Source organism: Malania oleifera, chromosome 11 (assembly GCF_029873635.1).
Source record: "Malania oleifera isolate guangnan ecotype guangnan chromosome 11, ASM2987363v1, whole genome shotgun sequence".
In the NCBI taxonomy this organism is placed as follows: domain Eukaryota; kingdom Viridiplantae; phylum Streptophyta; class Magnoliopsida; order Santalales; family Ximeniaceae; genus Malania; species Malania oleifera.
The window spans coordinates 13,812,027-13,884,115 of record NC_080427.1 but is presented as its reverse complement, the minus strand read 5'-3'; the positions used below and the strand labels follow the sequence as shown (position 1 = coordinate 13,884,115).

General features: G+C 35.1%; 1 protein-coding gene across 1 annotated transcript; it reads left to right on the top strand.

Moving 5' to 3' along the window:
* The first annotated feature begins 43,757 nt into the window (after positions 1-43,757).
* On the top strand, positions 43,758-61,261 carry LOC131167277 (uncharacterized). Its single transcript, XM_058126017.1, has 6 exons — positions 43,758-44,105; positions 59,733-59,821; positions 59,960-60,038; positions 60,116-60,210; positions 60,767-60,862; positions 60,937-61,261. The coding sequence occupies exons 1-6, from the start codon at positions 43,931-43,933 to the stop codon at positions 61,015-61,017; spliced, it is 615 nt and encodes a 204-aa protein (XP_057982000.1). The 5' UTR covers positions 43,758-43,930; the 3' UTR covers positions 61,018-61,261.
* The last annotated feature ends 10,828 nt before the right edge of the window (positions 61,262-72,089 follow it).

The window sequence follows — 72,089 nt, the reverse complement described above, 5'->3', positions numbered from 1 at the left end:
AGATTCATCAAACATAGAACCTACACGAGGAGAAGAAGATGAAAGCTTTGATGTCACAAATGAAAGCATTTCAATTAATTCAAGGCATTCAAATGATTTTGAAGTTATTTGAAGGATGGATTGAGATTTTTTTTAGTTTGTTGATAGTTTTATTTTGAGAGATTCACACGATTTGAAAATAGTTGTATTTAAAGAAATTCACATGCTTTAAGAACAGTTATAATGTTTAGATTTTAGACTTACACGAGTCACTTGGTTTGAGTTTCTATTTTGAGTTGGATTGGGACTAATTTATTATGTTTTATTGTGTACAGTTTTACTTACATGAATCAGGAGTTGTTAATTAGTATAAATGATTGAATGATTGATATAGTTACTAAAAAAGCTTAATACACAAACTAATCGCAAGTTATCGTATATAACTTAAATTATTATGATAAAAAATAAATTATTAATAAAATTATATTTGAGAATGACGGATTATCTGCCCATCCATCATGGATTATCTGACCCAAAACCGCCTAATCCGCCACTTAAACGAGTTGAATATGGATTATGATTTTTTCACTCGATAATCTGCCTTATCCGCCATGGATAAACTGACTCGATCCACTTTTCCAAGTCTATATATATACAATACAATATAATATAATAAAGTTATTCTATATATATATATATATATATATATAAATATTCATACCAAATCTTCCTGAGGAAGATTTGCAGAGAACATCTCTCTCTCTCTCTCTCTGTACTCTCCTCATCTCGTCTCCCACTCTCCTCATTTTCTCGGCCAATATTCGGCCGATCAAAAAATTGAAGATACTGTTGGATTCCTAACTCCGCCACCGACATTTCTACCAAAGCGGATTTGTCGTGGGAGCGGCGTAGACACCACTCTTGGGGAAAGGTAAACTCTCACTTTTTACTCAATTTTCCCCTAGATCTTCAATTAAATCAACGATCGGACACCACCACGGGGTCCTAGTCTCGATCACCGTCGTTTTGATCGGAGTAAAATTTCAATTTGGGTATCCTACGTACCACTCCAAAGCGAGAGTGAGATTTGGGAAATTAAGTAAATTGGTTATATTTGAAAGTTTAAATGTTTATCAGGAATTTATGGACCTAGGAAATGTTACAATAGTATTTCATTTAGACTTGATTTGATTAAATTAATGTCATTGAATTCAGGGTTCGGGTGAGCGTCATAGGTATAATTTTGGGATCCCTGCAGGCGTAGTTTAGGAAACCAAGTAAGGGTGTTATTTGGGTATTTTGGATTGATTATTAATTTAATGAAGATATAAGCTTAGATATGAATGTATTTCTAAGGTTAAATTGAGAAATTGGAATTTTATACAATTCAGGGTTGGTATATACATGGCAGGCAGGATAGGTTATTAGTAGGTGTTCCCAAGAATCCCGATAAGAAAATGAATAGTTTATAATTCAGGAAATGTGAGTATGAGATTATTCCGAGAATTCAGTTATTTGACAGGCATATATATATATATATATATATATATATATATATATGAGATTTTTTCAGGGAAATGGAATTATGAACGCCGTGGGCATGAGTTGGAATCAATAGACGAGTTCAGTTAACCAAGGTAAGGGAAATATGCTATGCTAAGAATTTTAGAAATTTCATCAATAGTATATATGTGTTTCGAGGTGAATTCTATAGGGTATAAATTATTTTTATTATCAAAAAATACATATTTTATTACAGGGGTTTTTTTTTATTTAATTGTGTGGCATGAGTTAATATTAGATCAATTCAGGATTTATACAGTTTTTTAGAATATCATGATTTACAATGTTTTTGCATGGAAATATGTTTTACTAGATTTTACAGAATTATAAATAACAATGTATATATAGACGGATATGTTGACCTTATTGGTCACGCCTGGTTTTGGTTATGACAAATATTCATTGAATCTAATGAGCATTTGAGTTTTTGTGCAGGAATCAAGAATGATAAGATCAAGATGTGCACAAAAGCAAGAAAGGCTTGAAGACAATTTCATAACTCTTAATTGTAATAATGTTCAGTAAAATTGTCTGTAATAGTAATTAGGGTTCTTCGGTTTGTAATAAGCACACACATCACAAACATGATTTAATTTGCAAGCTCAAACTGAACCATAGAAAGACCTTAGGGTGAACCATCGGTCGACCGAAGGTTGACCGATACCGGAGTTTTCCGGTGTTTCCAAATTGGACCCAAGTGACCTTAGGACACTCACTTTTGCACTTGTATGTAATAGGCACTTGAATAGGGTTTAAATGTTGCAAGAAGGGACCGAAATGCACATTTGGTAAACTTTCGGTCGACCGGCCAACTCAGTTCAATTTGGCCCGGTCGACTGAGCCCTTATAGGTCATTTGACCTCGGTCGACCGAACCACCTGGGAGTCAACATTTTGACCTCCCGGTCGACCGACCATATTTGTACTCCAACTGCCTGGTCGACCGAGGGGTCTTGGGAGGATTCCCAACGGTCTGGTCGACCAAGCCATACAGTTCAAAAAGGCCTCGGTCGACCGAACCTCGGAGTTTTTGAAAATCGCCCTTGCCCGGTCGACCGACCACTCAGTTCAAAATTCCCCTAGTCGACCGAGCCACTTGAGTCCTGGTCGACCGAACCACTTTTGGTCGACCGGACCTCTCGCGTTGTTCCCATTTTTACCGTGGATAATATTTTTTTAAACAGGGTTAAAATGCCTTAAACGTCATTAAACTTTTCTAATAATACCCTATAGGTCCCCAACGGTCATATTTCCTTCCATCGCTATATATATGGGTACATTTGCAAAGATTAGAGAGGATTAGCCACTTTGATTAGGGAAAATTCTTTGAAAATCCAAAACCCTATAATACTCATTCTTAAGCCTCCTACACTCATACTTACCTTCTCATACAAATTGAACTCTTTGTAAGTTGATTGAGTGCTAGTCTAAGTAGGTTTGCTCTCCCATTCATATTCGATCGTTTTATTATCCTTAAGAGCTAAACCTTGAGTATTCTAAGGGGACTTTATTAATAAGTCTATCCTAAGAAAACTTTGATAGATCTTCTAAGATTTGCACCTCCATTGCAACATCTTAAGAAGATTGTAATTGTATTTTGGTTGCAAAACATTTTCAAATATCTACTGTGTTATTAATCTTGAAAATATTTGATGAGATATTTGCTAGTGTGATAAAATCTTTGTTGCAATACTCGTTAACTCATATATCTCTTGCTGAATACAAAGATTGAATATCCTTTTGCAAACCAAACTTATACGTTGCTAGAGCTTCATATACATATGTGTATTGAGAAAACTTGTTGATTGAAATATATGAAGTCTGGATGATATCTTTGTTTGAGCACTTAGATTGAATATCCTGTGATACAAAGATCATTTAGGTTTGCACTCTCACGTACGCATTACACTAATAGTAAATCTATTTGAGAGTTGACATCTTAGACCACACTGAGCTTACATATTATTTCATATTTGTGGTGTATATTATTGCGCGAATTTGGGTACATATCTGCTTTACTTGAAAGCATAATCACTGTACCATTTCAGTATAATACACATTGGTTGTATTTCCAGGCACGAGCCTGAAGAGGGAGACTAGCCCTAGAATAGTCCCGGATTGGCTTAGACCCGGTTAGGAAAGCTAGGTGCGTCGTCCTGTTAAGGCGTGTAGGTTGAGGTCAGCCCCGCTAATTGACCTGGTTAAGGTTGAGGTCAGCCCTGTGTTAATTTGACCTGGTTGTAAACGGTGACGCTCCACCCTTAAGTGAGCTCTTAGTGGAATCCTCTAGCTTGCGAGCTTGAGGCGGGGACGTAGGCATGGTTGGCCGAACCCCGATAACATATCGTGTGTTCATTTATATTTCCGCACTTTATATTTGTCGCACATGTATGTTATGGGTGAATGATGCGTATGACTTAAATTTCACATTATACTTATCTACGCATTTCGAAATTGAATAGGCAGACCCTAGGTTGTGTATATACTGCTGTTTATCCGGATTAACCTAGGTGATAAATTTTAAAATTCCAATTCACCCCCCCTCTTGGGAATACACCAATTCTAACAATTGGTATAAGAGCCTCGTTGCACTTGACTTAAACGTTTTTGTAAAAGATCGCAATGGCTCACATTGGTGTATCCCCATTCGTTGAGGGACAGTCACTTTCCAGCCCTCCAATATTTTGTGGTGTCAACTACACCATATGGAAAGTTAGAATGACCATATTTTTGAAATCCATGGATTGGAGGATGTGGCTTGTGACTGCCAAAGGAAGATGTGCACAAATAAATAAAAATGATTTTGACATGATTAATTTTGATGCCATGAACATGTTATATCTTGCGTTATATTCTGATATCTTTGTTGAGTTTGTGGCATATCAGAATGCACAGGAAATCTGGGATGAATTAGAAAAGCAATATGAAAAATCCCAGGAAACAGAGATGGTAACTCCTCCAGATGATCAAAAGGAGGTAATTCATGAGTTAGACATCAACAGCGAGGTATATGATTCTCACTCTAGCCCGTTTGATGGTCTCTGTGATAAATAATGTATTGGGTCATATACTGAATTATCTGCTGATAATGCTGCATATGGTTGATACGATGTTTACCATGAAAAATCTTGTGATGAATCATATGTTTGCTTGTGTAACATATCAAATGCTGGACCATCTGTTGAATATCATAATAATTTTGATAATGATGTTTGTGATGATTCATATATTGAATGTTGTAGTTTATTATGGGATGAATCATTCCTTGCGCTTCATGATAGCCTTATTGAGCATGCATGCAATGATTTGTATGAAAACTGTTGTGACAATTCTCTTGGTGGATCATGTGCTAAGCTGAATATTAAAAGCATGCTATCACATGAAGAACTAGAAAAGACTTTATTGAAAATGCACAAGCTTCTAGTTAGAATCTCTAAGCATGAAATACGCCTAAAGAATGAGAACAAAAGAATAGCAAAACAATTAAAGGGGCTGAAAAATCTTCATGCTATTCTTAAAAAGAAAAAGGTTGAGAAGATATTGAATATTGCATGCTTGGATGAAGAAACAGATGATTATTCGAAAATTGCTCTTGAGATTAAAAATGATATGAATGATCATAATAAACCCTTCGGATCTAAAAAGAAAACTCATTTCAAAAAGGGTTCAGGTTGCTTACATAGAACCGATAGTCTAGTCTCACTAAAGAAAAACGGAATAAATAAGCACAATCCTTCATGTATATTCTATACCTGCTTATTTTGCAAATCTGTGTGGCATACATGGTTTAATTGCTTACTAAGAAGTGTGAGAGGACTAGAAAAGGAAATGAGATGGATAATCAGCGAAGCAAACCTCGTAGGACTTAAGGAAAGAAAAATTCAAATCAAAATAATGCTTGATATATTTCCTTAGTTCCTAAGCTTAAATTTAAGAGGTTGTGAGGACTGTGGGTTTGGGAAATGGTGCTACTTAAAATGAAAATCTTAGTATACACACTATCTTGTTATACTAAGAACCTTTATCCACTTCCAAATGGACATGACATGTACGCTCGGTATTTAGGTCTAATTGCTTAACCCCTGCCATTATGAAAAACATAAAGTTAAGCATCAGTTGTCCATTGCACAAAGTTAAATTTTAAGGCTTCGTCTTATATCTCATCCATCGGGAAATATCAAACCACGATCATACTCGGTGTGTCCTCACTTGTTCATTGGTTCATATCCTTGCTCCTTTATGCCATCATCTCTGCAGGATACTCTATGATTACCATAGAGCACAAGTTAAGAAAAGCCGCATACTCCGTAGTGCCCGATACCTAAAATAGGTCGATAAGTCAATTTTCGGTACGCACCTCATTTGAGTGATATCTCTTCACCAAAAATCCCTAAGAATCATGGGAATACTGTTACACATCAAATATGGACCTTAGGGAGAACTCTGGATCAAAAATCAGGAAAAACTGGGAAAATTTACTATGCTCGGTCGACCGAGCACTGCAGTTATAAAATGCTCCGGTCGACCAGCCCATGTCGACTTTGACCCTTCACGGTCGACCAAACCCTCATGAACAAAATGTCTCGGTCGACCAGAAGTCTCGGTTTTCCCCTGGTCGACCGAAACATGGCACAATACACCCTTACGGTCGACCGGCCATCCCAGTTCATTTTTGCCTCGGTCGACCGAAAGGTGTCTGTACCTGGGGAACTTCAAGCGTCGGTCGACCGTATCTACTCCTGGTCGACCGAGCTGCGATATATTTGTTGGATCTCTTCATTTTCAGCTCATTTGCGCGTGATTCTTGAGAGACTTTCCATTCCCTTCTTGCATTTCCTAATATCCTAGCCTCACATCTTCATTCACATGGCTCACATTGAAGCCCATGATCTTGCACATGCCGAGGATGAGTACTTTCTCTCAGATAGATGCAAAATGCGGTACATACGGGAGTTCCATCCCAATGAGGTTATACTTGGTAAGATACTCGATTTAGTCTTTATGGGTCAATATTTTCAGAATATATTAGACATGTTCGAGTATCAGGGGTGGAGATCATTTATCTCCTACCAGCCCGGGGGACATTACCCGACATTCGTCAGGATGTTCTATGCCAACCTTGGCAATGACGAGAACGGGTATTTCTCTCGTGTCCTGAGGACAGATGTGCGTTTTGATGCACAATATATCTCTGAAGTCCTCGACATTGGCCGTGGTGATTTTCAGTGCCCCGAGGTGGGTAACACCTGGATCCTTGATCAGGGATTTACCGTAGCCACATTCGCTAATCTGACCATGTCTGACCCTGGCACTGCTAGCCAGATCCATCCTTCCCAGTACAGACAGTTTAGCCTAGAGGCTAAGATCGTGCACCATCTGATCACATATAATATCCTGCCCAAGGTGGGATCTAGAGTGCACGTCTCCTTTTTGGATTGCTTCGTCATGTGGTGCCTCTTTGCTCGGAAGAAATTGGACCTGCCAAGTTTGATTATCCGATGGATGATGGCCAAGACGATTGGCCACCGAGTGATCATGCCATATGGAGGTATCCTGAACAAATTGTTCAGAAGCATTGGAGTCACGAGGACGAATGTGGCTTCACTGAAGAGGAGACGACCGGCGGACACTTTCTCTGGAGTGACCCTTAGACTGATGGGGTATGAGCTCGTAGGGAATGTTTGGGCGTCCTCTAGAGTAACACATGTTGGGGCCCCACAGGAGCCACCACAGCCTCCACAACCATCGATGGCGGATCTCAGACTGCTATCTCTGGCTTGTCAGACATGTTTATGCAGTTTCGAGGATCAGTCCAGTCTGACTTACAGGATCTTGCATCGTCATCCACTACACTTCGGCAGGAGTTCCAGCAGCACTCCATCTCCACTGATAGCCGCCTTATAGACTTGGAGCGTACTATGACAACAGGCTTTAGTGAGCTGAGTGATCGCATTCAGGAGATGCAGGATGAGAGAGATCGGATGATGATGGATTTTGATTTTGATGCCGCCGATGGTGGTGATGGAGGAGAAGATGGAGAAGATGATGGAGGGGAGATCTAGACTCCAGAGTTGTCCACAGATCAAATAGTGTGGCCTTGATTCTTTTTGTTGTTATGTTATATCATCTGATCTGTATTAAATAAAACAGCTCTTTCGCTTTATCTTGTACTCTTATGATATTATTGACATACTACCTTTGTTATTTATGATATATATATATATATATGCGTCTGCAGTATCTTGACTTGCATGTTCTTGTGGTTAATTGTGTATGGTATTGAAATGCATGAGTAGTATAGAATGCCTACTGCATGGCGGATGCAGTTGTTGAGAATTGCCTGCTGGTAGATGATAGGTTCTCGTGTGCCTTACTTTTATAATACTGGTTGTTTGAGAACGTTTTTGTGCAGGTAAAATTTGGGAAATGTCTTGTTTACTGCCGGCATGCTATCGAATTTTCTGTAGATATTTGCCCAAATAATTGAAACAATTACTTGTGTGTGCCAAATGTATATATTCATGTGAAGTAATTGTTCCACAATTTGCATACATTTAGGGGGAGCATCTAAAAATAAATATCTATCTTGACATGCTCACAAAATATGTTTCGATTGGGTCTACTTTTAATCAAGTGTGGCTTGTGCTCAAATGGAATGCCTTCATCATAGAATTGAAACATGTTCTTGTTGCCACTGTTACTTGATTTGCCATATGATCATGCATGTGAATCTTACATTTCTGGATCATTATGGTTATGATTTTTCTGGTCATGATTTAGCATTGCATAATTGACAACCCAGAAAAATATTGCTTGATTACCTTGAAATAGAAGTTCTCTTTTTCATCAAGCAACGTCTCGGTACCTCTTGCACATACTAAAGGGAATATATATATACATCTATCTATGAAAGCAAGAATTGAACTCAATTTGGATATATTGTTTGTCTTGCTAATTTGCTTACATGCCTTCATGACTTGTGCCTTCTATGTATTGAAATCTTATGTCATGAAATATCTTAAGGGTGTTGCATTATATAACTGGTTCATTGATAATATGTGAAAATGCATGTGAACTAGTTAGACTCTATTTATGCTCAAACCCTCTTCTTGGTATCATATGTCGTGTGTCCTTAACTCAAATCTTCCACGGGTCTTATGATATGTTTTCATTGTTAAAAGGTTTGTGCATATTTCTGGTTTAATCAGGTTTGCTATGTCATTTGAACCTTGTTATCACCAGATATGTTGATTATGTACACACCTTATACCGTTATTGCACAACTTGTCCAATTCATGTTCATAATTAATATTTCACTTGCTGTAATTGGACCATACTGAACTGTTTGAGTAGTTGTGGATAAACTGTTAGAAAATTTAAACTCAAACAGATCATACTTATACAGGATATCTTTTGGAAAGTCCAAATTACAAACGGCACTCTGCCGAAATTTTTCCAAAACCTTTCCAAAATTCATCATGCATAAGTATACTGATCACCCATTGCCTAGGATATTAAATTCAAATGGCCCTTTTTGCTGTTGCCAAAAGGGGGAGATGAAAAAGGCAAAAATAATGGGTTAATGGTTTTATTTACAAACATTAGATGCATATTGTGAGGGGGAGCCTTCTTAGGCTTAACCCTATATTTTTATCTATCGTATTTGTCATCATCAAAAAGGGGGAGATTGTTGACCTTATTGGTCACGCCCGGTTTTGATTATGACAAATACTCATTGAATCTAATGAGCATTTGAGTTTTTGTGCAGGAATCAAGAATGATAAGATCAAGATGTGCACAAAAGCAAGAAAGGCTTGAAGACAATTTCATAACTCTTAATTGTAATAATGTTCAGTAAAATTGTCTGTAATAGTAATTAGGGTTCTTCGGTTTGTAATAAGCACACACATCACAAACATGATTTAATTTGCAAGCTCAAACTGAACCATAGAAAGACCTTAGGGTGAACCATCGGTCGACCGAAGGTTGACCGATACCGGAGTTTTTCGGTGTTTCCAAATTGGACCCAAGTGACCTTAGGACACTCACTTTTGCACTTGTATGTAATAGGCACTTGAATAGGGTTTAAATGTTGCAAGAAGGGACCGAAATGCACATTTGGTAAACTTTCGGTCGACCGGCCAACTCAGTTCAATTTGGCCCGGTCGACTGAGCCCTTATAGGTCATTTGACCTCGGTCGACCGAACCACCTGGGAGTCAACATTTTGACCTCCCGGTCGACCGACCATATTTGTACTCCAACTGCCTGGTCGACCGAGGGGTCTTGGGAGGATTCCCAACGGTCTGGTCGACCGAGCCATACAGTTCAAAAAGGCCCCGGTCGACCGAACCTCGGAGTTTTTGAAAATCGCCCTTGCCCGGTCGACCGACCACTCAGTTCAAAATTCCCCTAGTCGACCGAGCCACTTGAGTCCTGGTCGACCGAACCACTTTTGGTCGACCGGACCTCTCGCGTTGTTCCCATTTTTACCGTGGATAATATTTTTTTAAACAGGGTTAAAATGCCTTAAACGTCATTAAACTTTTCTAATAATACCCTATAGGTCCCCAACGGTCATATTTCCTTCCATCGCTATATATATGGGTACATTTGCAAAGATTAGAGAGGATTAGCCACTTTGATTAGGGAAAATTCTTTGAAAATCCAAAACCCTATAATACTCATTCTTAAGCCTCCTACACTCATACTTACCTTCTCATATAAATTGAACTCTTTGTAAGTTGATTGAGTGCTAGTCTAAGTAGGTTTGCTCTCCCATTCATATTCGATCGTTTTATTATCCTTAAGAGCTAAACCTTGAGTATTCTAAGGGGACTTTATTAATAAGTCTATCCTAAGAAAACTTTGATAGATCTTCTAAGATTTGCACCTCCATTGCAACATCTTAAGAAGATTGTAATTGTATTTTGGTTGCAAAACATTTTCAAATATCTACTGTGTTATTAATCTTGAAAATATTTGATGAGATATTTGCTAGTGTGATAAAATCTTTGTTGCAATACTCGTTAACTCATATATCTCTTGCTGAATACAAAGATTGAATATCCTTTTGCAAACCAAACTTATACGTTGCTAGAGCTTCATATACATATGTGTATTGAGAAAACTTGTTGATTGAAATATATGAAGTCTGGATGATATCTTTGTTTGAGCACTTAGATTGAATATCCTGTGATACAAAGATCATTTAGGTTTGCACTCTCACGTACGCATTACACTAATAGTAAATCTATTTGAGAGTTGACATCTTAGACCACACTGAGCTTACATATTATTTCATATTTGTGGTGTATATTATTGCGCAAATTTGGGTACATATCTGCTTTACTTGAAAGCATAATCACTGTATCATTTCAGTATAATACACATTGGTTGTATTTCCAGGCACGAGCCTGAAGAGGGAGACTAGCCCTAGAATAGTCCCGGATTGGCTTAGACCCGGTTAGGAAAGCTAGGTGCGTCGTCCTGTTAAGGCGTGTAGGTTGAGGTCAGCCCCGCTAATTGACCTGGTTAAGGTTGAGGTCAGCCCTGTGTTAATTTGACCTGGTTGTAAACGGTGACGCTCCACCCTTAAGTGAGCTCTTAGTGGAATCCTCTAGCTTGCGAGCTTGAGGCGGGGACGTAGGCATGGTTGGCCGAACCCCGATAACATATCGTGTGTTCATTTATATTTCCGCACTTTATATTTGCCGCACATGTATGTTATGGGTGAATGATGCGTATGACTTAAATTTCACATTATACTTATCTACGCATTTGGAAATTGAATAGGCAGACCCTAGGTTGTGTATATACTGCTGTTTATCCGAATTAACCTAGGTGATAAATTTTAAAATTCCAATTGACCCCCCCTCTTGGGAATACACCAATTCTAACAGGATATATTTTACAGACAGATATATTTTGTAGACAGATATTATACAAACAAATATTTATCAGATATATATTTTATAGATATTATACAAACAAATATTTTATAGTATTTACAGAATGTCATGATTTCCAAAACCATAACACTCAGACATTACAAATTATTCAGTCAGATATTACAGTTATTTCAATCAGATATTACAGTTATTTTAGTCAGATAATACAGTATTTCAAATCATATTTATAGAGTTATGGTTATTTTGAAATCATGATGAAACAGTAAGATAATTATATATACTAGTATTATTCAGTATCAAATCCCTGATGAATTATTTTAGACAGATTCAATCAGCAAAGCACGGTACCATTGCTATTTTCATATTAGAATGCAACCATATATCTCAGATAGTGTGTGGATTCCGTCAACCATGCCTATGGAGAGATTGCAGTCTCCCCAGTATTCTGGGTTGAGGAGGCCGGTTCGACGAGGTAGATATTGGTACCGTGCCTTTGGAGAGATTGCAGTAAAGGCTGGACTGAGGATTAGTAGAGTATTTAGGTGACTTATCCTAGTAGGCCAACCAGAGTTAAGTCCAGCCTACCGGCCCCACAACCCTATCATGAGGGGTTAAATTATGACATACATATTTGTAGAGATATTTCTTAGTCATTTATATATACACAAATTTAAATAAGAACATATGATATATTATATTCTTATCAGTATGGATAAATCGAAAACTCAGATAGTACAATTGTATATTAAGCCATGTAAGTGTGAGTTGCACAATATTTACATGATATTTCAATTTAGTTATTTATCAGTAAATTATTTATGCAGACTAAGTTGTCACACACTAGTAATAGCATATTTCTTCTTATTGAGCATTGTCTCATCCCAGAAAATTAACATTTTTTGAGTGATCTAGCCAGAAGAGCGGATTAGGCTCACAGGTAGAGAGGTCATCTACACTACCATGTTTGAAAGGTAAGTGTAATCAAGGGATTGTATTTTGAGTAGTATTTAGGAGTATTGGGTAGAAGGTACTAGGATGATGTGTAATTATGTATGTATGCTTTGGGTTAATACTAGATTCTAGTATTATAATTATGGATGTATGACTTTATGCTTTCCGCTGCATAGGTGATTTCAAGGGTATCAGAGTAAAATGATTATCAATATATTTTATATATTATTCTAAAAAAAATGGTATGAAATTTCAAGTCGTTACATTTTGGTATCAGAGCCTAAGTTTCTAGATTATGTAGACTTTAGAGTGCAGCGGAAAATAATAGCAAAATTTAAGAATGGAATATTGAGAAGGATATAATAGAATATCAGTGTGTTAATGTTAGGAAACTAGGGTTAGGATTTAGGGTTCTGTTCTGCAGTCTCGAAGTAGGAACTTCGAGGTGGTTTTTGTGTTTTCCCTAGGGTGACGATTTCAGGAAAATCATAGTAAACTATTGTCGGTTTCTTTTTCTATATGACAGGACTAAACCTTAAATTAGTGATAGGAAGTATGGGGGAATGTTTTAGTTAGAATAGTAATATGAGGTTGGATTTTCAGGATAATTTGGTGTTATTGCAAGATGGACCTAGGAGGTAGTAGTGTTCATGCTAGCGGCGATGATGGTGCAGGGCCCTCTAATATAGGTGGCGGAGATTTAGATGTTGTTTTAGGCAGCATAGCTCAGCAAGTTATGACTGAGATTGCACGGAGCTCTAGAGAGCAGGGAGGTCCATTTGCAGCGCAGGGGTGCACGATAGAGAAGTTTACTAAGATGAATCCTCTAGTGTTTTCATGAGCAGCTGATCCTGCAGTTGCTGAGAACTGGATGCAAGAGATAGAGAAAATACTGATGATGCTCCACTGCATTGATGAGCAAAGGGTTCTTTATGCGATGTATAAGTTGGCAGGGGAGGCCGAGAGATGGAGGATGACTATTAGACTACTGGAGGAGTAGAGAGCTATACCAGTGCATATAACTTGAAGCAGATTCAGAGAGATATTCTTTGATAGATATTTTCCTGCCAAAGTCAGAGGTGTTAAAGTATAGAAGTTTCTGAGTTTGACCCAGGGATCATTGATAGTTCAGCAGTATGCAGCAGAATTTATTGAGCTGTCACCATTTGCTCCATATATAGTGTCAGATGAAACTAAGAAGGTCAGGATGTTTAAAAGGGGCTTAAGACGAGATATGTATAAGCAGGTGGCGGTTTTAAAGATATAGGATTTTACTAAACTTGTTGACAGAGCCACAGTAGTAGAGGAGAGTGAGTAGACAAATATGGGAGTATCGAGCCAGAGGAAAAGGCCCACGCCTCTAGGTTTTCAGGCAGGTTCCAATCAGGGCCCATGGAGAGGAGATCGGTATAGAGGAGGCCAAAGACAGATGACAGGACACCAAGGGTTTCAAGGAGAACAGGTTTACCCTGTCTGTCCCAAATGTGGTTGGAGGCATTTAGGTGAGTGTAGGTTGGGAGAGAACGTCTGCTATCGTTGTGGGAGACCTGGACGATTGCCGGCCTAGGCACCAGTTCATAGACCATTCTGTGGTGGTTACTAGGCGCCTCGTGGAGGCCAACAGAGGAATACAGCACTGGCGAGAGTTTATACATTAATGATGGGAGATATTGAGGCTGCTAGAGACGTCGTGACAGGTATTATTACTACTTTACCATATAAATTTATTGTTTTGTTTGACACAGGTGCCACCCATTCTTTCATGTCGTAGGGACATGTTAAGACTACTAGAAATGAGACACAGTTGTTAGATACTAATTTTTTAGTAGCCACGCCAACCGGATGAGTAGTGAGATGTGGAAGGGTACTTAAAAGCTATCCATTGGACATTTAGAAAAGAATATTACTAGTTGATCTTGTAGTGTTAGACACGTAAGGATTTGATATAATATTAGGTATGGACTAGCTGACAGCTAACTATGCCAGTATAGACTGTTATCACAAATAGGTAGTGTTCGGACCTCCAAGAGGATAGGAGGATAGATTTATGGGGTCATGGGTGCGCACCCAACCACAGTTGTTATCCACCATTCAAGCGAGCAGGTTGTTGTTAGAGGGTTGCTAATGATATTTGGCTTGTGTAAAGGAAGTATCAGAAGGGATTTTCCTGGTGTATTCCCTAAGGATTTGTTAAGACTACCTCCTGATCATGAGATAGAATTTTTTATTGATTTAGTTTTGGGAACAATGTTGATTTTGAAGGCACCATACAAAATGGCACTGGCAAAGTTAAAAGAGTTAAAGGAACAATTGAAGGAAGTGTTAGATAAGGGGTTTATTCGGCCCAGCGTGTCGCCCTGGGGAGTGCCAGTATTGTTTGGGGAAAAAAAAGATGGGTTGATGAGGATGTGCATCGATTACATATTTTCATATTTCCATAAGTCAGCCAAAATAGTGGAGACAGTTTAATACTAAAATTAAGATGCCCATAAGAATGTAAGATACTAAGTGGGCAACAATTAGACTCCGATGTTTTGTGGAAATTCTTTATTCCCTAGAAAGTGATGTTATCACCGTAACTTGAAAATAAACATGAGAATAAGATGTCATGGGCATCACATTGCTAAGTAACCCGAAGGATCCTGTGAACCAAATACCACCTAACGGAATCATCTTTAGAAACTTACTTAGAAGAAAAAAAAGTCATAATGATACTCGGATCTTTAACAATCTGCTATCCAAAAGGAAAACCATGTATGCTAGGACCTGAAGTTTTATTTTTCGCTCTATCTGTGTGAATCCTACTTGGCAATGGGACACCAATTTAACCGCTTAGGCATCGACTCGGTTGGGATTTAATTTGTATACAGCTTCATGTGAAATTTTCTGTGGTTATTTGCAGTTGATTATGACTTTTGAAGCCATCTTTAGAATCTAATTCTTCTACCATTAGCCATTCTCTAGTACAAATAAATGACACCTTTTCTTTCCCAGTCTATTTTACACAAGATTTATGTTGCCAGACAATGTCCAATCACTGATCATAGCTGACTAAACAACTTCAGTAGTATTGTATTCCGTACCAAAAACCAAGACACGTGTGTATTGCATATTTGTCCAGCCACTAGAGCAAGATCAAGGTTGGCTTAAGTCAACATAGAAGGACTTAGACTTGCCATAATTGCAATCCTTGTTTTTCATTTAGGATATTTTCCAACTATATTTTGATATTCAATGTTTGGCCACATAGGCTAGAAGTGGAATCTTAAAACTGTTGGAATCAAGAAAAAAAAATCTAGGAACCAATTTGGTAAGAAAATGACACCTTAGCTTCATATAAAAGTGAAAGCCTGTGCAGTAGTTTGATATTGAAAAGAAATTAGGTGATTAGAATTCTAGGGAATGTTTGGAAGTTCATATAATTTTTACTCAAACAAATTACAAGTTATGATGAGAGTGTGAAGTGTCTTTTATACAATTGATCTAACGGGTAAATTATTACATATCCTGGTTTGAGATGTACTAGAAAGTGTGGTTCTTGATGAGTATGAGTTATTATTGCAAGTTCTCTGTTTAAAAATAAGGCTAACCATTGGTGGTTATCTATTGATCATTCACCTAATTGTTTGTTTTTAAAAGAAAATAGCATTCAGAAATCCAAATGGAGTGAGAGTTTACTTTCCAACTAACAAGCTCTCATATTTGACATCTTGAGTGCTTATGAAAGGACAGAATTTGAGCACATGTCTAGGGTTGTAACAACAATGAAAGAAATATGCGTATTAACGGATTCCAAACTTGTTTACCCAAATATTATGAATTATTAGATATTCTTCCCAGATGATATATTGAGGCTATTTCCAAGAGGAGATTGAATTTAATATTGAGTTGGTGTTGGGAACGGAGCTTATGTCAACTGCCTCATATAGAATGACATTAACTGAACTAAGGCAACCTAGGGTGCAACTTCGATCTAGTATATCATCATAGGTTGCACATGTGTTATTCACTAAGTGGGACCTTGAGGTTATGCATTAATCATTGGAAGTTGAATTACATTACATTAAGAATTGGTATTGACTTCCAGGGATTGGTGGATTATTAGATTAATTGATAAAATCCCATAAATTCTTGAAGGTCGATTTGTAAATAAATTACCACTAATTAAGACTTGGGAATTACACATCCTAAAGACAGAATTGAGTACACAGTAAGATCGTTATAAGTTTCAGGTGTTACCAATTGGGGTTACCAATGCACCTTATATTTTCATGGATAGAATGAATCAAGTCGTTCAACCATATTTGGATCAATTTATTATAATTTTTATGGATGATTTTTGAAGTATTCAAAGACTTAAGAAGAGTGTGAATAACATTTGTGAATAATTTTACGAACATTATGAGAGCATCAGTTATATGCTAAACAAAAAATGTGGGTTCTGGACAACTAATACGAAATTTTTGGGTCATGTCGTAATCTATCTATTGATTCTTCTAATGTTATGACAGGGTTAGATCTTTGGAAGACTGGAGATGAAAATTGAAGTTGTGGAGTGTTGGTGCTAAAGCAAGGTGTATTAGGATAGAATGTATAATCCATCGATTTATATTAGTTACCAATTTTAATAGAATTGTTTAAAGGATTAACTCAAAACTTGTTAGGTTAACGATAGATTTTACTTGGAGTTGTATTTAACAAATTTCGAGAACGAAATTTTTATAAGGAATGGAGAATATAATGCCCCAAAAATAATTATTATAGGAGGATGTAGTAATTTAAAATAATAATAATTATTATTATTATTATTATTATTATTATTAAAATAATTAATTAATTAATTAATTAAAAATAATAAATTAAATTAAATTAAATTAAATATTTTATTATTTAATTAAAGTAATTAAATAAATGATGTGGAAAAAAATTTGAATTAAGTGATGTGTGTGTGTGTGTGTGTGTGTGTGTGTGTGTGTATAATACAATATAATATAATAAAGTTATACTATGTATATATATATATTCATACCAAATCAACCTGAGGAAGATTTGTAGAGAATGTCACTCTCTCTCTCTCTCTCTCTCTGTATTCTCCTCGTCTCCTCTCTCACTCTCCTCATTTTCTCGGCCAATATTTGGTCGATTAGAAAACCAAAAATAGCGTTGGATTCCTAACTCTGCCATCAACATTTCTACCGGAGTGGATTTGTTGTAAGAGTGGCGTAGGCACCACTCCTGGGGAAAGGTAAACTCTCATTTTTTACTCAATTTCCCCTTAGATCTTTAGTTAAATCGACAATCGAGCACCACCACAAGATCCTAATCTCAATCGTCATCATTTTGGGCAGAGCAAAATTTTAATTTGGGTATCTTAGGCACCACTCCAAAGCAAGAGTAGGATTTTGAGAATTAAGTAAATTGGTTATATTTGAAAGTTTAAATGTTTATTGGGAATTTATGGACCTAGAAAATGTTAAAATAGTATTTTATTTATGGTTGATTTGATTAAATTATGGTCATTGAATTTAGGGTTTGGGTAAGCGTCGCAGGTATAATTTTGGGATCCCTGCAGTCGTAGTTCAGGAAACCAAGTAAAGGTGTTATTTGGGTATTTTGGATTGATTATTAATTTATTGAAGGTATAAGCTTAGATATGAATGTATTTCTAAGGTTAAATTGAGAAATTGGAATTTTATACAATTCAGGGTTGGTATATACACGGCAGGCAGGCTAGGTTTTTAGTGGGTGTTCCTAGGAATCCAAATAAGAAAATGAATAGTTTATAACTCGGGAAATATGAGTATAAGATTATTCTGGGAATTCAGTTATATGACAGGAATATATATATATATATATATATATATATATATATATGTATATGTATGTATGTGTGTGTGTGTGTGTGTATGATATTTTCAAAGAAATAGAATTATGAACGCCGTGGGCGTGAGTTAGAATCGGTAGACGAGTTCAGTTAGCCAAGGTAAGAGAAATATGCTATGTTAGGAATTTCAGAAATTTCATTAGTAGTATATATGTGTTTCGGGGTGAATTCTATAGGGTATAAATTATTTTTATTATCAGAAAATACATAGTTTATTACAGGGGTTTTTGTTTATTTAATTGTGGGGCATGAGTTAATATTAGATCAGTTCAAGATTTATACAGTTTTTCAGAATATCATGATTTACAGTATTTTTGCATAGAAACATGTTTTACTAAATTTTACAGAATTATGAATTACAGTGTATATATAGATAGATATATTTGGAAGACAGATATTATAAAAACAGATATTTATCATACAAATATTTTATACAGACAGATATTTTATAGTATTTATAGAAAACCATGATTTCCAAAATCATAACACAGACATTATAGATTATTTAGTTATATATTACAGTCAGATATTACAGTTATTTCAGTTAGATATTACAGTTATTTTATTCAGATAATATAGTATTTCAGATCAGATTTTTAGTGTTATTATTGGCCTTATGAGGCTTAACATCTTGTTTTGATGCTAACAAACAAGTAGAACTTAACATGCTTTGTTTAAGTGATGTATTTTCTGGACTCAATGATGAATGCAAGGTTAAAGAATTCATGAAAGCTTGTACTTCAAAGAAGGATGATTATATCAAGCTTGAGGCATGGATTAAAACTTGAAGATCATGAGAGCATTGATATTAAAGAAAAAGCTTCAAGAATGAAAGACCAAGTGATCAACATGAAAGCTCAAAGAAAGATGAAACAAGTATAAAGGCCTCAAGGAATTCAAGAATTGAAAGAGTCTAGGAAATTTCATGTAAGTACTTCGAAAGAATTTCAATATGGATACATTAAGCTCTTAAGTAAACTTATTGGACCTAGATACCTTTGAACATACTTGGAAAATATTTTTATAAGGTCAAAAATTGTATCAAAAAGGTTAGAATCATTTTTGGAATGAAAAGAACCAAAAAGAGGATTTCAATGTTGTCAATTTTTCTACATCTGCATTGATGTACATTTTCTCTGTCAAATAATATTTATTTTAAAATGTATTTAACATGAAAGTTTTAGGATTTGCTATTAGATTTCATTTTACACCAAGATAATCAAATTTGGAGTTATGCAGAAAAAGTTATGACCAAAAAACTGAAGGGTGCTTAGAGCTGACAGCATGACAGATGACTGTCAAGAACTTGATAAACGACTACCAGTACACTTTGAGGCATCAATGTGGGTTTGGACAGTCGACTGTCACCTTTCTGCCCCTTTAATTTAATTGGATAGATGACTACCGCAAATGGACAGTCTACTGCCACGCAACTATTTTGATTTTTTTTCATAACGGTCAAATTTTTAAAAGAGGTTGCTTAGGGCTTAAAATTTGTAAAAACTTAGGGAATATTCCAAGAAATTTGGGGATCAAGTTATACACTTTTTAAAGTCTATAAATAAGCCTCAAACATCATTGAATCAATGCACCAAGAATTCAAATTCTAAAAAAATTTAAAGTCTCTCTCAAATTGCTCTCAAATTCTCAAGGTTCTTTCTTACTCTCAAACTCACATATTGTGCACGAATTCAACTGAGTTTTAGCTGATCTTCTTCCACCGGAATTGTGCTATAAATTCTAAATCTTTCAATCATTGAAAGAATTAATCGGTGATATATTTTCTTGAGTTTCAAGTTATATTCCATATTGTGATTTACTTTGAAGTATATTAGTTGTGCTGTAATTGTTGTACTAACTAGCTCTTTAAGGAGCAAGTTCTTTGTACGCATCTATTTGATTTATTTCTTGTAGATTGATGATTCCAAGGATTGTTTGGATCGTTGGCGAAGTAAGGGGATATTGCTTAGAGAGGCGGCCTCTAGCCTAGTTAAGGAGTGATCGGACAAGGGGATATCGTTTGGAGAAGGTAGGCTCTAGTCTTACCCAAGGAGTGTTGTAAAGGTATTGTTCCACCCATCAAAGGAACAGGTTTAGTGAATCCTTTGGTGGTTTTCTAAAGGCGAGGACATAGGCTGGGTATAAGTTGAACCTCATAAAAATCTCTATCTCACTCTCTCTTTCCCTACTCTTTGTTTTCAGTACATATTTAAATTGCATGGATGGTTTAAATTGGAAATCATATATAATATGTATATTTGGAAATCAAGTAAACTTGAAGTCTAATTTTGATTTGGGTTGCAAAAACCAAAAGGGAGTATGTTGGTTAAACTATATTTTGCGAAAATCATATGAGAGTACGTTACTTGGTTAAACAACCCAAAGATTAATTAACTAAGAGTTTATTTGGATTTTGAATATTGGGAAAAGTGTTGGATTCTATATTACACATCATATTAAAGAGGCAAATCCATTCATACAGGGCATACAGGGCTTTATATCAGCAAGCATAACATTTCATATATGCAGGGCTTAATTCAATTTTATATCTTAGGCTGACAACATAAGCTATATTGTGATTGAATGGTTTAAAGTTTGATATTGAGTGGTTTGTGTTTATATTCCAAAGAGTGCTAAATTTTCCATTAACCAAATAGTACTGCTGTTAACTTATACTTGACAAATCATTTAGTTATTTGGTTTAAACATTGTGCTTGATTGGTTTGGTTGAATGATTGATTACTTGTTTGGCTAAGCAATAATGTTGTTGATTGGATAAAAGAATTTAAGTTCTTTTTTAATTAAAGAGTTAAACAAACAAGTTGAGAATTAGTTAAAAGAAATAAAAGAAGTTTAAGAATTCTCAAAAGGAATTAAAAGAAAGTTTTTAAATCCAATTCAACCCCCCCCCCCTCTTGGGACTACACCTTACTTTTCAATTATGGTTATTTTGGAATCATTATGAAATAACAAGATAATTATATGTATTAGTATTATTCAGTATTAGATCCCAAATGAATTATTTCAGACATATTTAGTCAACAGATTACGGTACCGTTGTTATTTTCATATCAAAGTGCAACCACATATCTCAGATAGTGTGTGGATTCCGTCAACCATGCCTATGGAGAGATTGCAGTCTCCCCAGTATTCTGGGTTAAGGAGGCCGGTTCGACGAGGTAGATACTAGTACTGTGCCTTTGGAGAGATTGCAATAAAGGTCGGACTGAGGATTGGTAGAGTATTCAGGTGACTTATCCTGGTAAGCCAACCAGAGTTAAATCCAGCCTTTGAGATACACAACCCTGTCATGAGGGGTTAAATCATGACATACAAATTTTCAAGGATATTTCTCAGTTATATATATATATATATATATATATATATATATATATATATATATATATACAGATTTATAGAAGAATAGCAAATATATTATATTCTTATCAGTATGGACAAATAGAAAGCTCAGATAATACAATTGTATTTTAAGTCATGTAGGTTTGAGTTGCACAGTATTTACATAATATTTTAGTTTAATTATTTATCAGTAAATTATTTATGTAGACTCAATTGCCACACACTGGTAATAGCATATTTCTTCTTATTGAGCATTATCTCATCCCAGTAAATTAACATTTTTCAGGTGATCCAGTTAGACGAGCGGAACAGGCTCGCAGGTAGAGAGGTCATCTACACTACCCTATCTAAAGGGTAAGTGTTATCAGGGGATTGTATTTTGAGTAGTATTCAGGAGTGTTGGGTAGAAGGTACTGGGATGATGTGTAATTATGTATGTATGCTTTGGGTTAATACTGGATTCTGGTATTGTAATTATGGATGTATGACTTTATGCTTTCCGCTGCATAGGTGATTTCAGGGGTATCAAAGTAAAATGATTATCAGTATATTTTATATATTATTCTAAAAAAATGGTATGAAATTTCAAGTCGTTACATAGGTGCACCATCCTATTAAGGTGTTGTATTAGGTTCCGCTCCACCCGTTAAGAGAGTCTTAGTGGAATCCTCTTACTTGTGAGTTTGAGGCAGAGATGTAGGCAGTATTGGCCGAACCCCAATAACATTTCTTGTGTCTGCTTTTAAATTTCCACAATATAAATTTCAGCACTTGAATGTTTATGTTTAATTACTTGAATATTTGATTGGATTTATGATTATATAGAAAGACCCTAGGCTTTTGAAATACTACTGCTGGAATTTGAATTGACCTAGGCATAAATTTTTTAATACCCAATTCACCCCCCCCCCCTTTTGGGAATACACCAATTCCAACAAACACTGTTTAATTTTATTGGAATTAAAGTCATTTGAAAAACTTGATGTGTTGAGTTTATTATTTTTGAAGCAATAAAAGTTCTATTATTTTTATATTAAATAAGTAATATACACATAATATTTTATTTATATATTATATATATTTAATATTATTTTATAATTAAACTATACTGAATCAAGTCCAATTCAATTTCTTATATGTGTGTGTGTGTATATATATGTTGGCGCCAAAAATCACATGGCTTTTGTGGATCGTCCTTTTACCATGACCACCTAAAAGGAATCAAGTAATAATGGCTTGGAGGATTCGAGGTGTACTCCAGGAGATCACTCTGATGCGTAACTTAGGAACTATAAGAGGCTCTAGGTTGCAACAATAAGTGTGAATAAGTGAGAATGAAATTTACTTCTCCTTGTGATCCCCTTTTTATAATAGTGAAGGCTAGCCTTTTCCCAACTTAGCATTCATAAGGTACCATTATGCCTAGGGGGTTACAAGTAACTTGCGGGCGGTTATGTAAGCTATCAATTGTTGCTTTCGTAACCACACTGGGGATTATTAATAGTTTAGTAGGAGTTACACGAGACACCCAATGTTACCAAAAGCCGACCTTACGACTGCTTGCCTCCATAGACATATTTGTAAATCTGGATGTACTAATTTTGGTTGTATCAGTTCCCCCCCCCCCCACCCCGCGAATACTCTCAAATATTTAAAACAAGTTTTCGAGAGTAATGATTCGAACTAGTTCCTTAAATAACCAAAAAAGGCCAATTCAAATTAATTTTAGCCCCATTCGGGTAGGTAGGCCTTCTAGCCCAAGTTTATTTAATAATCGATTAGCTCAATATGAGCCAGTTTCTCTCCGAATTAGCTCAATCTGAGCCGATTCTATCATAAAATGGCTTCATCCGAACCAATATCTCAAACACCTGCTCCATTAGAGCCAAGTTTAGCACGATCATTGACTCAATCCAAGCTAATTTCTCCTTGAATTGGCTCAGTTTGAGCTTATTAGTGTTTTTACTTGATTTGTTCTATACCTCTGCTTGATTTGAGCAGGATGCTTTGCGATTGCTTGGATTAAACTTTATTTGCTTCATAAGCTATGCTGTAACACCCTAACCTGGGTTTTCCAAGGAGCACTACATCTCTCCTCCTCCACCTGGACCATGCAACAGGGGGGCGGGCCTTATTGAACTAATGATTGGCCCCATAGACCAACACATGTCCTTTTCAGTATGTTTTGTCCTCACTTAATTCGAGTTGATCAGTATTTTTGCTTGATCTTTTCTATACCTCTACTCGATTTGAGCAGGATGCTTCGCAATTACTTAGATTAAACTTTATCTGCTTCATGAGCTATGTTGTAACACCCCAACTTGGGTCTACTAGGGAGCACTGCGTCTCTCCTCCTCTACCTGGACTAGACAATAGGGGGCGAGCCTTATCGGACTAATGACTGGCCCCACAGACCAACACATGTCCTTTTCAGTGTGTTTTGTCCTTACTCACACACTTCCTAAGTAAACTTCCCAAAAGGTCACCTATCCCAAGATTACTCCAAGCCAAGAATGCTTAACCATGGAGTTTTTATAGGAAGGCTCCCGAAAATAAATGTGCACCTTGTTGATATGGGTAGTAACATTAAATCCTTTTTAAGCTTTTCTTCCACGGAGTATCACATTCTCCCCCACTTACAGAACACAATGTCCTTGTTGTGAACCCAATTTCCAAACCCAGTCAATGTGAATCTCATCACACTTCCGATTGGATAATTTCTGTGATACCATTATGTAACGCCCCAACCTGAGTCTGTCAAGGAGCACTACGTCTCTCCTCCTCCACCGGGACCAAACAATAGGGGACGGGCCTTATCGGACTAATGACTGACTCCACAGACCAACCCATGTCCTTTTCAGTGTGTTTTTCCCTCACTCACACACTTCCTAAGAAAATTTCCCAGAAGGTCACCCATCCTAAGATTACTCCAAGCCAAGCATGCTTAACCATGGAGTTCTTATGGGAAGGCTCCCGAAAAGAAAGGTACACCTTGTTGATATGGGTAGTAACATCAAATCCATTTTAAGCCTTTCTTCCTCAGGGTATCACATGTGCTCATCAATTCATGCTGGTCTTCGAGCCTCATAAGTTGTGCTCATCAATTGGGCCAATTCAATGAGCATTGCTCACTTGTTCGCCTCAAAAGTTGTGCTCATCAGTTGGGCTGGTCTTCAGGCCTCATGAGTTATGCTCATCAGTTAGGACAATTTTCCAGACCTCATGAACGGTGCTCATCAGATGAACCATTACTAGTGAGCTGTGCTCATTAAATGGGCCATTACGGGTGAGTTGTGCTCACTCCTTTGTGCCTTATGAACTGTGCTCATCAAATGGGCAAGCTTTTAGGGCCTCATGAGCTGTACTCATCAGATGGGCCATTACGGGTGAGCTATGCTCACTCCTTTGTGCCTCATGAGCTGTGCTCATCAAGTGGGTAGGTCTTTAGGGCCTCATGAGTTGTACTCATCATATAGGTCATTACGAGTAAGCCCTACTCACTCCATTGTGCCTCAAAAGCTATGCTCATCAAGTGGGCATGTCTTTAGGGCCTTATGAGTGGTGCTCATCAGATAAGTCATTGTTGGTCCAAGTATGTTGGTCCACATCTTTGGGATTCGCGCTGTTGGGATTTACGTCATTGGGATTTGTGCCATTAGGGTTCACACCACTGAGGTTCGTGCACCGTGAGTCTATAGGTTACTTCCTTCTTTTCCTTAGCTGCTTCATCCAGCTCCCTCAAATTTATCCTTTTTAAATTGGTCTAACTCCTTCTTGTGGTCATGGTCAAGGATTAAAAACCTCCCAAGGGTTCTCACAAATGATGCCAGCTACTGCTACCAAAAATTGAATAACTTTTATGGATCATCCTTTGACCATGACCACTTGAAAGGAATTAAATAATAATGGCTTAGAGGACCCGAGGTGTACTCCTAGGGATCACTCTGATGCCTAAGTTAGGAACTGTGGAAGGTTCTAAGTTGCAATAGTAATAAAAAAGTGAGAGAGAATTTGATGCTTACCTCCTCATAAGATCCATTTTTTATAGTTGTGAAGGCATACTAGACTTAGAAAAATGGATAAAAATTCGTTAATCTGACCCAAATCTAACCCGTTTTAACTTACTTATAATCAACCGCTTGCTAAATGAGTCGAATATGGTTTTCAATTTTCATATTCGCCTCCGTTGCGGGTCGGGTCGGTTTTATCCGACAGATATCTGCAAAACCGCTTAAAAACCCATTACTAATTAACCCAGCCCAAGTGAAGTGCCCACAGCCCACTACCCAAGTATGGAAAGCCTAGTGCGTCAATGGCCCTGCAGTGCCCACACGGCCCATTATTTATGCCAGGTCTTCACAGCCTATGACTAGTAGCCTACACAGCCACAAGTAGGATTCAGGAAGCAACCCCTCTCAATTCTTAAATCTTAGGGTTCACCTTCATAATTTTCATTGTTTTAATTTTCAAAGTTCAAATTATCTGCGCAGCCACATCCCATGACCCACGGCCACTGCCGTCGCCAACTGCCACCAACGGCCACGATTAATACCAATAACTTAGTGCAGATAAGGTGAACTTTGAAGGCTCTCTCTCCAGATGCTTACATGCTCTGTTAGGAATTCCAAGACGGCGTCCCATCTTCTTTTGCATTGTGAATTTTCTTGGAGGATTTGGAACAAACTATTCGGTTTCATGGAAAAGAGTTAGGTTTGTCCTCCTTTGGTGGAAGATTTGTTCACCATTTCCTTTGTAGGTTTTGGAAGAAGGAAGAGTGGGGTAGCTTTATGGAAGTGTGGCATCTTTGTAGTCTTGTGGGGTTTATGGCTGGAGCATAATGCACAAATAATTTCTAGAAAGAAGTCAAATTGGACACTAGTAAGGGAAAAGATTTAGTGTATGGATTCTTTATGGTGTCTTGGGTTTGAAATTTTTAGGGGTGCTAGTATTCTGGATTTACAAAGAGACTGGAGGAACTTGCTGGTTTGATTTTTTTTTTTTCCTATTTTTGTTGTTTTTAGTTCCATTTTCCATTTTGTCCCAAATTTTCATTGGAAAATATCTTATTAACTTGTTGGTTTGATTTTTTTCTCTTTTTGTTGTTCTTAGTTCTTTTTTCTATTTTATCCTAGACTTTTATTGGGAAATATCTTGTTCTCCCTTGTAAATTCTTTCCCTGTTAATGAAATTTCATTTGCTATAAAAAAAAATAAAAGAGATAAATAGGCCAATGCTCATATACATTCACTATGAACTCAGATATGCTTATTTAGGAATTCATAAGAGTGTACACACACACACTAGCCATGGTCAAGCATTATGTGTGCACTCTACGACTCTCAAATGTCTTATTATTTAGAAAAGATGAGAAATTAAGAAAATATTTCAAGAATTCAATATTAAAATTAGTTTATGACTTTTATATTTTTTTTTAGAGGAGTTGAGGAATGATGGGAATATTTTAGACATTCAACTTTGAAATTAGTTTATCATTTGAAACACCATGAACCATAAGAAGATTGGAAACTGCTGTGCTGGGAAAAAAGTGACTGTTGTATTAGGAAAAAAAAGGAGATGGGCTGTTTGAAAGAGTGAAGGTTAATTCATAAAATATATTATTACACATTTATTCTTATTGTGAAGAGTTATTATTTGAAAATATATAAAATTTGAGGTGTATTGGAGCATGTTGGCCTTACAAGGCTTAAAATCTTGTTATCTTATTTTGATGCTAACAAACAAGTGGAATTTAACATATTTGTGTGAGTAATGTTATTTCAGGGATCATATATGAAAAAGTAAGATGAAAGTGCTCACAAGGATCAAATGAAGTTTAAATGAGTCAAAGCATGAATTTAAAGATGATATATGAAACCTTGAAGAATATGAGGACATGAATGAATTGCTGAAAGCAAAGGCATATTAAAGTCCAAAGAGCCCAATAAAGGCAAAGTGAGAAAGCTCAAAGAATATGGAAGCTTGAAGAAAAGATGAACTCAATCCAAGGACAAAGCATGAAGACTCAAGAACCTAAAATGAGAAAAGTCTTAGAAGTTTTCATGTAAGTACTTTAATGTTTAAAATATCGTTTGAAATATTTTGAAACTCTTAGGTTAACTTCTTGGACCTAAATACCTTTTAAAATATCTGAAAAATAATTTTATAAATTCAAAAATTATTTTAAAAAGGTTAGAATCATTTTTGGAATGAAAAGTATCAAAAAGAGTTTTTCCAATTGCTGTCAGTTTTTATACAGCCACATTAAGATGAATTTTTCTCTTTCTACAACTCATTATTTTAAAACATGTTCAACATAAAAGTTGTATAATTTTCTTTTATCTTTCTTTTGACACCAAGAACACCTAATTTGGAGTTATACAAAAAAAGTTATGGCCAAAACATTGAAATGGGGTCACTATTGTCAGACATCTGAACACTGTTCACGAGAGGGATTTCAGATGACTGAACAAACAACCTCAGACGTCTAAAGATTAAGTTCAGACATCTAAAGATTTTCTAGATAGAATATAAAGAAGGCAGTAGCAGTTTAGACGTCTGAAGTCCCGAGTTCAGACGTCTGAACACTGTTCAACGGGCAAATTTTTTAAATTCTAATATTTTAAAATATAGCCGTTTGAGCTCTAAACATTCTAAAATTTTGGGAAACACTTAAAGGAAACTTTTGCAACATGGAAATAAGTTTGAAAGCCTATAAATACATGGTTTTGCAAATCAAAATACATCCAAGAATTGAAAATTATGTTTTGAGAAGCTGAAAGTACTCTTATTCTTCCTAAGTTCTCTTGGTCACTCATTGAAAAATTCTTTTACTGAGAATTCTGACGTATTGATCCTTCTTCCTTTGAATTCTTACTGCTTAATCCTCATCTAAGAAGGATATTGGTGAATTCTACACTTGAGCTTCATTCTATTTCATATTGATATTTTACATTGAAGTATATAGTGCTGAAATTGTACTAACTTGCTCTTTGAGAGAGTATACTTGTACACAGATCTTATCTTGTGTTTCTTATAGTTCTTTGACATTCCAAGGGTTGTTTGGATCTTTGGCTAAGCAACGGGACATTGCTTAGAGAGACGGGCTTTAACCTATGTAAGGAGTGACCAAAAGAGGGAATATCATTTGGAGAAGGCGGGCTCTAGCCTTAACCAAGGAGTGTTGTAATTGGTCTTGTTCCACCCGTCAATCGAACTGAACTAGTGAATCCTTTGGTGGTTTGCCAAAGGCGAGGACGTAGGCTGGGTATAAGCTGAACCTCGTAAAAATCTTCGTCTCATTCTCTCTTTCCCTTACTCTTTATTTTCAGCATATTTAAATTGCGTGGATGGTTTATTTGATAATCATATATACTACGTAATATTTGGAAATCAAACAAACTTAAGGTTTAATTTTGATTTGGGTTGCGGAAACCGAAAGGGAGTACGTTACTTGGTTAACATCCCAAAGATAAATTTACTAAGAGTTTATTTGAGTTCTAAATATTTGGAAAGAGTGATTTGATTCATCTATATAGGGCTTTACATCAACAAGCATAAATTCTCATTCACTACAGGGCTTGGTTCAAATTTGGCAAATATAAACAAACAACCATCTTGAGTTGTTATATTATATAAGTGTTGTGTATTGGCTTATTTGTTTACTTTCTAATTTTAGTTGATTGGTTTGGTTGAATGATTGGATGTTTGTATGGTTAAAAATTAAGTAATGAAACTAAGTTCTTGAGTGCTTAACAAATTAAACAAATCAGTCACGAATTGGTTAAAAGAAATAAAATAAGTTTAAGAATTCTTTAAAGGAATTAAAAGAAATTTTTAAAAGCCAATTCACCCCCCCTCCCCCTCTTGGGAAGCTATTCCTAATTTCAATTGGTATCAGAGAGGGGTTATAGAAACTCTTAACTAGAAGCTATAAAAAGATCGTAATGGCTAACTTAGGCGTAGCTCCCTTTAGAGAGGGACAATCTTCAACTATGCCTCCTATCTTTTGTGGTTTGAACTACACGTTTTGGAAAAAGAGAATGCAAATCTATCTCCAAACGATGAATTGGAAAGTATGGGAAGTTGTTATAGATGGAGATCAAATTCCCACTAAGATAGTAGATGGAAAACAAATCCCAAAAGAGAAGAAAGATATGAACGATCAAGATTATAAAATGCTCCAAACAAATTCAAGTGCTATAAATGTTTTATATTGTGCCTTGGATGTTAATGAATTTAATCGAGTAATGGCTTGTAAATCAGCTAAGGAAATATGGGATAAGCTAGAAATTACTTATGAAGAAACAATGGATGTCAGGGATAATAGGGTTGATATGCTCACAAGCGAGTATGAAGCCTTTAAGATCAACCCAAATGAATCAATTACAAATATGTTTACTAGGTTCACTCATATAATAAATTCCCTAAATGCATTAGGAAAAACTTATACTACTTATAAGATGATAAGAAACCTTCCCTCCATATGGGAACCAAAGGCTATTGCTATCACGGAAGGTAGAAATCTGAAAAATACATTCTTAGATGAGCTTATAGGTTCTCTCCTTACATACAAAATGGCAATGAATGAAAAGAGTGGGAAAACCAAAGCTCAAGAAAAAATAGCCTTTAAAGCCTTAAAAGAAAACTTAAGTAGTGAAATGGACGAAGATGAAGAAGCCTTCATATCTAAAAAGCTAGCAAGGATACTAAAAAGGAGAAACAAATTCAAGAGAAGAAATCAAAAATCTGAATCAGATGAATCAGAAGAAGAAGTTACCAAGAAATCAAAGAATAAAACTCCTAAATGCTACAATTGCAATAAAGCTGGACATTTAAAACCGGAATGTCCACTATTAAAGGAAGAGTCTAAAAAGAAAAACAAGAAGGCCATGAAAGCCATTACTTGGGATAGCACAAGTAGTTCAAAGAATGAAATAAGTGACCAAGAGGTTGCTTACACGTGTTTTATGGCATAGGATAACGAAGAAAGCTCCTCAACTAAATCTTCAAATAATTCTTGTAGTAATGAATCAAGTGATGAGGGTATGCCATCTTATGATGAACTTCAAAATGATCTATTTAAAGTACATAAGATACTAATGAAAGTAAATAAACAAAACACCTCATTGAAGAATAAGAATGAAAGTTTAATGAAAGAGTTAGAATTCTTAAAGAATGCTGAAAGAAATAAAAACTCAAAACTCAAGCAATTAGAACATAAGTATGAATCAACAATGAAAGAAATAGAATCCAAAAATCTTGCTGAAAAAGAAAACAACTTGAAAATTGAAAAACTAGAAAGCAAGAATGACCAAATGATAGAAGACCTTCGATCCTTATCCTCTACCGTATATGAGAAAGATATGTATATTTTTGAATTAGAGGATAGAGTTAGAAAATTATCTCTAGAATTAGAGAAATCATTAAAGAAGGTTGATAACAAGAAAGACATGAAGTTAAATGATCTCAAGAATCAAATCAAAGATAAGGATAAAATTATTTACAACCTCACAAAAGGAAAGGAAAACCTTGATAAGATGATTGGCTTACAAAGAATGTCTCTAAATAAAGAAGGCATTGGTTTCAATGGAATTGAAAATAAAAAGAAAAAGAATTCTTACATGTGATATTTCTTGAAAGAATCCAAAGACTATACTTGCACATCTTCTAATGCCTACACAAACATCATATGCTATCAATGCAAGAAAAAAGGGCATAAAAAGTTTGAATGTTCGTTTAAGAGGAAAGGTGTTAAAAACAAGCAAGTATGGAAAATAAAAGAAACCTTCTTCAAAAATCCTCTGGACCCAAGAAAATATGGGTACCAAAAATGAAATAATGACTTCACACATATATAAAATAGAAAATGGCATTGTTGGCCAAAATCATAGGATGGCTTTTTACAAGGCTTAACTTAAGGAAATATATATAGAAAATATCAAATCTGAGCTTATAAGTGCCTTGATGTTACATGGTACATGCTTACTTGCATACATGTGATGCATTGATATGCTATATGCTACATATTAACTTGACTTGATTTATATTAAAAAGTATAACTCACTGTGTTGAAAATTGAGAATGAGATTATTGAGCTTAAGCATGAATTTTTGATATAAGGATAATTCTTGAACATGTATGATTTTAAATGAATCACATGGATAAACATACTGTTTTTTTATCTATGAGCTATGAAAGATATAGTAATTATATTGATATCCATGAACTATACATTATGTGAAATTAAGCTTTGATATCTATAAAGTATTTTTGGTTTCACATGTTAAAAATTTCACTAGATATCAAATTTAAAAGCTCACTTGGTATCTCAAAGTCAAATTATTTATGAGCATGATTATGTCTATGAGCATGATGTGACATTGATGATCTTAGCATGATATTGATATTTGATACATGATATGATTCAATATTTTACATGAGATGATAAAAGCAAAATTAATAACAAAATTGAATGTATTGAATTCAGGGGGAGTGTCATGAATCATTAATCAATTGATATCATGAATTAAATTTTAAATTTTAAATTGGTATCATAAAAACCATCAAATTAATATCAGCTGGTATCTTGAATGAATGCATTAAGCTACACACTACACATGTTATATTGAAAAATAATAACTTGAGTGTGTACATATGTTTGGAATACATGGTTATTGATATGCTTAAAATGATTTGTATTTGAATTTTCTTTTTGATTGATGTCAAAAGTGGGAGAAGTTGTGAAGCAAAAATTAAGCATAATTGAGCATGAACATTATATCTATTCAAAAGAAGTATTTAAGTATTTAATATTGATTGAAAAAGCTTATTAGGAATAGCTTCCAAAGAGGGGGGTGAATTGGTTTTTAAAAATTTCTTTTAATTCCTTTTTAGAATTCTAAAACTTATTTTATTTCTTTTAACCAATTCGTGACTAATTTGTTTAATTTGTTAAGCACTCAAGAACTTAGTTTCATTACTTAATTTTTAACCATACAAACATCCAATCATTCAACCAAACCAATCAACTAAAATTAGAAAGTAAACAAACAAGCCAATACACAACACTTATATAATATAACAACTCAAGATAATTGTTTGTTTATATTTGCCAAATTTGAACCAAGCCCTGTAGTGAATGAGAATTTATGCTTGCTGATATAAAGCTCTGTATAGATGAATCAAATCACTCTTTCCAAATATTTAGAACTCAAATAAACTCTTGGTAAATTTATCTTTAGGATGTTAACCAAGAAACGTACTCCCGTAAGGTTTCCCGCAAGATATGGTGTAACTAACGTACTCCCTTTCAGTTTCCGCAACCCAAATCAAAATTAAACCTTAAGTTTCTTTGATTTCCAAATATTACGTAGTATATATGATTATCAAATAAACCATCCACGCAATTTAAATATGCTGAAAATAAAGAGTAAGGGAAAGAGAGAATGAGACGGAGATTAATGAGACGAAGTTTCTTGGTAATATGATTCATGAAAAATGATGATTGAAAACTGTTATGGGTTTGTTTGATTAATAGTAGGCTAAGCTTAAAACAACTCTCCAAGTTAATACACAAACTAATCGCAAGTTATCGTATACAACTTAAATTATTATGACAAAAAATAAATATTAATAAAATTATATTTGAGAATGGCACATTATCTGCCCATCCGCCATGAATTATCCGACTCAAAACTGCCTAATCCGCCACTTAAACGAGTCAAATATGGATTGTTGAGAATTCTACTTGTGAGTTTGTCCCACATTGGAAAATTTGATTGGATGATGGATGCTTATATACATGGTTGGGCCCAAGACCCAATAGGCTTAAGCTTTTGGATCAAGTTGGTGTTCACCCATATGTATCAAGTTCATCCATGGGCTCCTCCGATCCTAACAAGTGGTATTAGAGACTGGTTCAGAGCATAAACGTCAAATTGGAGAAATTCACTGAAAACATTGTCAAGTGTCTCAAAATTTAATTTTAAAGCCACCATCACATTCATCTCATTGAAACAAAGCCAATGGTGCAAACCAGAGCTTGAAAGGAGCCTAGATGGCACCATAGGCACCATGCCGGAGTCTTTCGTGTCTTCATGTGCCTCCACACACCAGTGATTTGCTAGCCACGTGCTCCATGTGTCTTCCTCACTCGGACGCTTGACTCGGCCCGGTAACACGCTCCAGACCCGAATCCATACCGATTGATACAGACCCGACCAACCGACACGCGGCATTCCCGTCAGTCGCCACGTGGCAACCGTAGCAACTGACACATTAGCACTGCCACGTCATCTTGTGGGACCCACATAATCTATTAGTAAGCGGGCCCCCATAGCGCCACATCAGCATCACGTCAACAATGGACCCCACACCCTACCACGTCAACAGACAGCTTCTGTTAACGGCATCAATGACATCGTCAGGAATATTTCGTCAGTTAGAGGTATATTTTGTTAAGTTTGATTGTGTTTGATTAGGTTTTTCGAAGCTATTTCGGAGCTGTTTTTCGGAAGACTTAAAACCATTTCAAAGGTTTTCGACCGTTCTGGATCCAACCATATTGTTCATTTGAGTTAATTCCATCTCTAGATCGTCAAATTGAGATGTCGAATGAAAAGAGCTCAAAGATCAAGATGTTTAACAGCAACAATTTTGGTTTGTAGAAGATGCAGAATGAAGATTACTTGTTTAGGAAGGAGTTGCACTTACCATTGAAGGGAAAGCCAGGATCTATGAATGAGGACGAGTGGGAGTTACTTGACCAGAAAGCTCTTGGAGCTATTAGAATGACGTTGTCAAAGTCTATGGCATTTAATATCAAGCATATATCATCCACCAAGTCTTTAATGGATGCGCTTTCTAACATGCATGAGTAGTCATTAGCCACTAATAAGGTACATCTTATGAAAAGGTTATTTACTATGACCATGTCTATAGGTGAAAGTTTCAGCAGACATTTGAATAGTTTCAACGAGTTGTCAGATTAACTTGCTTCAGTCGGGATTAAATTTGATAGTGAGATTCGTGCCCCACTGATTCTTAGTTAGTTGCCTGAAAGTTGGAATGGTATTGTTACTGCAATCAGTAGCTCTGCAGGGAAATCAAAGCTAGTATACGATGAGGTCGTCAACATGATTTTGATGAAAGAAATTAGAATGCAGTCAAATCATGGTTTCACTTCGAGTTTAGCCTTGAAAATGGAAAGTTGAGGCAAAGGAAGTAGGCATAGATGATCAAACAATCACGGAAAATCTAGGTCTAGGCGGTCCAGAACCAGAAAACCTAGAGGTTCTCAAGACACAGGTTCCCAAGGCATAAAGAATATTGAGTGCTGGAACTATGGAAAAACTGGTTATTACAGAAACTAGTGCAAAGGTCCAAAGAAAGAATATGAGACGAAGTCGAAAATAGAAGCAAATTTTGCTTCATAAAATGATGATATGTTGATCTTCTTTTCAAAGGGCAAAAAGGAGTCTTGGGTGTTAGACTATGGAGCTTCATTTCATGCCACTTGCAGTAGAGATTGCCTAGAGGAGTATACACCAGGTGACTTCGGTAAAGTATACCTTGGAAATGATCAACCTTGTAACATTACCGGCAAGGGGACAGTGAAGATCGAGATGAACGGGCAAGTATGGAGGTAGAGAGATGTCAGATATATTCCAAACCTGAGGAAGAATTTGATCTGAGTTGGTCAACTAGCAGATGAACGATATAACACAACTTTCATTGGTGATGAAGAGAAGATTTCGAAGGGTGCACTGATGATTGCACGAGGTAAGAAGAGTGGAACTCTTTATGTAACCCCTAATGCATGCATGTCCATTACATTTGCTACAGGAAATGATGATAGCAACATTTGGCATCAATGACTCGGACACCTGAGTGAGAAGGGAGTTAGGGTGATGCACTCAAAAGGAAAGTTGAGTGGTTTACAATTAGTGAAGATTGACACATCTGAGGATTGCATACTTGGGAAATAGAAGATGGTCAGTTTCCAAATGAACACCAGTACCCCAAAAAAGGAGAGACTTGAGCTAGTCCATTCAAATGTATAGGGACCAACGACCATTTCATCCACAATTGGGAAGCATTACTTCGTAACATTTATTGACGATCATTCTCAGAAGGTATGAGTTTACTTCCTGAAAAACAAATCTAATGTCTTTAATGCTTTTAAAATTTAGAAAGCAATGGTTGAAAATGAATCTGGTTTAAAAATCAAGAAGCTGAGAACCGATAACGGTGGTGAGTATGATGACATCGGGTTTAAGAAATTTTGCTATGAGCATGGTATCAGAATGAAAAGAACTGTGCTAGGTACACCTCAGCACAACGACGTAGCCAAACGGATGAACAAATCATTGATAGAAAAATCCAGAAGCATGCGTATGCAGTCAGGCTTACCAAATATGTTTTGGGTAGAAGCAATCAACACAGCAGCTTACTTTGTTAGCTTTGGTTAGCTTTGGTGTAATCCCAAGACCGGGGGGGGGGGGTGAATTGGCATTTAAAAAATTCCTTCCTAGGTCAATTAGTCTAGCAGCAATATTACACAACCTATGGGCAATCTAAGTATATATGAAATTGCAGATATTAAATATTTACCAATATTTAAAGCATACAATGCAATTTCAATATTTCTCAACTCAATGCAATTTTATGTCTATTAGATACGTAGTATATTCAGTAAGGAAATTAAATCAAGCACACAACAGAATATAATGCAGGAAATGTAAAAGTGACACCGAATACGATATCGAAGTTCGTCCAATCTTGCCTACATCCCCACTTTGGCACGCTCGCACAAGGATTACATTATAGCTTGCTTAACAGGTGGAGTGACACCTAAACAACCAAGTCAATTAGCACAAGGCTGACCTCAACCTTTACAAACAATCCTTATTAGACTGGATTACCGCCCCTTCAGGCCATGCCTGGAATACAATAGTTTTTTCACAATATAACTGGTACAGTGATTATGCTTCTCAATCAAGCATATATGTACCAAAATATAGCACAAACAAATATGCACTCACAGATGATATGGATTTAATGCTCAAGTGAGATCCAATATGTAAACTCTCTAAGATGTGTGAGTGTATATATATATATATATATATATATATATATATATATATATATATATATATATATATATGAGAGTTCAACCTTTGATTCAAGATAAGATATTCAACACACAAATGATCACTGGAAGTTTAACACAATCCAAATCAAATATCTCAAGGATATTCTAAATGTAAAGCACAATAGATATTTTGGATTGAAACTGGCAAAAACAATATCAAAGATAATATGCAAGCTTGTGTAAAATAATATTTTTGCAAATCAAAATCCACAAGTTTGATAAGTCTTGCAATCAAGATGCAAAAACTCACTAGCTGTAAGGGTATTCCCGCTCAAAGAATTATTGTTTAAATCGAGGGGAAAACCCTAACGAATGAAAATAATCAATCAACAAGGAGATTTTTAGCAATGTAAAATACTCAATAATACTCTTGGGAACTTGATCTATCAAGGGAATAGAAAAATAGAGTGTATGGAACTAGTATGAGCTAAATAGGATTTGAAAATTTGAGAGAGTTTTTCCTTAATGATCTTGCTAATCACTACTAATCCATACAAATGTACTGATATTTATAGACCAAGGTGAAATTATAACCGTTTAGGACCCATAGGGAATTCTTAGGAAAGTTTAAAAGCACTTAGGAAATATTAACCCTATTTAATCAATTTAACCTTGGTAAAAATTTAATTAACCCGAGAAGGTTCGAGTGGCTGAACCAAGGTTCGGTCGCCTAAATAGACAGAGCTTTGAAAAGAATTTTAAATGGTTCGGTAGCTTGAGTCTGGGTTCCGAAGCCCGAACAAAAGTCAGAAACATTTGCTCCGAGGTTCAAGTGCCCGGGTCTGAGGTCAGTAGTCCGAACACAAGAGTTCAGTCGCCCGGAGCATGATTTGAATTAAAATGCTCGGTAGCCCGAGTTGGTGAACTATATTTTTCAAAGGGTTCGGGCGCCCAAGGGAGATGGGGTCAAAATGTGCTCGGTCGCCCGAAGCATGGTCAAACTGTTGACTTCTCAACAATTCGGGCGCCCGATGTGATTTGTTCACTTGGGGTTCGGTCACCCGAGGTCTCTCATTTTACCCTAATATTGTTCAATTCAATTCAATTTACTCCCCAGATTATTAATGATGATAAGGACTTATTTTTGCATATGCGTAGGGACCTAAAGTCTTTTCAAGGACTGATTTTAGCTAGTCCCAAAAACCTGGTGTCGGTCGACCGCCCTAAGGTCATTTGGTCCTTATGGTCAATCTAGGGCATTTCTGAGCATTAAACCCTATCATGCATGCAGATGCATTATTACAGACCATATAAATTATTACAAACCAATTAAAAAAGGAATGCAAATACAATAGAGAATAGGTCTTCATTCTTTCAATTCTTCAAACACCATAAATGAAGCTTGATCTTCATAGTCCCTATGACTTGCTTACGTTCCTACCAACAGTGCATGCTAAGGATAAACCTATTCAAGAAGCTTAGAGCACAAGTGAGAAACATTGGTTTTGTCATAATCAAAATGAGATCAGACTCATAGAATCAACATACTTGATTAATAGGAGTCCATCAGTACCATTGGACTATAGACTACCAGAAGAAGTATAGAGCAGTAAAGAGGTAAGAATTTCACATTTGAGAGTTTTTGGTTGTGTTGCATATGTACATATTAATGATCATGTCAGGAATAAGCTTGATCCAAAATCCCGAAAATGCACCTTTGTCAGTTATAGTGGAGATGAATATGGGTATCCAATTTGGGATGATGAAAACAAAAAGGTGATCAGAAACAGAGATGTGATTTTTGATGAAAAAGTAATGTGCAAAGATAGACACACAACATAACCTATAGAGTTTGAAACAACATATGTAGATGTAGATGATGTCCTAGAAGGTGTAGGACACGTCAGCGAAACACCGAGAATCCTTAGCAGAACATTGAGAATCCTCAGCTAGAGGAACCTGTGTAGCAGATTGTTGCACCACTACCTCCTACTCCAGCTCTAGAGTTTAGGAGATTTTCTCGGCAACATGTACCAAATAGGAGGTATGTGAATCATTTACTTCTTACAGGAGGAGAACCTGAATACTATGTTGAAGCATGACAAGCAGGAGATTCGAGCAAGTGGGAGCTTGCAATGAAAGACAATATGAAGTCTCTTACCTCCAACAAAACATGGGAACTAGCTAAGTTGCCTAAAGGTAAGAAGGCTCTTCAAAAAAAATAGGTGTACATGATCAAAGAAGAGTGTTAGCTTTGGTGTATTCCCAAGAGGGGGGATGAATTGGGTTAAAAATTATCGCTTAGGTCAATCAGTTTAATAACAGTATTACTCAACCTAGGGTCTGTCTATGCGATTATAAACCCAATCATTCACAATAGTAAAATATAAACATTCGTGTGTTGGAATTTAAAATAAGGAAATTAAAAACACGCATAAGAAATGTTATCGGGGTTCGGCCAACTATGTCTACGTCCCCGCTTCTACCTCGTAAGCCCGATGATTCCACTATTACTCACTTAATGGGTGGAGCAACACCTAATACAACCAGGTCAATTAGTACAAGGCTAACATCAACCTTTATAAATTCTCCTTGCAAGGTGGAGAATACCCTAACAATCCTTACGAGCTGGATTACCTCCCCCTCAGGTCATGCCTGGAATACAATAGTATTTTTCACAAAATAACCAGTACAATGATTATGCTTCTCAAGCAAAGCAGATATGTACCCAATGTAATCTATCATATGCACATCAACAATATAGGTAATGTAAGCTCAGTGATGTGAATATATGTGCAAATAACACTCAACACAATATGATCATAATAATGTTCAAGAGTGTTCTAAACAAGTTGTATCTTTGAAACATGTTTATATCAAATCTCAATGTTCAATCAGAGTTTCAAAGATGCTAGTCAAATATTCAAACTAACTCAAAAGATTTCCTTCAATGAAATAAGCACATGAGTAGTTTGAAAAATATTTTAGCTTGTAGAAAATATTTTGCACAACAAAATCAAAGCTATGAGACACTTACAATAACAATGCAAATATCCTAAACTTGCTAGTTTATCCCAACACAAGATTTATAATATTGAAATCTATGGGATAAATTTAACTAAACTTTAAAAAATGAATCAAACAATCAACCAAACAAATGGGAGTATTAGCACTATCTAATAAACACAAGAACAATCAATAAACTCTCACAATATCAAGATGTATCAAGAGAATAAATATTTGAGAGTATTTTGGGCAAAATGAGATTTTGAGATAGAGAGTATTTTTGCTAATTATTTTAGCTAATATCTTGCTAATCCTCACAAATGAACCCATATTTAGACAAGGTAAAAAATAGAACCGTTTGGGACCTATTGGGTATTCTTAGAAAGATCTAAAATGCTTAGGAAATATTATTCCCAAATTAGCCCTTATTTACCTCAATTAAAATAATTTTAACCCGGCAAGGTTCGGGTGGCTGAACTGAGGATCGGTTGCCCGAACAAACACATTTTTAAAAGGCCTTAAAAATGGTTTGGCAGTCCAAGTGTAGGTTCAGTAACCTGAACAAAAGTCAGGAACATTTGTTCGTAGGTTCGGGTGCCCGGTCCTAGGTTCAGTAACCCAAACGCATGTGTTCGGTCGCCCAGGGAAGATATGATCAAAATGGGTTTGGTCGCCCGAAGCGTGGTCAAAGTATTGACTTCTCAACAATTCGAGCGCTTAAGGTGAAATGAACCCCTGGGGTTCGGTCGCCTGAGCTCTATCAATTTTCCCCATATTATTCAATTTTATTCATTTTTAAAGCTCCTCAATTTTGTATGATATATGGGCATGAGTGTTGGGACTTAGAGTCATACTAGGGTCTTATTGAGGCCGTTTTGAGATAGTCCCAAAAATCTGGCGTCGATCGACCGAAGGGTTCCCTAAGGTTATTCGGTCCTTATGGTCATTCTACGGTCATTTTGAGCTTACAAAACCTACATGCATGACATGTAGAGATTATTATAGATCGATATAAATTATTACAAACTCAAATAATATAAATTACAACAAGAAATAATCTTCAGGGTCTTCTGGCTTTATTTCGTGTGCCATTAATTGATTTGCTAATATAAATTTACACATGTACTTGAAAGCTATCAAATACTAGAGTATTTGTCATCATCAAAATCGAGTGTGACCTATAAGGTCAACAAAGAGTATGATGGATCCAAGAGGTATAAAGCCCGGTTAATAGTCAAAGGTTTCGAGCAAAAGGAAGGAATTGACTACACTGATATTTTTGCACCAGTTGTGAAGTTGACAACCATCAGATCTGTCTTGAGTATTGTTGCCTCAAAAGGCTTACATCTTGAGCAGTTGGACGTGAAGACAACATTTCTTCACGATGACCTTGATGAGTAAATTTATATGCAACAATCAGAAGGTTACTCAGTTAAAGGTAAAGAGAATCTTGTGTGCAGATTGAAGAAGAGCTTGTATGGTCTCAAACAAGCTCCTAGGCAATGGTACAAGAAATTTGACAGCTGTATACAGAGGAAAAATTTTCATAAGTGTAATGCCAACCACTGTTGCTACTTCAAGAGGTATTGTACTAGTTATATTATCCTATTGTTATATGTTCATGATATGCTAGTTGTAGGATCAGATATAGAAGAGATCAAAAAATTGAAGCAGTAATTGTCAGAGGAGTTTGACATGAAAGACTTGGGTCCAGTAAAACAGATTCTTGGGATGTGGATCTTTAGAGATAAGCAACAAGGTACGTTGCGGTTATCTCAGTCAGAGTACATTAGCCATGTTTTACAAGGGTTTAACATGAGCAGCTTCAAAGTAGTAAATACACCACTGGCAGGTCACTTCCGTCTCTCTAAGGATTAGTTTCCCCAAACATATGAAGAAAAAGATTTCATGGCTAAGGTACCATACGCCTCAGCCGTTGGAAGTCTCATGTATGCTATGGTTAGTACCAGACCAGATATCGGCCAAGCAGTGAGAGCTGTCAGCAAGTATATGTCAAATCCAGGGAAGACTCGCTGGGAAGCAGTGAAGTGGATTTTGAGATATCTACTTGGCACTATTTATAAGTGCTTATGTTTTGGCAACAGCAACTTGAAAATTCAAGGGTATGTAGATGCTGATTTTGCAGGTGAAATTGATCATTGCAGAAGTACCATCGAATATATATTCACTGTTGGCACAACAGCTGTTAGTTGGATGTCACAGATACAGAAGATTGTTGTTTTATCCACTATAGAAATTGAGTACGTAGTAGTGATAGAAGCAAATAAAGAGATGATTTGGCTTCAAGGTTTGTAAACAAAGCTCGAAATAAAGCAGGAAATGAATGTTTTGTACAGCGATAGTCAATGTGCAATACATCTGGTAAAGAACTTTGCATTTCATTCCAGAACCAAACACATTGGATTACGTTATTATTTCGTCAAATCTCTATTAGAGGATGGAGTGTTGACATTGGAAAAAAAAAAATCCAAGGTAACAAGAATCTGGCAGATATGTTGACAAAGGTGGTGACTATAGAGAAACTGAAGTTGTATTCAACTTCAGTTGGTTTTTCATGTCTGAAGACATATTTGAGCACATCATTTAACCATATACTGGTTGAGGAGGCATTCCGTTTCCTAGTGGGAGATTGTTGAGTAGCTGGAGCCAGGAGACACGTGTGTGAGCTGGTGTCACGTGCAAGCTAGTGCAAGCTGGAGTCGCATTGAGTTGTGTCCGCTGATTTATTGTAATTCCTCCATCACCATTTAATGTAATTCCTCCAGCCATTTATAAATAGAGAGGTGTGTGTGGGTGAAAAATGTACAGAGAAGAGAGGTAGAATGCAGAAAAGAGAGTGAGGAAGAGTGTAAAGAGAGCTGCTTGAGAGTTTGTATTTTTCTTCCAGTTTCATAGTGGATTGTGGTGTACTCCGTGGACATAGGTCAATCTAGACCGAACCACGTAATTTCTGATGTAATCTATTTTTTTGGTGTGTGTGTGTGTTTTTTTTTTTTACTCACAGATTCCTAACAAGTGGTATCAAAGACGATGGTTCGTAATTCTGGGTGAGCAACATCATAAAAGTCAAGATGTGAAACTAATTCTCTTGAAGTGCTAACAATTGGAGGACCAAGTGTGTGGCCGAGACCAATAAGGATCATCTAGGCTAGGGATGGATCCGAATAGGTTTAAGACGTGAGAGATAAGATTGGTTCGAAGGCATGTGGAATGCAATTCGATGCACATAAGGCGCCAGTGGTAAGGCCCACTTGAGCAACTGTTGGAGAATTGTGCTTGCTCACATAAGGAAGACAGTTTCCGTTCAAGGGGGAGCAGTTGGAACTTACAAGTGAAGGGGAGATTGTTGAGAATTCTACTTGTGAGTTTGTCCCACATTGAAAAATTTGATTGGATGATGGGTGCTTATATACATGGTTGGGCCCAATACCCTACAAGCTTAAACTTTTGGATCAAGTTAGTATTCACCCATGTGTATCAAACCCACCCATGGGCTCCTCCGGTCCTAACATGGATTATAATTTTTTCACTCGATAATCCACCTTATTCGCCACGGATAAACCAACCCGATCCGCTTTGTCAGGTCTAAGGCATACTATCCTTTAGTTGGATTTATGAACGTGTCATTGTTTCTTGAGGGGTTACACATAACTCAAGGGTGGTTATACAGGGCATAAATAACAACTCTTGTAACCATATAAGGGATTACGGATAACTTAAAGGTTAATCGCAACTCTTGTAACTGCATCAAAGATTATGAATAACCTAAAAATGCCGACCTTACAACTGCTCGCCTTTATGAATACACCTATCAAATTTGAGCGTTCCAATTTTAGGTGTATTAATATATATATATATATATATATATATTAATTTATTTCCATTTGAGGTAAAACTTTTCAACCTAATTAGAGTTAAAGATCAACACCATCGAGTACGAAACACACTCTTAGGAACTTAAAACTTTATTCATTCTACTTTTAGAAGTAAACAAATTGTTATTAGGAGGGCCCTACTAAAACCCCGCCACCCAGAAAAATAAAAGGCAGGAAACCCTCTTTGTTTTATTTCGTAGTTGGTATCGATCAAAGCTGTTCGCCTATTCCTTTCGCTGCCCCTCCCCTGCAAATAGGCTCGAAGAACAGGGGACAGAGAACAGAGTGAAGATGGCGGTACCTGGTAGGGGTAACGGCCTGATGGATGAGGACGACGTCGCGGAAAACAATGCTTTCTTCGAGGAAGAAGGCTTAATCGAAGCTGAATCCGACGCCCCTCCTCACCTGCGTGCCCTCGCCGACGCCGCCCAGCTTGGCAACGTCGACGCCTTCCGCCTCGCCCTAGGTTATCTCCCTTTGTCTATGAGATTCGTTCTATTTCATGACCTATTCGTGTGTGATGCTTTAGAGCTAAACCTAGGGGTTCACGATTCTGTATTTGAAAACTGCTACTGTGTTTTTATCTCATAGATTTTTGTTTAGTAATGTAGATGCACTAATCCTAGGATTTCACGGTTCTGTATTCGAAAACGCGAAATGCTTTTCTGTGTTCTTAATCTCATAGATTTATGTTGAGTGGTACGTATGGAATTGGAGTTTCTCGCAGAATTTATACTGCCTGTGAATCTCATAATTATTATTATTTTTTTGTTTTTAAAATCGGATATAGGATTTTAGGGAATTTTCTACTGGATTTTAAATTAGGTAAAATATCAGACATATGTGGAGGTTTTACCGTAATGCTGGTTTAGTTGTTGGGAAAATGTTTGAGAGGAAAATTAATAGAAGTTTCAAGTTGAGCTTTTTACAACTGGTTCAGGTTGGATTATCTAGGTTTTTATTTTGCTCTGTTTATTTACTACTTTGGAATCCATTCTACTAAGAAATGAAAGATTCTTAAATTTTTCAATTTTTCTTTTAATTTATTCTCTCTGCAATTAAACAGGAAATAAATCTATTGGACTTAGAATTTCTCCTGACTTATAAGGCATGGTTGGATTTGTCAAAGATTAATAGTATGTTCTTGTTGAGTTTTTGTGCATGCAAAAGAAATATGTGGATGCTTGGACTTCAATGGAATAAAAATTTATAATTTAATTTATTCTCTGGAGCATGTGTTCAAGGACGAGAACAAATCATTAGCATTTGTTTTTTTTTTCATGCAGTTATTAGGTTTGTGGAAGAATGCTACCTAGTTCCCCTTATACAATTGATAGATATTACAACAACAAAATCAATCAAACCTTAAGTTCCATTAAGTGGGATTGACTACATGAATCATCTTCTTCCATTATGCATGATCTAGGGCAATAACCTCCGAAAGTTGGAGTGTTGTCAAATCAGACTCACCATCTCAGTCCAAGTTATTCCCAATCTAGTCTTCCTCCTATTGCCACTAACATTAACTAGCTCACTCCTTACGGTGCATAATTGGCCTATGTTGCACCACAGTTGGATTTTATAGAATCAAATACTTGAGGGTATGTTTAGTGTCACCCGTCAATTTTTTCGAAAACAAAAAATAGAAACAAAAACTGAAAGCTGAAAACAAAACGAAAATTGAAAATTGGCAACAAGCTTTGATAATATTCCCAAAGTTGAGAAAAATTCAAAATGGAATAAAAAAAAATGTTATTTTCCTCCTTGGAGCAAATAGAAATTAATAAATATGATTAGAACAATGCAAAATGCGAAAGAATACAAATTAAAGAAATCATAATAATATGTTGTTGTTGTTTTATAATATTTCTCTAGGTGGTTGCATTATCTTCATTTCGGCTTGTCCTTTTTTTTGGAATTCTTCTAGGGCTAGCTGGTAAGGTTGAGAAAGTAATGGGAGATTTCCATTGGTTTGGGGCAGGGGATAGAGGGATCATTTGGTTAGTTGGGAGATCTTGTGTAGGTTTAAGATGGAAAAAGGTAAGATGGTGTCCTAAAAAGCTGCTTTAATAGCTAAATGGTTATCGTGGTTTCCTTGGAAGAAGAACTTAAAAGTAAAATTGGCATGTGGGCGAATGCGTGCGGTGTAATTTTGGGAATAAGATGTATTTTTAGAGCCCTTGGAGGCTTGTTTCATATGTTTAGTCTCTTTTCATTCTTTGTACTAAATTTTTGGGTAATGATTCTTGTATCCACTTTTGGGAAGATCTTTGGTTGGGTAATATTGCATTGCTCGTCTTTTTTCCTTCGTATATATCATGTATCTTTGATGCATAATGATGTCATTTTCTTTTTGGATCTCTAACGGTTATAACTTCTTTTGGGATCACCATTTTCATAAATCTCTTAATGACAGGGAGACCTCTCTTCTTTGTCATTCTTGTTGGAGTACTTCCTGACTCTTGAGGGATGGTGGGCTGTGGGTTTTAGATTCTTTAAGAGGTTTATTCTTGTAAATATTTTTAATCATTTGACTAGAGCTAACATCCCCTTTCCGCTCCATCAATGCATTTGGAAGGCCAAATTTCCCTCTAAAATTAAGGATTTTATTTGGATGATTGTTCTTAATAGAGTTAGCACCAACAGTCTAGTGCACAGTGGGAGACCTTCAAAGTGTAGATGCTTGTTGATAGTTTAGAAATAGTTCATTTTTTTTCCTTTTTTTTTTTTGGCCATTGTTCTTTTGCTTTGATAATTGAAATAACTTATTTGGTTTATTTGGAGAGAATTGAGTTTGCCCAAAGCTGATGGAAGATTTATTGGTTATTTCCTTTACTAGTTTTGGTAGGAATAAAGATGTCTTGGCATGGTGGAGATGTGTGGTTTTTGCAGTGTTGTGTGGAATTTAGTTGGATGCACGCATATTTATGGGGAAAATTTAGACTTCTTCTTGCTATGGATAGATTCATTATTTGGCCTTGCTTCGGTCTTTTGCAGCTATAGATTTAAAGGTGAATGTTTTTTTTATCTACACTAGGATTGCTGGGCATTGTTATATTGATTGCTTGTTCCTTTTTGTTGTCACTTTATAAGAGGAGGATCTCTTATTCTCCTTTTTATGTATTCCTTTGCTAAGTAAAGTAGGGGAGGGGGAAAACTCACACGCATATTGCACATTGGTACGACTGAATAGGAGCGAAGAGGCCTAGCAAGCGCATCAGATCCCAAAAGCCGACTTATATTCTTTCTTGTTTAATGAAATTCCTTTTTTTTTTTTTTAAATAAAAGATGATGATAAGGATAAAAAAAAATTTAATTATTCTAATTAATTATTGTAACTTTAGACTTACTACTCTTAAGAATAATCTTATTGTATATAAAGGTTTAAAAATGGTGAAATTGAAACCTAGGCCACTTAAATTTAGGGAGTGGTGCTTGGGTTGACTAAGGGATCCTTTGGAACCACTTATGCAGAAGTGCTTTTCAGTAAAAAAAAGTATTGAATTTAATAAGTGCTGATAATAAGTGTTGAGTTGAAAAAGTGCTGAAAGTTATAGATGGTATTTGCTTGTATTTAAAATAAGTGGTATTTTGATACTTACTTTTATTATAGGATACCATATAATTATTTTTAAACATATTTTAAATTATAATATTAATATTTTAAATAATAATTATTTTAATTACTTGTAATCAGAATTTAAATATTTTTAATTAAAAAATAATATAAGACTATTATTTTAATTAATATAATATTGTTATCAATGTATATTTATAACATATTACTGTCATTAAATTATGATAAAATTAATATTATTAATTAAATTTAAAATTTTTATTTATTTTATGTTAATTTAAATTAATAAATAGTTCTCGTCAATCTAGAAGTGAATTATAATAACTAAGATGTATTTTTAATTATATTTTAGATAAAAATATTAATATTTTTATAATTACCAATTTAAAAGATAATTATATTAATTTAATAATTAAAATTTAAATATTTTCTATTAACTAAAATAATATAATGTTATTTATTAATTAAAAATGAATTTATTATTAATTTATATTTATAACATATGATTATCACATCAATTTATCTTAAAAATAGTATTAATAACTAAATTAAGATTTTTAGTTTTTTAATGTTAATAGAAATTTACGTATGATTCTTTTTATTCATTCCATATTAATAATTAATAGGTTATAATACATAATAAAATATATAATTAATTAATAGTTATGTTAATTGTTAGTTTTAATTAATATTTAAATATTTTTATTAAGTAAAAATAATATAATATTATTTTTTGATTAACTATAATCTTGTTCTTAATTTATATTTATAGCGTATCGTTATCATATTAATTTATGTTAAAATAATAATATTGATTAAATAATATTTTAAATTTTTAATATTAATTTAAATTAATAGATGGTTCTTCTTCTTCATTCCAAAATTGAATCATGATTCATTAATAATTAATATATTATAATACATAGTAAAGTAATATATGATTATCTTTTAATTTATTTTTTAAATTATAAATAGCCACTAAATTTTATTATATTTAGAAAATTGACCCGCCTATGAACAGTGCCACTTATAAGTGGCCAAAAAATTATCTTAGACTGCTTCTCAAAATTTACTTAAGTAGTTCTCAAAAAAGTTGTTTTGAAAAAACACTTTTTACATAAGTGTTTGTTGTAGTGCAAGCCCAATGCTCACTTTTTTTTTTCGGTTGTAATAAGTGCGATCCAAATGGGGGCTAAGCCACATCAAGTACCTACACCAATTCTTTGGATTCATAGTGATGACATGGCACAAGTACTCTAATAACCCTTGAAAATCTCTCTCTCTCTTTGTTTGGGTGATGGCTTAAAGAAATGTTAAACTATGAACCAAGGATTCTGAAAGTTCTTACTAGAAGTTCGGATCTTGCATCTTAGTCACCAACGATGTACTTAGAGTCTTTGAATTGGCACGTATCACGGTTCTCTTTCTGATGCTTCACACAATCCCATTGTCCAAAGGCGACCAAATCAAAAACCAATTAACCAAGCTCTAATACCAACTATCATGGGTTAAACACTTCACATAGTTTTAAGAGCCCTGTGATACTAGGCATAGCACAAAAGCTTAATTAGTAAGTCAAAAGTAAATTACAAGTTCACCACATAAACAAGTTCACAAGCATTAGATGCAAATTACGAGGAAGTAGTAAGCAGGCGGTGAATCATAAAGCAATGCAATTCATCTTATTACACCTTCACAGACAACATCTGTTTGGCAATAAAGGCAAGTAGGCTAAATACATCTACCATTGCTAGCGAGTTATACTAGATTGATGAACATTTACCCTCCCCTAAAGAGCTTTCTATGCTAATTTTACTTTGGCACTGGGAAACACAAATATGACCGAGGAGTCATACACCTTTTCTCCAATAAGGCATTACTCTACCCAAAGAATAAAACCTAAATTAGTATTTTCTACATGATGGACAACCACTTGATGCTTATAAAACTGGTTGTGACATGAAGCATAAGATCCTAAATAAGCTTGGCTTGTGACACATCATCAAGCAAATGTAGTGCAATTTGCCATGTAGTAATACTTAGAGAATTGTAACAACAATTGATAAAATATAGAAACGTATTATTTGATACCCTATGCATTTATCTCTAATAAATAAAAAAATTATTATCTAAATTTATAGAACTTTGTACAATATTCTTTAATCAGAATTTTCCATGTGTGAACTAGGGAGGTCAATTCACTCTAGAATTCTAAGTATCAAACTTCTATAGATAGAGATGCCTTCATGTCTTTTCGGGATACAAGCTTTCCAGCCGTAAAGCCCTAAAGAACTTCAGGGTTTGAGCATTAATCAAGCTCTTAAAAAATTGAGAGTGAGTAATCTTGAGTCATAGTAGTCGAAGGCGCAAGGCGCACCGAGGCACAAAGGGTACTTGGAGCCTCACGAAGGTGAGGCGCACAATTATTAAAATTGTGTACAATGCCTATTTGATGGGTAATTGATACATGAACTCATCGACAATAATATTAGAATTTAAAATTCCAAAATATTCAATACCAAAACATAAATGCATAGAAATTATGACAACCATTTAAGATTTAAGACCTGATTTCTTAAATGCAAAAGCAATGTATAAGATATTTCAGAAAAAAAATGTATAGTTTGTATACTGCATTTCCAAACAAAACAGCAGCTAAATTCAGTAAAAAATGTTATGTATTAATTATAAACTTGCATTAAACTACATAATTAATTACATATTATATAATATTAACTTAGTGGCTTAATGCATGCTAGTCCATAACTTGCCAAGAGTAGGGCAGCCTGCCAGCCACCAGCAGGCAGCAGCAGCAGCAAAATACTGATCCCTGAGGAAGAAGAAGAAGAAGAAGAAGAAGAAGAAGAAGAAGAAGAAGACGACTTACTTGTTTGAAGCAGCTCGACGACTCACAAAGACTGGTATGACGAAGGCTCTTGTTGGCTCGAAGGTTCGAAGACAAAAGGCTCCTGCTGGTTCGAGTTGAAGGCTTGAAGATGAAGGGCTAGGACTGGTTTGAAAGCTTGGCTCTGGAGTTTGGCTAAGTTTTCTTTCTTAACAGGTTTACAAAAAAAATAAAAAATTAAAAGGTCAGAAATCTCAAGGCATGACTCATTGCGCCTAGAACCTTTGTGTGCTTTAGTGTGCCTAGCTGCGCCTCTTGAAGGTCGCCTCGCCTCAACCCTAATGAGGTGCTAGCCTCGTCCCCCCATTGCACCTCACGCCTAGGTGTGCCTCAGGTGCGCTTTTGACTACTATGCCTCGACTGCAAAACTTTAAGCTTGTTCTTGAGTTCTAACTAAGTATTGATCTTGTCCAACTAATATAGAAGAATTTCCTTTATTATCAATTTGATATTAACTCATTAAGACTTTCAGGATGAGTTGCTTTAAAAGTCAAAGAATCTAACTTTGTTTGTATTAAGAAATATTAGAGATTGCATTCCCTTCTCCCAGTGTAGTTAATTTTGTAACTTGCCATCTTGTTTCTTATCATAGTTGTCAAATCGAGATTTAAATCGTGAATTTTCGAATTTTGAGAATTGAGAATCGAGAACTAAATTGAATCGTAATAGTACAAACAACAAGAAAAATAATAAAATAAATTTGAATTATGACAGTAAAAAATTTCATATTTCATGTGAAGGCTTTCACTAAACAAATGAAAAGTGAGAGACTGATTCTGGAAACATTAATAAAAAAATGGACTTAATGTTGTTTAAGAGAAGGAATAAAGAAAAAAAAAAGTTGAACTTTTGGTGTTTATCAACAATTAAAAAAAATAATTATATTTCATGCGTATTCTTTCTTGGATTTTTAAAAAAAATACAATTAACCAAAAAATGATAATAATTGAACAAAATACTAAAAATAAACCAACTTTTGAATCCTAACAACACAATGAAACAAGAGTACCACTATAGTTAGTGAGTGTTCTGTTGCTGCTTCTTAATGGGAGAACACTATACTCCTAGAATGAAGAATGATTTGGCAAACACAACATAAGTCCTAAAATTCTATTTTATCCTTTTTTTGTACATAATTGACATAGACAATGAATGGAAGGTAATTGTGTAAAAATAAAAGCAATAAAAAAAAATAATAATAATAATTTTTTTTGGGGGTTGCAAACCAGTTGGGTTTTAGGATATGATAGGTCTAGAATTGTGTGAATTGATAGATTTGAATCGAATTGGTAAATTCACGAGGAGAATCGAAGATTTTAATAGATTTGGTGTAGAACTAATTCACATCGTGTGAATTGAATCACGAGTCCTAAGATTCTAACAACTATGTTTCTTATGTTGATTTTCTAGCACCACAATTAGTGTTTTGGGGCTTTCAAATTGGCTGGGCTTGTCAAGATATGATAGACTCAGAATTTTATGAATTGATAGTTTTGGATCGAATTCCTAAGTTCACGAGGTGAATTGATAGATTCTCTAGTAAGATTTGAATCGATTTGGTGCAAAATTGATTTGAATTGTGTGAATCAAATCACAAATTGTAAGATTCTAACAACTATGTTTCTTATCTTGAATTTCTAGAGCTGCAATTGGTGTGTAAAATAACCTTCCTTTGAGCCTCTAGAAATTGTTGTGAAAATGTAATGATTTATTGGTGGTTAATATTATAGAAAGTTGCTTATGTGAAAATGAAAAAGTAAGAATAATAATAAACTCTATGTTGTTTGCTCTGGCTGTGGAAGTAATAGCTCTTTTGACTGCTTCTTTTTGTTTCATGGAGTAAGTATTCTCAACACTTTTATAAGTTGGCCCTTAGGCTCATTAACAACCATAGGACAATAGTGAAAACAGCTATTGCCTTCTTCAAGTGCCAAGCTTAGAGTCCTTGCTTTCCTCACTACCATAATTAACTATTGTTTGAGAACCTACAGTTGACATTGAAATGCTTGTCTACATATTATAACAACAACAAGAACAATAAGCCTTAGTCCCACTGCCCCACTAGGTGGGTTGGCTACGTGAATCCTTTTCTACTAATTCACCCGATTGAGATAATTTTTCTCTATTAGTTTAAAAGCTCTTAAATCCTTCCTTACTACCTCATTCCAAGTTATTTAAGACCTTGCTTATTAGCCTTCACCGTTCTATATTGATTCGGTATATTCCCTTGGCTTAGGTGAATTTACTAAGAATTCATGATAATAAGATTTGGCAAAGTTTTATGCTGGCTTTCAGTTACCTAACATAACCTTGCTCCTTTATCTAGGCTTGGAACTAACTGTTTGTACAAAGATAATTTGTGTTACACAAGCGAAATACATGTTTGAGTTTTTTTTTTTTTTGCAAACTTATTTCACATAGACTATTTTCTAAATCACACCCTACAATTAGCAAAAACCACACAAACAATACATGCATTTAAAAAATCTAAAGCATACAATTTTGGTTGTGAATCCAAGCTAGACTAAAATTAAAAATAAAAAAGTAAAAACCGTGCCATAGTACTTGAAAAATTTTGTATACTCCAAGATTTGCAAATGGAAAACACAAAAACATGAAAATGCATATATTAAGCCTACAAATCATAAACACAAAATCTCCGCTACTAACCAAGTATTGGAAAAAAGATAATAATAATAATAAGAAAATAAATAGAAAGAGAGGAGAAGATCTCATTGGTGGATGAAACTAAAAGGTAAATGACAAACGATTGAAAATATTACAGTAAGTACCCTTTGGCACCGGAAATTTAATGTTGCTAGTGAAATTCAATCGAAAAATATTGAAGCAATGAGGGATTGCAAGAATTCTTCAATCTAAATTCAAGATTCAAATTCAAGATTGGTGATGGAGTTTAGTATATGGTGCTGACATAACCTCTCATTGGACTCACGCTCCCTCTCACATAACCATGATCAAAGCTGGATGATCTTTTTCAACACAATCTTGAGCTAAAATTTGCAAACTAGCATATTATCAGTTGAAATTCTATTTACTCAATCCTTTGGAAGGACTCTAAATTTGGCATTTCTAAAGAGACGAAAGTTTGTAAGTGCAAAAATTGTCTAGATATACCTCCACATTTTATTTTATTTTATTTATTTTAAATACACACTGCTTTTTAGTTTTGGTGTCTTTGAGAATTTTTTTTATAAGGGGAGTTCCTCTCTTTTTGTTCTATGAGCATGCCTAGGAGAAAGGTGAATCTATAGAGTGGTGAATCTAGAGTTTATAGAAGAAAAGGAAAGCAGGAAAGGAAGACAAAAAGTGGAAAGGGAAGAAGGAAAATGTAAATTGATGGTAGAGTTACAGCACCTTATAGCGTTGACATCTGATTAAATGAGCGTCTTGATGACATGGCACAATCATGACCATCCTGCTAGTAAATGTTGCATCGTGAGGGGCACAAAGCTTAATGGTCCTTAACCCCCTGTATTGGAGAGGATTCGAATGCCATAACCTTATGATTGTAAGCATCCATTCCCACATTGGATGGTGGTATGACTAGATTTTAATCCACATACATGATGAGTGCTTTGGCTGCTAATATGCCCTTGGTGAGCTTGGGCAGCACTATGACTTCTGAATCCTTTTGTATAAAATTATTTTAACTTTCTTGCCCAGTTGGTCTTTTTGCAATTTTGTCAGTAGACACTTATATAATACAAAACAGCCTCCTCCTACCCTCACAAAGCAAGGAGCCTTGTGGCCCCACTTGGGGGGGGGGGGGTGGTGGGACTTATATAATACAAAACTTTGCCTCATGACATATGGATGCAATCAACATGGAGAAGATTTTAAATTTCAATTCTAGTTCTATTCGTTTTATTCATGGTATTTTATTAGGTTCATATCTCTAAAATTCAGGATATTTAGGAAATTAAAATTTTTCTTTATTTACAATAACGACAAGTCTTAAGTCTCACTAGATCCACAAGCACCAAGCTTAGAGTTGTTGCCATCATCACTACCATCATTAACCATTGTTTAAGAACTTACCCTTGAAATTGAAATGCTCCTGTTTGGATATTCCTCCGCCTTTTTCTTTTATTATTTTTTTTCTTTTATTTTTTTTTTAATTTTTAAATTTAAATTTTAATTTTTTAATATTTATAAATCCACATTGCTTTTTAGTTTTTGTGTCTTTGAGTATTGTTTTTATAAGGAAAGCTCCCCCTCTTTTGATTCCATGAGCATGCCTAAGAGAGCCGAATCTATAGTGTGGTGAAACTAGAGTAGATAGAAGAGAAGAAAACAGGGAAGGGAGACAAACAAGTGGAAAAGGAAGAAGGAAAATGTAAATTGATGCTAAGGGTTACAAAACCTTATAGTGAGTACACCTCATTAAATGAGCGTCTTGATGACTTGGCACAATCTTGACCATCCTGCCAATAAATGTTGCGTTGTGAGGGGCGCAAATGTTAATGGTCTTTTACCCCCTGTATCGGAGAGGATTTGAGTGCTATAACCTTATGATTGTAAGTGTCCATTCCCACTTTGGATGGTGGAATGACTAGATTTTAGTCCACAAACTTGAAATGAGTGCTTTGGCTACTAATATTCCCTTGGCGAGTCAAGCTTGGGCAGTGCTATGACTTATTAATCCTTTTGTATAAAATTCTTTTAACTTGCTCAGTTGGCCTTTTTCCAAATTTTGTTGGTAGACACTTACATAATACAAAACAGCCTCCCTCTACCCTCGCAAAACAAGGAGCCTCGTGGCTCCACTAGAGGGGGGACTTATATAATATGAAACTGAGCTTCATGACATATTGATGCAATCAACATTGGGAAGATTTTTAATTTCAGTTTTATTTCCATTTTTTAATTATGGTATTTTATTAGGATCCTATCTCTCAAATTTAGGATATTTAGAAAATTAAAATTTTGTCTATTTAGTTTTCTAAAATCAGTTTCCTTATCTTCTAAGCATTGGGCATAAAGGCCTCTAGGTATTAGCTTTTTGTAATGTTGCATTGAGAATTAGAGTTGTTGGACATTTGTCCAGCATCAAGTGGTATATAATAGATGAAATTTGACATGGCTATCAGTGTTTTTAACAGGGTTTCAATTTCCATTTGAATTGCCCCAATTGTCATTGTTTGGCTTGGTTGGCGTAGTTGCTAGTTGAACTTAAATCTCCTTTTCATTATCACCGCCTCCGCCACTCTCCTCACCATCGACCATGCGAGCCCTTCTCTAACCCCCCGTTTGGTTTACGGAATGAAATTGAAGTAGGAAAGGAATCGAGGGAGGAATGGAATCAAGGTAGGAATAGAATTACTTTTGAAATGATATTACTGCTTTTTGTTTGTAACATGGAATGACTATAGTCATCCTGTTTTAATTTCTTTTCAACATTTGGTATTCTTCGATGACTTCTATAATGGAATGAAAAATAAGTCATATATATATATATATATATATATATATATATATATATATATATTTTATCGAAAACTTTAATACTTAATTATTAAATTAAATAATTTATATTATTATTTTTATGTTATAATAGTGATTTTAATTAGTGTTTATATTATTTTCTATTGTTGTTGCTATTATTATTTTTTGTTTATTATACTAATTATTATCCTTAAAATAACAATACTAACTATTTTTTCATTTTTATTATAATTGTACTTTTTTTTATTTTTATTATTATTATTATTATTCTAGTAAAAAATATTATTGTCAGTCATTATTATTAGTTGTTATTATTTTTATAATAATTATTTTCTTTGAAATAATAATAATAATTATTATTATTTTTCATTTATCATTATTATTGTTCTTGTTATTATTATTATTTTAATATTGATAAATTTAATTATTAGTTATTATTGTTATTGCATTTATTATTAGTTGTTATTGTATTTATAATAATAACAATTATTATTATATTTGTTATTGTTTTTATTTGATTATTATTTTTTATTATTTTCATAATAGTGATTGTTATTAGTGTAATTGTCATTTTTTTTTGTTATTACTATTTTTACTACTTTTATAATAATTTTCATCCTTAAATTAATAATAACTTTTTATTTTTTATTATTATTGTTCTTGTTATTATTATTTTAGAATAATAAATATTGTTTTTATTTTAATTATTATTATTTATTTATTTTGATAATTATTATCATTAAAATAATAATTAGTATTATTATTTTGGACTTGTATTCTGGTTGGAATATAATGCTGCCCTTGATTCCGCAAACCAAATAGAGGAATGCAATTTCATTCCTTAAATTTGATTCCATTGTAGGCCTGATTCCGCAAAACAAATGGGGGGTTAGTTACTTAGTGCCCCATTCTACCCTTTTTTGTTCACAGCAGTTGGAATAAAAAATCTGAGAACCTGTTAAGTTGTAGTAAACATTTTGCATTTTGCATTTTTAGTTTTCCAAAGAGATAAAAATTTCATCATATATTTTTTTTTTTATCTCTAAGATTGGTACTAAAAATGTAGAAAATAAAGGGTTTAGTTGTGCAAAAAAGTTTTCTTTTTTTCATTTTCAAATTAATTACAAAATAAGGTGACTTGTTTTTCAATGTTTCAAAAAAATATAAGAGGTAGTGTTTGAGAGCATGAATTTTAAGGCTTGGATTTGGATTTGAGTGGATTTGAAAGAAACTTATTACAATTTTATACAATATTTTCTAAATCTACCCAAATCAAAATCCAAAGTCCAAATTCTATGCTCCCAAACAACAACAACAACAACAAAACCAAGCCTTAAGTCCTACTAGGTGGGGTCGGCTATATGATTCATTTTCCGCCAATATATGCTCCCAAACATAGGGTAAAAAAAACAGAAGTCTGGAAAATAATAGAAAAATTGTTTTCTAATTTGCCTATATAGTCATTTTTGTAATTTTTTGAAAAATTAGAAATAGAAAATAAATTTATTTTCGCTCGAATAGTGATGAAACCTTTTATTGCTTTTGTTAATGCTTGATATACATTGTGGCCCACAATCTAACAATTTAAGCTTTTAGGTGAGTTGGTATTCTGACATGGTACTAGAGTTGGTTATTAGGAGGTTTTTGTTAATGCTTGATATACATTGTGGCCCACAATCTAACAGCTTAAGCTTCTAGGTGAGGTGGTATTCTGACATGGTACTAGAGTTGGTTATTAGGAGGTCTTCCGTTCTAGTCTCGTTGGCTGCATTTATTTTGTGGAGTTTAAAAACTTATTGTGTTACCTGGAGTGTGTTATTTATTGTGTTTTTTTCTCCCCATGTGCAGAGGAGTGTTAACTGTTAAGGCTTTATATACATTGTTGGCCCACAATCTAACAGCTTAAGCTATTAGGTATGCTGACAATTTTTATTGTTCTTGCACAAATGTTGTAAAATAGAAAAATTAATCAACATTTTTTAAATTCTTTTTGGAAAACTAAAATGGAAAAATGAAAACTGTTTTCCACTACGAAACAGGCCCAAATCACTTCAACAAAAGTGCACTAGTTCTAATCATCCAGTTGTGATCTCTGGTTCAAGAACAATGACCTTGCTTGTGGCTGCTTCTAAAGTCGATGAGAACAATCTTCCACTGTTGCGAGTTTCAGTTTCCCCCTTCAACAATTGACCAAAGTTCGACTTTTCTTTTAATCAAATCCATGTAGCCAACTTTGCTGCAAAACTTGTTTGAAGAAAATAGAGCAATGACACCTCACTCTTGCACAGGGAAGGCGCATTCGAACCAAGCTGGTTCAGTCAAAACCAGCCCAAAGCAAACCGATTTAGTCAAATCAGATTGTATCACTCTGGATTAGACTGAACTGGTCTTCAAACCAGCCACACAGACCAAAAATTTGTGATGAAGGACTAGCTTGACGCGTTGCTGACAAACTAGCTCATTTGTAAGAGTGGAAAGAATTGAGGGGAAAAGCAAATTCATGAATTGACCTCTGAAGTGGCTTCTGCTACTAGTTACTTTTCAGAATCAAGTTGTCTCCAAATTTGAGAAGTTTAATGCTCTTAAGTACAAGATTTTTACTCTTTTTTATCCATTATTGATCTGGATTGAGAACAAAAGGGAGTGGATGACCTTGATGTTCCCTTCTAGCAGTCCAAATATTCCTCATGTCTGTAACGCATTGCCTACTGCAGTACGCATTTCTGGTGAGCCAGATTATGGAATCAATGTTGCTTTGCATGAGTTCATGAGAGAGGGAGATTTGGAGATGTTATTTGATTGGTTTAACCAAATTTGAGTATATTACCTATCACTGTGTGATTGCAAGAAAAAGTTTCATGGCAGTTATTTATCCAAAGGGCTTGCATGTTAGGCACCAATTTGTGAAGCAAGCTCCAATTAGTTAGTGGAATCTTATACCACATATGATAGGAAAAATCCATTCTAATTAATTATGAGCGAGAGATGCACTTCAAGTTGTGTGCATTGGCTCAACATGATAATGAAGTTTTGTGCCCGCAGTTTCAGAAATTGGTCGCTCAATGTTCTCTTAATAATGATTAACGGCAACATGTTATTTGGTTGGGGGACATCGTTCTGGATTATGGATTGAGCTGCAATCCCACAATTCTCATTCCATTGATCAAGCTGAGAAAAAAATAAATATTGGAAGGATCTCGATTACACGTGAGCCACCTCCTGTGCCTCCCAAGCTACTTGATTTTAATAAGTTTGAACTTTGTCTGGTTGACTCTATAATTGCTGGAAAAAATGAAAAATGACACTACATGACATTTGTCCCAGCAAGACTCGTGTTGCAGTAGCAGGGACTATAGAAGATCTGAAAACCAAGCCTATGATTGGTGAGTGCTCCACTGATCAGATTGTGAATGCACTTAAAGTGTTTTGGAGATGAAGGGGAGATGGTGCAGCTAACATGGAGGAGATTTTAAATTTTAATTCATTTTTTTAAAATTTACTTATGATTATTTATTAGGATTAAATATCTAAAATATTGGAATATAGTTTATTTTTGTTTCTAAAAATAATTATCTTATCTTCCAAGAATTGTAAGCCTATAAAATGCCCGGGTATTAGTTCTATGCAGAGGTTAATTGAGAATAAAAGTTGTTGCCTGTTGGACATCGGTCCTACACAATTTAACAACATCAAACATCAAAGTCTTCATCCCAATTATTGGTACACATTATATGATTTGGTGCATATTCGTGTTTAAGTTCTTAAGATGTGTAGTACGAGTTTGATGCAATATTATTTTCATGGTTTATACTTTTGCATAGCATTTTCTATGCACACCGATACTATGACATTGGAAGAATTTAATGAATGTGAAATGAAACACTTTCTGTATTTGTTATTTTCTTTGTACTGATCCCAATTTGATGTTGACGATTTCTTTCCTGTGTGATGTCACACGGATATGTTTGTTTGGCGCCTATTTTGTGCAATTATTAGTTTTTTATAGCGCTGCTTGCATCGTATTATTATTATTATTCCTAATACTACTACCAGAGATGGATTCATTTTTGTAGCTACATCCAAATGTCCCTTGGTTGGCTATATATCACCTTCTGCTCATGGTTTTCCATTCTTTTTAAGTACAGATTCTTTGAATGACATTGATGAACCAGTAGAAGATGGAGATACTGCTCTCCATCTGGCCTGTCTATATGGAAAGCTGCCTTGTGTCCAGGTCAGTTAATATCTCTTTATTTTTTTTTCTTTTATTCGTTCAAGCTTGTTTATTTATTCTATTTCTTTTATTATTATTATTATTATTATTATTGAGATACAAAAACTGATGAACTATGACTAATGTTTTGCCATGTAGCTACTGTTGGAGAGAGGAGCTTGTTTGGAGGCTAAGGATGAAGATGGGGCCATTCCTTTGCACGATGCATGTGCAGGGGGTAGGTTATGGTCATATTTAAAATATATTTTTCCAAAATCAATTTTAACTTATTTATTTGTCAATCACTATCTGCAGGATATATTGATATTGTCCGACTTCTACTCAGCAGTGCTAACACTACTGAAAGTATTAAGAGAATGCTAGAAACAGGTGATGTAGAAGGTGATACGGTGAGTAGTATCCAAACCTTGAAACACTTATTTTGTTTAAAGGTCACTTTGTTAGGTGTAATGGTCTTGGCCCAAACTATCGTTATAAGTTCAAGATTTTCTTAGTGCACATTCGATGTAAGATTATGACATTCTCTCCCATCCAATTTCGGACGCTCTCATTAGAGTGTCTTTTGTATGGTCTAACATGATAGTATCCTTAGGGTGGCTTTGATAACAAATGTAACGGCATTGGGTTCAACTCTGGTGTGTTATTGTCCGCTTTGGTCCACTAACCTCATAGGTTTATCCTATTAAAGACACCTCGCATAGTTGGAATTCAAACCATCCTTGCAAGTCCAAGATTTTTTTAGTACATATCAGGTGTGGGATTATAATAGTAGGCCTCAATGATGGACCAATGGATTTTCATGTTGGTTAAAAATCATATGGGTTCTACTTCCTTGCCACAGATGAATGCAGCAGACCAGCTCAATATGAGCTGGTCCAATGGTCCAAGCTTTTTCTTCATCTAAAATTGGTTCTTATTTAACCATTTTGTTTTTTATTGCTGTAGCCACTTCATCATGCAGCAAGAGGTGAACATGCAGATGTTATAAGGTTGTTGCTGGCTTCTGGCGCCTCTCCTTCAATGAGAAATAACTATGGACAGGTTAGTATATGGAAGATTCCACCCTCTCCCCCACACCTATTAATCAGAGAGCTTCTAACATAAACATTTGGCAGACCCCTAGTGAGCTCTCTGATGCAGAGACCGAAGCTAGGAGAATTTTGGAAGCTGCTTCCAGTGTTGTGATGAGCAATTAAGTTTTGACATCTCCTGAAACATTGTGTTTTGTTTTGGTTGTGGTCACTGTTTTTCTTAGCTTATTTACTATTGAAGAGTAGCATAAAAACTTTTAAGATGCTGATTTATATGTTTCTTTGATGGTACCCTTGGTAGAACAATGAGGGAAAGAGAGCAGAGTTCTTGAAAGTTTTGTGATTAGGCTTGAAAGTCGATGCATATCTCATGCCTAATTATATTAAGACAGATTTTTGTGTTTGTGCAGTTTCATGTCTTTCCTTTTTTTCTTTTCTTATTTTTCAAGGAGGGGGGGGGGGGGGGGGGGGAAGAATAATTAGATTCCTGCATTCCAAAATGGGTCAAATATTTTCTCATATCATTTTATACAGTGCTTGGTTCATAAAATGTGAGTTCAAATAATATAATATTCCACAATAGTAGTAAGAATTTCATCTTGAAATTCTTTTGTTAGGGCTCATCTTATAACTTAAAATATGAAAGTCTTTTTATGTTTTAAGGACTTGAAGCTAGGGTTGCAAACGAACCAAGCTGCTCATGAGTAGCTTGGGAACTCAGCTCGATAAGAGCACGTTCAGGTTCGTTTATTATCTTAATGAGCGATTTGGCTTGGTTTGTAAATGATTTGAGCATGAACAGAGATAGACTCGACTTATGAGCAGTTTGGCTAGGCTCGATAATGGATTCACTTTCAAATTTAATACTTGGAATGTTTTATTTGTTTAATTTAAGAAGTTAATTTAATTATTGATTCACACAAAGAGGCAAACTCCCAAATAACTAGTTCTATTAGTTTATCAGCTACATTTGGGGAAAGGGGTTTATAGAGAAGAGGGGAGAGATCACGGAAGTCTTTCATTATCCTCTTATAGAGAGGAGATCACGAAAGCATTTCAGTTCGGCTCAATTCATTTGAACTCGTCTGAAGTAAAGGCTTTGCGATGATTAAATAACATTTATAACACGATGGAATGAGATGGAAAAAATTAACATAAAAATTTAAATAGAGCATAAGAGAAATTCAAGTGATCTATTTGATTGTATTTCTTAGTTTTTATTTCTTTTCTATGTATCAAACTCGACCGTTATTGCTATGATTCCTCAATCAAAATTAGCTTTAGTGAAGTAAGTGAAAAAAGGAGGCAAGATTTAATAATAATAATAATAATAATAATAATAATAATAATAGTAATAATAGAATGCTTGTGATTAGGAAAGCGAGGGGACAAGACCTCATTTTTTAAAAAGGATGAAATGATAATTAAGGTAATAAAAGATAAAGACAAAAAATATCACTTTATTTTTTAAATAAAAAAGGTAATATGAAAAAAACAATGTATAATTCCAAGAACAATTTATGAATTTAAACTTTACTTTTTAGTGGGGTCGGGTTGTCAACTTTAAAAAAAGATTTGGCACCGAAAATTAGAGATGGCTTTGGAATTACACTAAAAAAATTATGAAGAGTCACGAGATCAAACAAACTTAAAAGTATAAAGACTTGCGTATATTGATAAAAAAAAAAAAAAAGACTCGTGCATTGATAAGGAGATTATCGGAATAACTTTTCTTTTAGAAAAAAAAAAAAAATTCTTGTTGAACAAAAATGAATAGATGATGATTTGTTTAAAATTATTTTAAAATTGTTTATGGGTTTTACCAATCTTAAAGTTGAATTTGTATAAAATTTAATATAACTTAATATTTACTTTATTAAATCTATATAAGGTTAAATTTATAGTTTGAAATCTAAACTTCCAAATACTAAGCCATGTCAAGTTAAAAAGAATTTAAAATTTTTAAATTCAAGTTTCTTTAGATATAACAAGGACATATCTAAAATTTGGACTAGGAATTTCAACGTAAAAAAAAAATAAAAAATGCATGTTCGTGTCCTTTAAATACTTTTTTGTTTCCAAATATTATTATTTTAGAACATATAAAATAATATCATAAAGAATTTACAATCATCATACCTATCTCTTTGTATAACAACTAGAAGTTACAAAACAAATTGGCTTATGCTAGCTAATTTATTAGTAATTCTACATAAAAGAAATAGTGCATTTCTTATTCTTGTATGATTTAAGTCTTTCTCTTTATCTCTTTCTCTAAAAAGATGAGTTGGGAGTCCCCTCTTTATAGGTTTGTCATGGTAGAAGGTTAGAGAAATTTGATCTTCTATAACTAACATATGAAGACGAAGACATTAATTTTGGATAAAGGAATCATGGAGCACCACCAAACTTCTTTTAAAATTGTGGGGAATGAAAACAAACCAATATACACATGAATATGGAAAGATGGAAATAAAACAAAGATCTAGTTATGGGAATTAGATCATAATGGTCAAAGTAAGAGTGGGATAAACTACCTCTAATATGGGCAACAACCACATCATCCAAGAGTAGGTTGTAGATCGACTCGATCTATGAAAAAAGGAAAGAATACAGTACTGATGACATGATCAATAACCTTTAGGTCTGGTAGGTGGTAAGCTGATCGATTTGGTTATATATCATGGGAACTATGTTGCTACAACATTTACCGCAATTCGATTTGGTTTACAAAAAGAATTCACTATTGTTAACATAGGCAACAAACCAATGTAGTTTGTTTGTTTAGTGATAGGCTGACTTGCTCTACAGAAGAATAAAAGAATACGCTACTAATGAGATGAACAATAATTGTTATGTCGTCAATAGGTGTAAACCATGATGATTTATGAATGATAATTTGAAAATAATTTGAATGGTAATTTGAAAACTATGGAGGCTCCGAGGGAGTCTTTAAGTTGCCATGACTCTGATATCAATTGGGTACTCATTGCAAGATTGATAACATGAAAGAATAGAAGAATCAAGCAACAAACACACTAAGAGATATTTTTCCCTTTGTTCTCGTATCTTGTTTGTTTAAAACACCTCTCAATGTGTTTCTTACTCAATTCTTATATTCTTTCATGTTATCAATCATGCACCACTGAGTGCCCAGTCAATATTAGAGCTATGTCAACTTAAAGACCCCATCGGAGCCTCCCTCACTCCTTAAGTGATGGATTTCTTCATCCATGTAAGAGGTTCTTGTTCTAGCTCAATATGCTTTGTGGTTGCCACATCTCATGTGGATCCTCCACATCAGAATAGTGATGAACAATTGTTCCAACCTAGTATGCTCAATGGTTGCCACGTCTCATGTGTATCCTCTATATTAGAATTGTGATGAAAAAATCTAGACTGAATGTTTCATTCTAAGCATCCCTTTCCATTGAAGTTATCAGAGAATAAGACCTAAGGTGTCGTTGACCTATTGAAAAGTGGCGAAAGGCTGTGTTTTGGTTGGGTAGAGCTGACTTCTTTAGAGATTGATAGGTAATAGGACTACTTAAAATGATTCAATGCTTTATAACTTCATAAGTTAGGCAAGATATTTGTTCATTCATAGGTAGTTAGAAGAGGTTTTGAATGTGTTTATTAAGAAACCATGTCTTCTAGAGCCATGATCACTCCATCTCCGGCCTTCAATTCTTCTCCTAGATCTTCTTCTATGTTTAGCCTAGATTGTCTTGACTACATGTATGAAGTATATTGTGTCCCAAAAGATGGTCTTGTTCCTCAAACCAAAAATCCCCAAATCACAAACCTATAGTATGTATATGAGAAGACTAAGAATCCCTTAAATCTTCTGAAGAAAATCACTCGCAAGGCAGCTATGCTAAAAGGCATTAAGGAAATTATGGAGGCTTCGCCCTTTGATTCTTACCAGTTCTTGGCAACTAAAGCAGAATAGTTTTTCATTGTGGAGTTCTCCCTAGAACTTCCACAAAAGTATTTCAACCAAGGATACACCCATATTCACATAGGCGTAGTCAAGCTATACCTTACCTTCAATGTGAGGAAAATTCTTCCTATCTATTCTAAAATTGCGCTCCTTAACTCAAAGTTTTGCAGGTACAAGCATGCTTTTATTGCCACTATACAAATAATGCTAAATGCGAGAACTATTAGCATCACAATCTTCCCCAACTTCTTCATGCACTTATTAGACTCGAATATAAGAATTACTTTCAAGGTCTAGATCTAGATTGTTGGAGCAGCCCAGATCTCTAATTCTGTTGTGGCCCACTCTTCATTATTAGATGGTCTATAGACTCCAAAAACCATTCCTTTGATCTAGAAACTCCTTGGAAAAACTATGACACTCTATTTTTCAATTATGATACCACTACAATCTTGAGCTATGTCCATATCCCAAGACAATTACTTAGAGAAGAGCTACTCAAGATCCTCCTAGAGTCTTAGGTCACCAAGTACAAGCACTTGCATCATATCCCCAAGATAGTCATCCTTTATGATCCTATGTATAAAACCATGTAGAATGGCGATGTTCATATCTTCTTTTCGAAGGACCAAGAATCCCCGTCAAGCTCGACTTCCCAACATATCTTTCCTACCATGATGATCCAACCTCACCAGAAGTCATCGACACCTCCAAAAGAACAAAATGTAGTGATTAGACCATCTGCCACTACCATCAGCTTGGCCGATCCAACATCTCTAGGATCTCAAGTCCCAATCCCATACTTCAAAGGAGAGGGCTTTCGGTCTACAGAAACATGACCAAAAGTGGCTATAAGTAGCTTGATGTTGACTACACATGTGACGAATTTCTAGAAGATCCCATATATGGATTATGATGAAGAAAAGCTCATAGGAAGGTAAAAAAAGAAGAGCAATGCACAAAAAACTCTTAATAAGTACAAAGATGGAGATCCAACAGTTGGATTACTAGAAGAACCATAAGGAAAATTTGACTATTATGTCAAGTATAGAGGAAAAAGGCATATGAAGATGATGTGATGATCTTCCCCAAATAAACATGTTAAGAACCTTAAGCTATAATGGTGATTTCCGACCATTAGAGTAGATACAAGGTCACGAACAAAACAATCCTGGAAGATCAGAGATCCAATTGTCATCAACCCATATGGATCTACTAAACAAGTCTCTCTAGCTAAAGCAACTCTCAACTAGAAATTGGAAAATTCCCTTGCACAAAATAGGATGCTACTACAAATTGTTGATAACTAAAGAGAGCTTGCCAAAAAAGTTAGGAACAAATTTGACATCACAACCATCCTTATTGAAAAATGTCAGAATCACATTCGAAGACTTCATGAAGAGCTATTTCAAATGATCCAACACATGTTGGCATTCTCACCTCCCTTCAAAAAGAAGGAAGTAGAGATGCAACACCTTAAAGATTAGCTAAATTCTCTTAAGTAGAGGTAGCAACAGCAGCACAGGCAGGCGAGAATAAATCCTTTATTCCCACTATCCACTTTGACATTCAACTCTCCTCAACCAAATTACTTGCCTATTTCAAAGTAGGCCTCCTTCCAAGGTAGTGACTCCTTTATTCATTTGAATAAAAAGCAACATACACAGCGGACAACCCAAACCCAAACCCAAAGGGTTAAAACAATGATAACCTCCACAACACGAGAAATACAAAAAAAAAAAAAAAAAGGTCAAAGAGTCAAGCATCCCAGATCATAAGCCTCATCTAGGAGTTTTGGAGAAAGAAAACTCAATCTCCAAACAACTGACACAAATGGTTGATCCCTTGCAAAAGTATCTTGTAGAAGCACCAAAAGATGAAACTCCAAGTCCAACACTTCCTATCATAACATATGACAAATCATACCAATGTTCATCTACAAAGGAGATACATCCTCCTAAAGTTAAAATGATGACCCAACCATTCACTCACAGATCAAAATATGACAATCCCGCAAATGATGATTAGAGAACACATCATTTGCCTTCTCAATGTAAAACTTAGGCAGTTCAAATGGCAATGGACCAACTATCTCATTAGAAGGAATTCCACCAAACCAGTGGAGGAATAAAATTTTTGAGCTCCATGCTTGGTGCACAATAGAATTAATGAAAGAAGAGATTACTCTAAACGAATTCATTGGAAGGGTTGTTGCCAAGTTCATTGGTACACTCAGAATCTGGTGGATAAATCTCAGAGATTATTGACAATTGTTGATATTATAAGTGTCAAATCTTGATGTCTTCATATCCACAATCATTGAGGAATTCGGTGGTGCATAGAAGGACCATGTTACCTAAGCTAGGGAAGAGTATATGAAGATTAAATGTTGTTTTCTTGAAAGAAAAGATCTTAAGAAGCATATTATAATTTTATCTCTGAAAGATACTACTCTTTTTAGACTAGATGACGTCAACCTCAAGCAAGCATACCTCAACATCTTGCCAGATCCACTAGGAGAATAAGTTCTTCTTCAAGAACTTTAAATAAGTGGAAAAGAACTCGAAAACACTTCTCTTGGTAAACTTTATCAAAGTGCCCTCATGAATCTAGATGCATTCTACCAAAACTATGACCCGTATAGAAGAGTCCAAAAAAGAGGCATGAAAATAACCAAAAAAATGCAAGAGAAAGGATCTTCTCATCAAATGCAAAGGATAAGTATAGCTCTTGTTTGAAGAAAGAAAGAGAAGATGTTTATCTCTCCAAAAAGTCCAGAAAATCCAAACACAAAAAAAAAACATTGGAAATATCCGAGAAAGAAGAAGCACATGAAGGATCCAAAAGATCACCGTTAATACATTTGAAACCAAAAGGGACATTATATAAAGAAGTGTCCTAAAAAACGAAAGAGAATCAAATTGATTCATATGTTGCATAAAGTGTCAAATTGGGAATCAGATGATGACATCGAATTTTTTTTCTCCATGGATGATCAACAAAATGAAGAATCCATTCTGGTCTTTCAAAAAAGTGAACAGATAGATTTTTCAGACTCTTTAGATGAAGAAAATGAAGATTTCAAGAGCTATTGGGCCAATCCGAGTTTGGAATGTTCCCATATCCAACTAATTAACAATGAATGTTATCCAATAACATCAACAAAAGAAAAGGTTTAGAACCTCTGTTCAATCCAAGAATCATTGTGAGCACAATTCAAAAAGGGAGATTATGTTTCACTAGCTACTCTAGTTTGGGTACTAGCTGATAAGTAATCAAAGTAGTCAAGGGTACTGCATTTTTTGACACATGAGCAATGTGCATCTTCTTGAAGCCAAGAATGACTCCAGAAGACAAATGGAAGCCATGCAATCAAGGTTTCAAAGCGGTAAATGGAGAATGTTTTCAGGTCAAATTAGAGAGTGTGCCAATATTCATTAAGCTTCATCCATAATGCTTAATCAAAGCCATGTTCTTCAGGTCAAACCTTCCTAACAAAGACCTACTCTTTGGATTTGACGTACTCTAGCATTTAAACAAGGTTTAATAGACAAAACAAAGACTAAAGTTTAGGTCGTATCTTTTGCAATGGACCAAGACTCCCAATCTGTTCCATGTCACTCAGTCACTAGAAGAAATTAGAGGCCAATTAATCCAAATAAGCTATGCAAAAAGCCACAATAGATTTCTAAAGAAATGCTCAAAGTTGCTATGGAAGAATTCATAATTCTTTGTTAGCCTTCCATTCAAGAAAAATAAGGATATCAACCCTACAAAGGCAAGCCAAAAGGGAATGAATCTGGAGCATTATTCATTGGCCTTGAATGAACTATCCTAACTAAAAGAAGAAGGACTAATTGAACCCACTAAGTCACAATGAGCTTGTGAGACCTTCATGTATTTGTAACTTGTACCTGTACTTACTTGATTTGTAAAGATAGGTTACACTTGGAACTATAGATAGGTTAATATCATCAAAACACATTAAATATGATTATGTAACTAATAAAGCTAACAATCTCCCCCTTTTTGATGATGTCTAACGTGCTAAGAGTTTACTTGGTCTTTGCATTTGAGTTTGTACTTGTCATAGATTGTTGACAAATATTAGTTTACCCCAAACCACTAATGTGTTGTTATCATCAAAATATGACAATTTGGATTATGTAGCCACTAAGACTAACAATCTCCCCCTTTTTTTTAAGATGGAAAATCATTGGTGATCTAGTAGGATATAATTTTAAAACTCCCCCTTAATTTATGCATATTGTTGAATGATATGAAAATATACTCCCCCTTACTATATGCATATAATGCAAAATAAAACCATTCAAGTCTATATTTCATAAACATGCAATTGGTTAGAAACTTCATTCAATATAGAATAGCAAGCAATCACTGAACTTTCATTAGGAGACAGTATATGCAACAAATATGATTTTTCATTTATAACAATAGGTAGCACATTACAGATTTCTCTTTACAACCATATGCAAATGAAAGTATTCACAACTAATAACAACAACTAACAACATAAACAAAAGTTATAGTAGCATCAACAAAAGTCATAGCACAGCAACATCTAATAATCTTCTTCCCCTTTAAGCATCATTAAAAAGAGAAGATCTAGTCATTTCACCTAACAAGATTGAATATCCTATCTAGACTGGATTCAGTGCTTGCAAAACGAGCGATAAACCCCTGCTCCAGTGAGCTGAGGCTTGCTTCCATCCCATGCTCCATAGAATTGATGCGTGCATCAAACCTCTGCTTTAGTGAATTGTGGCGTGGATCCATCCCCTGCTCCATAGAACCGATGTGTGCATCAATCCCATCAAGGCGCATCTAATGGAGTCATCAGGTGGTCCAGTAGCCTCAAGTGCACCCATATCTTCATCATGGATGCCAGGCTGCTCTGCTCCTGTAGCCTCCTTTGCCATGGCCTCTTCCACCTCGTCTATTGGAGCCCCTGCTGGTGGATCCAGATTTAGCCAGATCAATGAGTGCTCTTCTTGAATGAAGTGCATCCTTCTTAAGGTAGCTTCTGAATAGATATCTTCATTCATGGGTTTTCTATCGGCGTTCCTACACATATCATGTGGTAATGTAAGAAGATGCTCATACGCGGGCGAGCAAATGGTAAGCACACATTTTTTCTTCTTAGATTATCCTCCATCTGTTGGACAATGATGGAAGGCAGTTCAATGTCATGGTCGTGCCATAAGCAGTACATGGCAAAAATGTCTCCGTGAGATATTGTGTCCCTCCCACCATGCCTTGGCGAGAGATTATAACTTAACATGTGTGGACCTAGAAAATGTTAAATGATAAATATTCTGGGGTTGAACTGATTAAGTTAGGATTTTTGGAACACAGAATTCCATTTTTCGTTCGATTTGGGAAGAATTTCAAGGAATAGGTAATGGGAAATAAATTATACCAGGCTTTATTTCAATTTGAACCGGTTACCTTAGAGTATAAAAAATTGTATATTTATAGTATGATTTTCTAAACGATTTAGGCAATTGAAAATAAAGGTTTTGATTATAATATATATTTGGGAAAAACTGTGTGGCATGAAAATAATCCTTCATAATTAACTAGTTGTAAATACTGTTCGATTGTGAATATTGTCTGCTTATTACTACTATTTGGTTGTGGATACAGTCTGGTTGTGAATACTGCTTGTTTGGGTGAATACTGTCTTTTGTGAGCATAAACGTATAGTGAAATACGTAGATGCCCTATGTGGGCCATGTATAGTGATGTACGCAGCTGTCCCATATGGGCCACGTATTGGTTAGTATACAGTAGTACTATATGGGTCACGCACTGAGATAATACGCAGTAGTCCTATGTGGGCCACGTACTGTGATAATACGAAGTAGTCCTATGTAGGCCACGTACTGGGTAGTATGCAATAGCCCTACATGGGCCATGTACTAGGTTTTACACAATAGCCCTATGTGGGTCATGTACTACGAGGTATGCAGTTGCCCTAAGTGGGTCACGTACTGAGATCAATGGAATGTATTGTAATTCAATATGGTTGTATGGTAATGTATGTGAACACATGCATTTCTAGAATATGATTGATATTGGAATATATGTGAATACTGATTTGTGAATTTTAATACGTGAATATTTATAACAAAGTAAATATCTCCGCCCGAGGGCTTATTGTGAAAGGTGAGTGCTCTGATCGGTATCAGTTGTAACCACACCCGAATCGAAGGGTACAATTACAAATGGTATAAGAGCAGAGGGAAGGTACATGTATGGGCGTGTAATCTTCCTAATCCTTGGGAACTTTCTTTATAAATATTAGTTTTGTTTGTGTGACTACAGTCTATATGCACGTTGCCAGTTGTTATTGATTAATTGTTGAGTTTATTTTGTATATATATATTAAAACACTTCTGCAACACACTGCTATAACTTATTTCTTCCTTTCTAAGAGGTGTCTCACCCCAATGAATTATTATCTTTTCAAGTCCTTCAAGTGATCGAGCCTAGAAAGCTCTAGGGTAGGGTTTAGAATTTTGGTTACTTGTGAGTGGTTGTAAGAACTAAAATATGTTTAATTATGTTTTAGAATTTCTGGTTATGTAATATACATGAATGGATACTCCTCTTTGGGTTGTATATAGTACTTTGGTATTTTATTTGAAGTTGTTTATTATATTTCGTTGTGTGAATGGTATCAGAGATGGTGAACGGTCTCATCACACCCCAAGCCCCACCTAGTGGGTTCAGGGTGTGACACATACCATGTTTGAAAGACTTCTTATATTGTATCTTCTATAGGATAGGACTTCAACTAAAGTAGCATCATCCAAATTTATGATTGTTCCCCCAACTGTGTACTATGCGAAACGGGAGGATGTGGAATTCACAAAGTTAGCATAAAATTCCCGCACAAAGTTGGGATAAAAAGGCTCAATCCTTGTCATCAGAAAATCCCAACCTATATTCCTAAATTTCTCAATAAACATGGGAAAATTTTCATGAAGAAATTGTAAAGTCACAATCTTGCCACTTACAATGTTTCTTTTGGAGATGTCATTCTTGAACCATGTATGAGAATTTATAGATACAAATCTTCTACGCCATTCCTCGGAAGATTTCCGAACATGTTCTTGAGAATGAAGAGGAGGAGATGAATCTCGAACTGGTGCCTTGTCCGGCCTGCGTAACGATCTTCCTTCACCCCTTTTGTTCTTAGGAGCCACTTAGGATGCAAGATTCTAGAAGATATTGACTATTTGGGAGAGGTCTTGGATGACGAAAGAGA

Coding starts and splice junctions, on each gene's coding strand:
- LOC131167277 (XM_058126017.1), top strand. CDS start 43,931: ATGGCGGTACCTGGTAGGGGTAACGGCCTGATGGATGAGGACGACGTC. Junction 59,822..59,959: donor GAAAGCTGCCTTGTGTCCAG/GTCAGTTAATAT, acceptor TTTGCCATGTAG/CTACTGTTGGAGAGAGGAGC. Junction 60,039..60,115: donor GCACGATGCATGTGCAGGGG/GTAGGTTATGGT, acceptor CACTATCTGCAG/GATATATTGATATTGTCCGA.